This window comes from Macrobrachium nipponense, chromosome 23 (genome assembly GCF_015104395.2).
Source record: "Macrobrachium nipponense isolate FS-2020 chromosome 23, ASM1510439v2, whole genome shotgun sequence".
Taxonomy (NCBI): Eukaryota; Metazoa; Arthropoda; class Malacostraca; order Decapoda; family Palaemonidae; genus Macrobrachium; species Macrobrachium nipponense.
The window spans coordinates 25,886,140-25,958,228 of record NC_061090.1 but is presented as its reverse complement, the minus strand read 5'-3'; the positions used below and the strand labels follow the sequence as shown (position 1 = coordinate 25,958,228).

At 41.5% G+C, this 72,089-nt stretch overlaps 4 protein-coding genes and 1 long non-coding RNA gene across 7 annotated transcripts in view; 2 read left to right on the top strand and 3 right to left on the bottom strand.

The window, feature by feature from the left end:
• LOC135199585 (nucleoporin NUP188-like) overlaps positions 1-6,421 on the top strand; it is a 39,949-nt gene extending 33,528 nt beyond the window's left edge. Inside the window, exons 27-28 of the mRNA XM_064227743.1 lie at positions 5,371-5,556; positions 5,976-6,421. Of these exons, the coding sequence (XP_064083813.1) occupies positions 5,371-5,556; positions 5,976-6,131 (342 nt within the window). The 3' untranslated portion in view covers positions 6,132-6,421. The remainder of the gene's footprint in view (positions 1-5,370; positions 5,557-5,975) is intronic.
• LOC135199595 (pre-mRNA-splicing factor SPF27-like) overlaps positions 1-17,865 on the bottom strand; it is a 24,392-nt gene extending 6,527 nt beyond the window's left edge. The window contains exons 1-7 of one of the 3 annotated variants that reach the window (XM_064227754.1): positions 17,707-17,865; positions 12,957-13,118; positions 12,608-12,700; positions 11,834-12,006; positions 9,926-10,036; positions 9,495-9,686; positions 7,461-8,081 (exon numbers count right to left, since the gene is read on the bottom strand). In XM_064227754.1, coding sequence (XP_064083824.1) covers positions 9,503-9,686; positions 9,926-10,036; positions 11,834-12,006; positions 12,608-12,700; positions 12,957-13,031 — 636 coding nt within the window. In that variant the 5' untranslated portion in view covers positions 13,032-13,118; positions 17,707-17,865 and the 3' untranslated portion in view covers positions 7,461-8,081; positions 9,495-9,502. Of the gene's footprint in view, positions 1-7,460; positions 8,082-9,494; positions 9,687-9,925; positions 10,037-11,833; positions 12,007-12,607; positions 12,701-12,956; positions 13,119-17,520; positions 17,657-17,706 lie in introns of those variants that run through there. The other 2 variants (XM_064227761.1, XM_064227769.1) reach the window with 2 other exon arrangements.
• Positions 17,866-37,436: 19,571 nt separating this feature from the next.
• On the bottom strand, positions 37,437-42,918 carry LOC135197336 (keratin-associated protein 5-2-like). The gene is made up of 6 exons (XM_064224479.1): positions 42,729-42,918; positions 41,570-41,713; positions 39,931-40,077; positions 39,214-39,354; positions 38,188-38,439; positions 37,437-38,008 (listed from the first exon to the last, which is right to left on the bottom strand). The coding sequence occupies exons 1-6, from the start codon at positions 42,916-42,918 to the stop codon at positions 38,001-38,003; spliced, it is 882 nt and encodes a 293-aa protein (XP_064080549.1). The 3' UTR covers positions 37,437-38,000.
• A 404-nt stretch (positions 42,919-43,322) lies between these two features.
• LOC135196347 (uncharacterized) lies at positions 43,323-46,123 on the bottom strand. Its single transcript, XR_010310386.1, has 3 exons — positions 45,892-46,123; positions 44,772-45,035; positions 43,323-43,442 (listed from the first exon to the last, which is right to left on the bottom strand). It is a non-coding gene; the product is annotated as an uncharacterized LOC135196347 (long non-coding RNA).
• A 5,307-nt stretch (positions 46,124-51,430) lies between these two features.
• LOC135197326 (adhesive plaque matrix protein 2-like) lies at positions 51,431-60,267 on the top strand. Its single transcript, XM_064224470.1, has 7 exons — positions 51,431-51,601; positions 52,842-53,085; positions 53,221-53,329; positions 55,771-56,456; positions 58,235-58,390; positions 58,895-59,050; positions 59,295-60,267. Exons 1-7 carry the CDS (start codon positions 51,431-51,433, stop codon positions 59,348-59,350), a joined length of 1,578 nt encoding a protein of 525 aa, XP_064080540.1. The 3' UTR covers positions 59,351-60,267.
• The last annotated feature ends 11,822 nt before the right edge of the window (positions 60,268-72,089 follow it).

Genomic DNA, 72,089 nt, shown 5'->3' with positions numbered 1-72,089 from the left:
TATGGCAGGAGCTTCGAGTTCGAGAACTAGAACGGGGGCGGACGAGAGTGTTGTAAGACAAGAAAAACGAAAGACGTCTTTTAGAAGTGAAGCGTCATTTCAAGCGGATCTGAGACGTGACGCTCCGTCCAAGATTGTGACGCTGAGTAGGCACGGCCCATTAGAGAGAGGAGCGTCTTCCAGACGCGATAAGCGCATCAAGACGTCAACAAGAGACGTCATACATGACGCCGGGAGAAGCGGGAAGCGTCAACCAAAGGCGTCTTTCCTACAGTTCACAAGAGAAGACGCAGGTTGTGACGCTTTCCAAGTCTATCAAACGGGAAAAAGGAAAGAATTTCATTCCCTTAGCCCCTCTCCTATCAGGAGTTTGTCTCCTCCAGAAGAGGAAAGTTCAGGAAGGAGAACGGAAACTCAGATATATCCCGAGTTGGAGGAAAACTCGGATGATGACGATCATGGAAGAGAGGGCTTGTCCAACTATAAGGTGTTGACTACCTGCTTCTTGAAGAATACGGAGACGAGTTGACTCCGGCTGCCCTCCTTTCTCCACGCTCGCTCTTTTCTAGTGCGAAGGCTAGAAGCCCTCGTCTTTCTGAAGATGAAGCCCACCATCTCGATGAAGCGGGCTTTACACGCCTTAGACTCCTGGATGAAGTCGAAGAAGACTTAGTCAGGACAGTATTTTGCATGCCCTCCAGCAAGGTTAGCTGGGAAAAGAGGCATATGGTACAAGACGGGGGAAAATATGGGTATCGCTCTCCCTTCTACAACAGAGGCAGATTTTTCGACGTTAGTTGACGCTTCAAGGCGTCCAAGTCTCAATTCTGCTCGAATTACATGGAGTATTTCAGAACTGGATCATCTCCTCAAGGGACTCTTCCATGTATTGGAAGTCTTCAACTTCTTGGATTGGTCCCTTGGGGTGATGTCCAAGAAAGCTCATGATTCAGAGGGAATCGAAACCTGAAAGCCCTGTTATGCATTTTGTCTTGCATCGACAAAGCGGTACAGGAGGATCTTTTGAAGTCTCTTCATTATTTGGAGCAGGTCTTTTAAAGAAAAAGGAGGCGTGTATGCGCCTTCTTAACGAAGGCAGTCTCGCATGCTCAGAGGGCAGCTCTACTGTATGCACCTCTGTCTGACTATTTGTTCCCTTCTCAGTTAGTGAAGGACGTGGCTCACTCTTTAACTGAGAAGGCGACGCAGGATCTTCTGACGCAGTCTGCTAGGAAGAAGAAACCTGCTTTAGTATCTGACAAGAAAGGACCTAGCACTTCTATGCAGCCCTTTCGAGGTGGTCCGATCTCCAGACCTCCCGCAAGAAGGAAGGCTCCAGAGAAGAGAGGTAGGTCCGCCTTTCGTCCCTTTAAAAAGGGAAAATGAAACATTTCTCCTCCAAGCACCAGTAGGTGCCAGGCTCCTGGGATTCGTGGAGGCCTGGACGCTGATAGACGCAGACGCGTCTTCATTGAATATCATAAGGAAGGGATATCGTATCCCTTTCCTGAATACTCCGCCCCTAACGTCAATACCAAGGGAACTATCAGCCAAGTACAAGGACCCTGTGCTGAGGGATCACTGCTTTCGATCGATGGTGGAACAAATGTGGGACAAGAGTGCAGTAGAACTAGTACTGGATCAAACTCCCCGGGGTTTTACAATCGCCTTTTTCTAGTGGCGAAAGCCTCGGGAGGCTGGAGACCAGTACTAGACGTCAGCTCTCTGAACAAATTTGTTCAGAAGGAGAAGTTCTCCATGGAGACTTCTGCTTCAGTCCTAGCGTCATTACGACAAGGAGATTGGATGGTGTCTCTAGATCTCCAGGACGCCTACTTTCATGTCCCGATCCACCCTTTCGTCGAAGAAGTACCTCCGTTTCATGACGGGGGGAAGGATCTTTCAGTTCAGAGCCTTGTGCTTCGGCCTGTCCACAGCTCCTCAGGTCTTCACAAGCCTGATGAGGAATGTGGCGAGATTTCTTCATCTCAAAGGAGTGAATGTCTCTATGTATCTAGACGACTGGATCAATCAGGGCCAGATCGGAGAGACAGTGCTTGGAGGACCTAAAGTTAACTCTGGATTTGACCAAGGCGTTGGGATTGCTTGTGAACCTCGAGAAGTCTCAACTGACCCCCAGACAAGACCTAGTCTATCTTGGGGATTCGGATGGATTCTCGGGGTTTTCGAGTTTTTTTCCTTCGCAAGAGAGAACCGCAAAAGGTTTGAGGATAATCTCTCTCTTCTTAGAGAAGCAACAAACGTCAGCGAGGGAATGGTTGAGCCTTCTGGGGACGCTTTCCTCGCTGGAACAATTCTTCCCTCTAGGAAGACTTCATATCCGTCCACTTCAATTCTTCCTCAAGAAGTCTTGGAGCTGGAAAACCGGACAACTGTCGGACGTTTTTCCCATTCCAGTGGAGATAAAGGCACACCTACAGTGGTGGTTGCTACCTCTGGAAGAGAACAAAGGGATCTCTCTAAGAACACAGAACCCAGACCTAGTGTTGTTCTCCGACGCGTCGGAGACGGGTTGGGGAGCAACATTAGGCTCAGAGGAAGTGTCAGGCACCTGGGAACCAGCACAGTGTCCTGGCACATAAACTGCAAAGAGCTCTTCGCCGTACACCTGGCCTTGAAGAGCCTAGAGCCTCTGGTGAGAGACAAGGTAGTGCAAGTAAACGTGGACAACACCACCGCACTTGCCTACATTCGGAAACAGGGAGGCACACACTCCTCGTTCCTTTACGAACTCACGAGAGACCTATTACTTTGGACGTCTCACAGGAACATCTCCCTGCTGACAAGGTTCGTACAGGGAGCAAGGAATGTGAGGGCGGACAGGCTCAGCAGGAGGAACCAGGTCCTTCATACAGAATGGACTCTGCACGAGGAAGTGTGTCTCGATCTCTGGTCTCTGGTGGGGGAACTCCTCATGTGGATCTCTTCCGCAACATACATTTCAAAAAGGCTCCCAGTGTTTTGCTCGGTCGTGGAAGACCCAAGAGCGATTATGGTAGACGCCTTCCTGCTAAACTGGTCTCGAGTGGACTTTTACGCTTTTCCCCCATTCAAAATCCTGGGGTTAGTAATGAAAAAGTTTGTGGCGTCAAAAGAGACGAGGATGACATTAATAGCCCCCTTTTGGCCGGCCCAGGAATGGTTCACGGAGGTGGTAGAGTGGATCGTAGACTTTCCAAGATCCCTACCAGGAAGGACGGATCTTCTCAAACAACCACACTTCAAAGAGGTACCATCCCAAAAACCTCGCTCTCGCTCTGACTGCCTTTCGACTATCGAAAGACTTGTCAGAGCGAGAGGCTTTTCTCGCGAAGTGGCAAGCGCGATCGCGAGAGCTCGCAGAACCTCCACTACGAAAGTATACCAGTCGAAGTGGGAGGTCTTTAGAAGGTGGTGTAGAGCCAAGAAGTTGTCCTCCTCCTCTACCTCTATAGCGGAAATTGCTGATTTCTTGCTACTTCCTGAGAGTAAAAATCTCTTATCTAGCCGTATCCACAATAAAGGGATACAGAAGTATGCTCTCGGCTGTATTCAGGAACAGAGGATTAGATCTGGCAAATAACAAAGATCTCCATGATCTCATAAGATCTTTTGAGACTTCGAAGTCTAAGGAACCAGTACCTCCGAACTGGAACTTGGACGTAGTCCTCAAATATCTGTCTTCGGATAGATTCGAGCCTCCGCATCTGGCATCATTTAGAGACATAACTAGAAAATGCCTATTCCTTTTATCGTTAGCGACGGCAAAAAGAATTAGTGAGTTACAAGCTCTACAGGATAAAATAGGATTCAAGGGAGACTCGGCGATTTGCTCGTTTAAGACCCTGTTTTTTTAGCGAAAACGAGAATCCCACGAATCCCTGGCCTAGGTCATTCGAAGTCAAAGGAATGTCGAGTCTCGTAGGCAGAGAAGCAGAGAGGTCTCTATGCCCTGTTAGAGCTCTGAAGTTCTATCTTCAGAGGAAGCGTCAGTTGGGAGGCTCTAGACAAGGTCTTTGGTGCGCGGTAAAAGACCCCACAAGACTGATGTCCAAGAATGCTCTAGCGTTCTTTGTAAGAAACGTCATTACGGACGCTCATAAGGTCTGTCCTGACGAACAATTACAACTACTGAGAGTAAAAGCTCATGAAGTAAGAGCGGTTGCGACGTCTCTCTCGTTTTATAAGAATATGTCGCTTAAAAACATTATAGATACGACATATTGGAGATGCAACTCAGTATTTGCATCTCATTACTTGAAAGACGTGCGTGTGACGTATGAGAAGTGCTTTTCTCTTGGTCCTATCGTATCGGCAGATACGATTCTGGGTACGGGAGCCGACACCAATCCTTAAATGTATATACTGTTCTTCTGTTTGGATATGGTCGAGAATCTCTTCGAACAATGGAGGATTCAGGCTCGCACGGGCGGCCGTCTATGTTGTTCATAAGAGAATTCTTGTCATATCCAATTAGTTGAGTAAAATTTTTTTTTTTGAAAATTATGTATGTGTGCGTAGTGGTTTTGAGTTACGTTTGGTTGTGACGAGTTCGGGGATAACTCGTAACAATCCTTAGTTCTAACATATGGTTAGGATCAGTGTTCGGGATTGGGTTGTGTGCTCCTTCATAAGTTGTATTGTCATATAAGTGGATCAGCACCCATTGACAAAGTCCTTTTAGGCTCTGCTGAGTAAGTGGGTAAGACCCCATCGGCAGACCCACAAGAACTCTTGGCCATAGATCACATATCTCGCTAAAGTTTCTTGAGGTGATGCAGACTACTGGGCAAACCACCCCACGAAGTCTACCACCTATCAGGTAGGAACCAAGGTTTTATTTATACCTACAACAAATGTTGTTTACCTGTCTATTCATATAGTAGCTGTCTCTTACCCTCCACCGAAGGGTGCCAATCAGCTATGTATATATCTGACAGGTAAGTTGATTGTATGAAAATGATATGTTATGTTACAATAAAGTTTCATACATACTTACCTGGCAGTATATACACAATTAAAGGCCCACCCAGCCTCCCCGCAGGAGACAGGTGGAAGAGAGAAAATATGATAGAAAAACGGGGATGGTTCCCATAGTCCTGCCGCCAGGGCAGGCAGGTAGATCACCTGACACCTACCTGTAGCGAGTGGCGCGAAATTTGAATTTCTGTCGGGGACGACGGAGTCTTAGCTATGTATATATCTGCCAGGTAAGTATGTATGAAACTTTATTGTAACATAACAATATCATTTTTTTGGTACTTACTCATGTTGCCTAAGGTTTACATAGTAGTCAATTTGCCTGATGTAAAATTCACCTTTTCCAAACACCGTATTGCATGAAATTTATATACAAGCTTTTCTCATTAGGAAAGTAGAGGGGTGTCTCCATGCCGAAGTGGTGCTCCAGAAGTTGGGCTAGATACCAGGGTTCTGGCAACTTGTGCTGAGCAGGCTTTGCTGATCCTGCTGACCCAGGCAACTTTGGCCCTCATGAGCCCTGAGACACCCCCTCGGGATGCCCTCCGAGTACGACATGGACTCGCAGATGAAATGGTTTGTAATTTTTCTATATTTAGTTACCTATTTAGACCATTTATCAATGCGATTTTGCACTTGACTACCATCAGGTTGGTACATACTGCTATTAGTACTGTCTTAAGAAGCTGATAGAATTGTCATGAATGTATGTGCTGATGTAGGTGAAAGCTTGTAAAGGCCTTAACCCACAACCCACATTTGTTCATAATAATCTTGACAGGTTCATTTCTTTGCTACTGTTGTGTGTGTTACCATTTTTGTATTTCTTGTGGTTTTCAAAGTTGCTCTTCTATATAATTTTCCTTTTCTTAATATTCCTACTCATCATTTTCTCAGCTCTGATTCACAAAAATATTTTTCTTGTGTTACATTTAGCAGTTTAAGTAAACTACTAATTATTTTCAGAGTAGAAGCTAATTCATTTTTCTTCACAGAATTCATTCTTCACTCGATGGTTGGGTAGACGGCCTGCTGTCTCTCCTTTGCCCATAAGCACTGGCGGTACTGGAATTACCAGTTCATCACACATTGATCTCTCTTACCTACGCTTAGCGCAGCAGTTAGTGGGAAGACTAAGTGCAACAAAATGAAATACAAACATTTTAGGAGCTTGGTTTTATTAAACCATTAGTATTGAATTATTTGAAAATTACATGTTAATTCCCACTTTCCAGTAAGATTTTGACAGACCAGGAAGCAAGTTGGATTGTTAACTTTTAACTTGCAAAATTAATACTGTGGTACTTTAAATTTCTTCTTTCTTGGACTAAAGTTGAAATGGAGTACTACCAAGAATTTATGTTTATGTAAATACAGTATGTACCGAGTTTTTTATGCGTGAAATTCTGTCTTAGTACTTTAATAAAGTAATGTTGTACAATGCTATTTCATTAGTCACAGGTGAATGAACTCCCATCTTCTAAAAGGCAATGAAAATAGCCTTATTAAAACTTGCCCCCCTACCATTAATTTGTTATTGGTTGACTGATTTCACTTCACAAAATAGCCACCAATCAAACAGGCGTTAACACCAGAATCTGCTAAACAGTACAGTGAAATGCCTAAAAGGTGGAGGAGCAGAAACAAGAAAAGAGGATGAAAAAATTAATGTACGGTAGGCAAAATAAAAGTTAATAGGATAGTAAATGAGGCAAAGGAAACAATAGTCAAGAAAGTGGCCACCAAGCTGCTGTGGGTAAGAATAACAATATGGAGTAAGAGATTCTTGATACTCATTAATATATTAAAAGAACAAGAGGGAAGAAAGAAAAGTACAGAACCATGTGTTTTTTAGATGAGGTAGAAAACTTCTCTTACCTTGAAGATACAAACATGCTTTGAGGCAGAGACTGAAAGGGAGTAAGACAAAATGCAGCTAAAGCCTGGATGATTTGGAAAGCGTTATCAACTCTACAAGTAAATAAAAATATCCCTTTAGTATACCCAGCCAGATTTCTGAGGGGTACATAAGGCGTGTACTACTACATGCAGAGGGAAACTGACTGAAAAAAAAAGGAGATTTTTAAAAGATATAACAATAGTGTTTAGATTCGTGGCCTCTCTGCCGTCGGAGAATTCCACAATTAGTGAAGAGTCCAGCGAGTAGATAATAGATTGAGATGGCTTAGACATGTAATGAGAAGTGACGAAGTTGGTTATCAAAAAAAAAAAAAAACCATAGACATGGAAACATGAGAGAACAAATTTATGGTTGGAATATTATAATGAGAAATTAATGGAGTGACATTGTATCCAGAGGTTGGAAATAAGACAGATCTCAAGACGAGTTGGTTTGGACACAAAATAAGAAGAGGTGAGGAACAGTTGGTCAGGAAAGCAGTTGATATGCAAGCAATAGGACAAAGGCCTGTAACAAGGCTCAAGAAAACATGAAAAAGGGAACTAATGAAGATCTAGACTTCAAAATTGAAGTTCTTTTTACTTCTATACACTTTATTACTATAAAAAATACAGTAATTCTAACACCAAGTCTGCTTTGCTAAATAATAGCTCAGCACCATGATGCCCTTACATTAATGTTGGCAAGAGGTGTAGGGGTGAGGTTGTAATCTAAGTAGGAAATCCAACTCAACTCATACCAGTGAAGATGATGGCAAATGTACTAGATTGTGGATGCAACACAAAAAACAAAAAGTGAATTGATTCTATAGTGGGCTTTGTTGCAGTAGGGCAACATGCATAAGATGAGCATCCTCTGTCTTAAACAAACACTACTGCCTCTAACAAAGAAATCCCATCTCCTGATGAGGGTTCAAGCAGGCTAGAACAAGACATTGTGTTTGGGGTAGTCCATTTTTGATGAGGGTTCCAAGTTACTAAATGGAAAAGTTGTGCGCAGATCACAGTCATTACTACAAGAATAATGGCATTCTGGGCATCTGCAACAGAAACAACTTCAGCTCTCTCCTCTTCTGATACAGGGTCACCATGTTCATCCAGTCATTCATGAATGTTGTCTATTACCACTAACACCATTTCCAGCCTTTTGCAACGTGCTGGAAGTCCAGCCAGTTTGAATCCTGGAATGTCAAAGTTGATATCATCAGCATTCATAAGATTCCAGTCATACTCCAAAGAACAGAAGTTATTCCAAGCTGCATCCCCAATTAAAGACCACAAACCTCAGAAATACTTGCATTAACTCAAGAGGTTCCTCATGTATCCGTGATAGTACACATACATAATGGCTCTTAACTGCCACAATAATACCTGGGTGCAGCTGCTGAAATATAGCTCAATGTTCTGGCTAAACTACTTTATAATGATACCAAAAATAACGAAAGATGTTGGGTCAGTAGTTTTAGCAGTTATTAAATGAAAAAATTTTAATTTTTTAAATGTCAATTATATATTCAAGAGACCACCAAGTTACTAGGTAGACACCCTTAAACTTTGTTAAAAAGGTACAAAAGCACTCCCATAATGCAAAATAAAGTAGAAGTGGACTGCCAGCTTGCCTTTTTTTGTATTAAAAAGTGCATTTCCATTTACTGTATGAGCATTCTCTTCAATACTTTAATCAAACTATTTCTTGTAAGCTAATCTTTAAATTTCTTTGTATTTTCCCAACTGTTTGTTTCATTGATAAGAGACTTGAATCAAAGATGAGTGCACACTTTAAATGAGAAATAAAATGTTGCCATATTTCACTGCAAGTTTTGATCAGAAAATATTTTAACATAAGCCCAGGACTGAATAATGCCACATCTTATTACAATAGTTTAATTCAAAGAAGTACTCCTTTGATAAAAATAAAATTATAAGTAATATTTACCCATACTACTTATTGGTTAATGCTTCACAGATGTGCATAACTAACAATTTACAAGGTAATTCTTCCAATTTTGTACTTCTGAAGCAACCCTGAGAACCACTCTCAAATACTGAAAGTTGTGTGCAAAAGAATATAAACTTTCCAGTGCACTCTTGTACGATGACTAGGCTACACATACGAATTAATCGCTTACACATACTTTCAAAATGCAAGGGATCGTCAGCTGCAAAAGTAAAATTCAAGGCCTTGACAACCATAGTGAAAAGTTTTTGTATTTATGGAGGATGTTACATTAATTGGCACAATGTTAATCATGTGATATTTTTGTGTTTAATTCATGAACTCCATACTTCACTTGTTTCATGCACAATAAGTTGCCCCCTAAATGAAAATACCACACAATGACAAACTATTGTCATTTAACGCACCAATCTTTAAAAGGCTCAAAATTAGAAGCAAAACAGAATACTCTACCTTTAGAGCAACAAACAAAATACATTTTCAATAGAAACTTACAAAATCATTCCTAGGCCACCAATAACATTCACTAAATTTTCTTGGCTTTCTTCAGTACTATAAGGCTAACTAAAAAATAATTTTAAATTAAATGGATATGGTTTCGAATTCCCAAGACATTTCAAAGAAAAATACTTCATACCGTTTTGTTTAATCCTGGTTACTAATTTCCATTTCCAGTTTAGCTATTTGTGCTTCCAGTAATACACAAGCTTGTTCAATTTCATAATTCCTGGACACTAGGGAAACCCAACTACTTTCAAGATGACGTAGTTCTTCACCTGCTTTTGTCTGCATATTCTTTCTAGACCAGTTGAGCTCCTGAATTTCTTTCCTGTTACAAAACAGAAAGATATTTTTTAGCTATAATGGCATCAACTTCTCTGCTGGTAAAAAGAATGGAACATTCCAAATCAATAAACAATATTATCAAAATTAATCTTTATATAAATCAAATATTCTACTAATACTCTGTACTTCTGACCAATATGGAAGTAAAATGCAAATTTGATCACTCATAAAACCCTCATCACAACTGTAGTATTAATATGTGGAAAGAAAAAGATCACTTACTTTATATCTTGTAATAAGGCTTGTTGTTTTGTCAACATATTCTGAAGCATGTTATTGTGACTCTTCCAAGCTTCTGATCCATATTCTTCCATTAGCTGTAAATTCATTATCCTGAAAATTGTTTTATCAGTTAAACATTTCAATCTAAATATGTAATAGGCTTCTGAAAGTACAAGAGAAAATTGGTATCTTTCTTTGAACTTGTTACCACATGACACTAGCACTTTTGAAGGACAATATCATCATTATCTTTATAAAGACTTTCAAAGAGCAGCCTTGAGGGTTTTTATTATTAGAGTAATGAATTTGGAGGTAAATGAAAGTGCAGTGAATTTCCAGTACCACTTACACTGTGCTCTGCACTTTAAAAAGCAGACCTTACCCATTATTCATACCCTTCAACAGTGTGTGAAAATATTCTTTTACAAAACAGAGCCAAAATATTATGTTTGCATAAAACCTGTGGTTTATTATGAAAAAAAGAAAAGAAAAAAAGCACCACAGATGCAGTTGAAGATTTAAAACATTTAACTACAATAACAGACTTATGTATAAGCAATATAATTCTGTGCATTTCATTTACTTTAAATTGTTGCTATTTCTTTTGTGGGGAAACATTCAGCAGTGCTTGCCCATGGCAACTCAGTTCAAAAGAATAGCAAAGTAGTTCAGAGGAGCATTAGTTAATTGTGACAATTAATTACTGAACTGAAGTACATACTACTATAATGCTGGAAAAAAAGCACAAGACAGAAAGCAAAACTAATTCCCTATAAAGGTAAATTGTAGCATAAAACTATTAATGATCATGAAATTAGGGCTGGAAACTTAATTCAGACACAAACAAAAGACTAATACTTTCTATTTGTGTCTCTAGTTTTACTGAGTGCACCTTAAAAAATTTTAAAGGATCACTCTACTCAAGAGCAGCAATAAAACTAAACATGCCAAAATGAATGGCCCAAAGAAATCTTAACTGTTCTAAATGAGAATATACCTTCATTGGTATTATGATTTCATAAAAAGGTCAATAGAAAACTTTCTGTTTGGCTACTTCAAACTTTGAAACTATCCTGAAAGGAACTGTAGCTTCTTTCCCCTAACTGAATAAGTGAAAACAGTACACACACCTATTGTTAACTAGTGGAATGTATACAGGTCGTCAACATTAGTCATTTGCACATAAAATAAGTTACCCGAGAACCCAAGGCACTTTTCCTTGGGCAAATAAAAAAAAATTAACATAAGAAATCAAAATGCACATAACTGTTCCAAAAGTAAATCAAATGATACTGTCTAATATAGATAAAGTACAGGAACACAGGTAACAAGAAAAATTACTACAGGCAGTCGCCGGATATCGGTGGGGGTTCCGTTCTCGGGAGGGTGCTGATAAGCGAAAACCGCCATTAACCGAAACGTGGTAATTTCTGGTGTTTATGACGCCGAGTTTTGATTAATGGCACCTCTGTTAGGTATGTTCTGCCATAACTCTATTATTGGCACCTTATGGCGCTGATAACCGAAACTCGGCGCATTATGGTACCATAAATCACTGGTTTTATGGTGCTAGACAAACTCCATAAAACCTGATCGCCATTAACTGAGTTCGCAGATAACCGGAAACTGCCTGTACGTATATGCAAGACATTATAGGATGTATGTTAAATACTGTATAAGTGTACAATTTAAGCATTACCGAACCTTCCAGTGTAATATAGTTGTAAAAATAAAAAGATCTGTTCAAAACTGAGGTCCAGTTCTGACCTTGTGACATTTCTGTACTTATGAGATTCTTACCTCTATATAATTATTACTGATTTAAAGCAATGTATAAATTTGAAACATTTGACAAAATTAAACAATTCTTACAAAATTATCGTAGGAAATTATGTAGTTTAACTATACCTGGTAGCCTGGTGTTCTAGCTGAGCCATTGAATTATCTACACACTCACTCCAAGCAGCTACATCTGTCATTTTACCAGGAGGTGGTGGCGGTAATTCATAACGCTTCATGCTAAGGGTGTCCATGGGCTGTCTTGCTGCCACACGCTCAAATTCCACACGCATAACCTCTGTCTACAATAAGGTAGGAAGGTATTGAAAACTTTTTATACAGAATAAATATTCATACGGAAACAAAATACTAGTTACTCAAAAATAACATAACAGTTAACCAATTTATCACTTAAAGTTTACTTTGCCAAAAACAACCATCAACAGGCAGTGAAAACTTTCTTTATCATTAAATTAATTTACACCTCATTATTTTACCCTTCATCCTATTTGATCCTTGGAATAGCAAACACAACACGTACTTTGAAGTACAGCTCAAAATTTTTGAGATACTATCAACACCAAAATTATGATATGACCATATGATTAACTTTTCTATGCCCTATGGTGAGTGTCATTTGTACCATAATATAGTACTGTATTTAGCTCTCAAAGCGAGTACCTCTCACTTCTAATTTTATGGTGCCTTACACAAGACAGGGATAATGATCTTAAATAGCCCCCTCAATCCTGGAGGCATTGCTTTCAACCTTCTTATTTTTCATTAATTCCTTTGGTTTTATCAAAAGGCTGTCTTATCTGATATTTGTCATTTTTCCTTTAACTCCATGGAAAGAAAATCTAAAATGCCCTGAATGCCTCTTGCACATTTATTTCATCTTACCTCAAATGCAGACAAATTCAGCGGCAGAAGATGTTCAAGGTAATTTTTTGTAGGACGGTATCTCTTCTTTTCATCTTCAACCATGGCAATTGCCTGCAAAAATTCACACTGTATCAAATACTGAAACAATACAAAATTATGGAAGCTGAAACAGATTTATTCTCATTTACATACCAAGTGAAAAAAAAAAAAAAAAAAACAGATTTATTCTGACTTACATAGAGTGAAAATAAAAAGTTTTTTTCAACCACTGCAATGTGTATTTCATAAAAACAGATTCTTTATAAAACAAAACAACATTTTCAATACAAAATCATCATTTACACCAGCCCATATGGCTCAACCTTACCGCTTCTCTAACTCCAGGTTCATCATAACCAGTGTCAATATATGGCAAAGCATCAACAATCACATCATGACTCATCTTCTTGAGAAGTTATTTGGTATTACTTCTGTGTGACCTATTTGACTGTTTCTTTCTTCTGTGGTCTGCTTCCTATTTCATAAACACCTGGAATGAAAAATTTCATTAACTGAAGGCATCTAAAGCTTTTCAGAGGATATGATAGTTTCAGTTCAACCAAAATTCAAATACCATTTAGTGTTGAACTTTAAAAATTCCACTTTAATGCAATAGTACATTTCAAAGTTTTAATGTAATTTAAGGAAATTCAGTGATTTAACATTCTTTTGATTTAGAGGAAATCAGATTAATTAGCATAGAACAGATTATATGAGTTTGGCCTTAGGCATACTAGGGCCTACAATTACCATTAGGCCTATGGTAGATGGGGAGGGGCGGGGGTGGGGGCATGTTTGGGTCATTATAAAAACAAAAGCATTTCTATGAAGAATATCAATTTATTGGAATCACACAAAAAAAGTATATATATATATATATATATATATATATATATATATACTATATATATATATATATATATATACTAAAAACATTTCACCAGTACAAACAATTAGGTCGTAGAGCAAATTTTCATCCATATTTCAATGAAAGGCTAGTGTTTCAAGGTAAATTTTTACTTTAATACAAGCCCTACTTTCATGAAAATCACATTTATAATACCATCCCCACCACCATGAATGTCACAACATGAAACAACTCCAGACCAGCAGGATAAAAGTATAGTCTTTTATTAAAAACTACCAAAATAAACCTGATAAATCCTAATCTAACCCTCCTTCAAACCAGCCTAACCTACGGCACAGTTCCTTGACTTGGCTGAAGTAAAATTTAGTTCTCCGCCACCGTTTGCTAAGGCAAACACCAGCCAGGTTCCCTCAAACCCCCCTTCTTCCAAATATAATGCCATGACACTAACCACTTTACTGCCAACCTAGCCTAGTATTCCATGAAGATTTTGAGTGTTTTCTGCCATTTCTGGGATAATTTATATCCTTGGTTTGTAATCAACCAGACACTTTAAACAATTTTAAATAGCTCGGTAAGAGTAGCCTCTATTTATAATAGGCCTAAGCTAGCTTTAGTATGCTCTTCTTAATAAGCATATATATTGTGGATGCGTAGGCTAAGAACAAAGCAAAATACTGTAGGCTACTCTAACATCGAGAACTGGTATACTTTGGCCATAAATCTATGTACTAATTTACTTTCCCTATAGAATTTTGGTTACTTATTACTAATTTACAGTTTCTTTTTGTCGGTCGACTGTATTTAGTTAACCTCAGACCTAATTAAGTTTTTGTAAGCTCGCCATCTTGGAATGCTATGGGGAATGAGCAGTGTTACAAGGGGTACATTTGGCAAGAAATGGTTTCCTTCACCAAGGGATCTGGGAGCTCTGCCTGATACAGCAAACTAGGTTAAATTAGATTAGGGAACAGTGGGTTAGTTTGGTTCCCTTTAAAGTAGAATTCCTTAAACAATCCCTTCCTGAGCATATGGCATCCTGATGACTTTCGAATTCGCAGAACCGTTTCTTACAGCCTGTACGGAGTTGCTACTTAGAAATAAAACTTCAACTAAATAAAAAACAAATATCCTATTCTTCACATCTCCATCTTTTTTCATCAAATAGGGTAGAACATCACGGCAGGCCAACCCTCATCACGGTGGACGGGTCTTATTCACTCGATATTTAATTGGTGAAACAAGAATACAATTGCAACTCTAAGCATACCATTTAAAAGACTGAAGTTTCGTCAACATAATGTGATATATGAAAGCCCCATACGAACTAAAATAAGCATGTGAGCTCTTCGTAAAATATGTTTTCAAGGCAGTTTTGAAATCCAATATGGCGGCTACGTTTTGCATGGACGGTTCTCATCAGTGACGGCCACCATATTTCACCCCAGCCATTCCCAGCACTCATTTGAACAATGTTAGCGTAATATATGTAACGTTTATTGATCTTACTCAAGATTGCAGTTGTAATCAGCACAATAAAACAACATTTTGTTTGTCCCTATATTAAAGTGGGTTTTGGGGGGGGGGGAAAGTATGAAACTTGTTATTTTTCCCAAGGTTATGGGTTTTGGAACTGAATTCATTCTTACCTACCTTGTAATCGAATCGGCGGTTTTTTAAATCCTTACTGCCATCACAACTGAAACCCACAGTGCTTATTTGATTGTTATTATACACATTTTGGTCTCAGTTCACTCCACATTGCACTTTAAAACCCGTTGCTGTTCCTGGTTTCTAAGCGCGCGCGCCATGAACACAATTACGAACAGCAGACGACGACAGACGACGAAACTGCAAAGTTTTATTCCCTAAAACTGTTTACTTTACTCGTTATTTAGTTTAAATTACTTTGTTATTTAAAAATTTTGATTTAATTCATGTATATTATCCCTTTTTTGCAACCAAATTACCCCGAAAAATTACAGATATTTCTAAAGTAGATAAAATCAAATGTTTCTAACGTTTTCGTACATCTGGCTGCCGAAAAAAAAACCAGAGGAACCGAATACGGAAAAGTGCATAGAGGAACGACTACGTTTTTTTTTTCTTCTTTTGATTTTTTGTTTTTGCTAGCACTTTTCATTGATTTCAGTCTTTATTAGTATTTTGAATTTCTTTAATAATCGTATGCCAGAAATAAATGTAACCTTTAATGTTTGCATGCTTTAATGTTTGCATGCTAAGAATGGCAAAATCATCGTTGCCACATTAGTGGAGGGCTTCACACATACGCCGTTCCATTATTATAAACTGTTTCCATGAATTCTGGGTTGACATAGTAATGCAATAATGATAAAAATTGCTTAATATTTATGTATATATACTTCCATACCTTACCTAATTTCACCATTATTCACGTTTTTTGTGTAGTCTTATACCCAGTTTTGGAGGTCAACCATACCGATGCAACAGAGAGAGAGAGAGAGAGAAAGGAAGGCGGAGGAACGAACGAAGAAAAGGGATGGCGGTGGAGGGGGGGGGGGGGGGGGGCGGTAGGAGAGGGTAGGTGGAGCTTTATACGCGTGTTCGTATCCATTTCTGCATAATGGAGTTTTTGTCTCTTGGTACAAGGACAAGTGACGTTATTCTTTACGATTAGTGATTCACGATACCCTTATAAATTACGGCACTGGGTGTAATGCACTACGTATAGCAAAATCTCGTTCTGTTACGAGTGTTCGTTACAGAAATAGGTATTGCCCAAAAAACGTGCTTGCACTGTCTCTGAAACCCATAGTAGACATGCTGCTTAGTTGTCAATCAAGTTTTTATAACCAAGTATTTTTTACAAAGCTTAGCTATTGAATAAATTTGTATTTTTTCTCAGTCAAAACATATGCCCCCTCAATGCTAACTTTCCTCTTTTAACGACTTTCTGGTCATTGCAAATTCAGCCCTAATTTCTTATGGTGCGAAAACAGACAGAGGCCATGGACCGAAAACGATTGCGTCAACACTACGGCGGATAATCCAGCAGTAAAAAATCTTCATATATCAAAAAGTAAATAATAAAAGATATATATGCGCATTACGATTATAAACAATTACATGTATAGCTGATAACAAATCTGCATGAATAACTGGTAAACTGTTCTGCAATAACAGTTGAGTATAGCAATTATTTACAATAGGTACGAAAGTCAAGATGTCGTGACGTCATAATACAGAACTTGAAAGAACGTTCTAATTCAGAAAAATAATTACTTAAATTTGAGTCAGAGTCGAGTTACTTTTCAATAACGAATATTTTCAAATTAATCATCATAAATATATAAAAATATTGATGTTTTACTACTTTATTTAAAAATTAGCTAAGAGCACGCTTCTCGTCATCTCTACCAAAACAGCTGTTTACTCCTGGCTTGTTTGTTGGTGAGAAATCGTGTTTCGATTGTTGTGATAAAGTGCTCCAGCGTCTGGGTACAAGTGGTGTGCGGATTTATCACAGGAAATGGAAAGTTTGTTGACACAAGCGACTCCGTAAACATCGAGATGGCGTCAATCTTCGAAACATTTTTAGTTGTAAGTAAAAATTTCTAAAGCGTTTTGGTGAGATTTCCACTGCCGTGGGCGCCATTTTCAGTACCCTCTGTTTAAATCTTAAAATTTGGCCTTAATTTCTAACTTTGGAGAAAATAGGCTACTTACTTCGAAAGGAGAGTAGAGGTCTTTAGCTCCGTTTCTCACCAACAACAAGTCGCGACTGATGCCCATCTCGGGTGTCAGGACGCGTTATAATGTACTTTTTCGGAGGGTGGCAAGCGTTGAATGTAGGTGGCCTGGTTGGCCTGCCGTGGTGATCTACCCTAGCATACTGGACTCACTTGGGTGGGTCTAGGGTAAACAACCGGGCTGCGACATTGTATCATTTTGACCCATGGGGTAGCCGAAACATAATTAGGCTATTACAGGGTAGTTACAGTCCCAACACTCCTAAATTGCAATTAAACTAAATGTACTTTACCTCGGCTATGGTAGGCTAGCCTCTAGGCTACTAGCCTAGGTACCTAGTAGGTAGAACCTCTGACACGTTCCGACAAATGTCTAAGTTAGCCAAAGCTGGCTACCGGTATACTAGCCTATCTTTCCATTAACAGTGAAAATCCTCAAGATTATAGCTATGGCAAATGGGGTAAAAAAAAAAACTTACCTAGGTCATGACAGATCCATTACAATAAAAAAAAACAGTAAACTGAGCAAGCCACTAGCATAAATACAAGATTAAAAATATAACAAGCGACTTCACGGTCTTATTAATCACTTCACTGTTTAGTGCTGACTGACTGCCAGTGCTGCCACACTCTCGGATTGGAATTATCGTACTGGCTCCTCAAAATTATGGGTTTTCAGTAAAAAATATCGTACAAAATTGTAGATTTTATCGTAATTATTATCTCACACTGTTTCTGATATTTAACACATTTTTATAATTTGACAAAATAATGAATTTATGTATGATTTCTTTGTAGTCATTAATACCTTGCAATTTGCATATATAATTAAGAAAAAAAATAAAATGAAACATTTTCTCTCTACAAAAAACGAAAAAAACGGAATGGAATTATGAATAATTAGTAAGTTATCAACAATTGTTATGGAAAAAATTATTACTATATTAACAATGGTAAAAAAGTATACAGCTTAGAACGTCACTTCTTTCCATAATGTAAACTAAACTGATAACGAATTAACACGAAGATATGTGAGTTGATAGGCCCACCCATATATCTTTAAAGCACCCCAAAACATCGAAAATCAAAATAGCATCACTGGGTAGTATTTAAATAAATAAATATATATAATTAACATGGACATGGTACTGATACCTATCCCATGATCTTCTTCTTCTTCTTCTTCTTCCTAGCTTAAACCCATTTTTATATGGGGTCGCCATTGCGAATGAGTCGTCTCCATCGATTTCTGTCTTGTGCCTCGTTCTCATTTATACCTTTCAATTCCATATCTTCCCTTACACAATCACGCCATCTCTTTCTTGGTCTTCCCTTCTTCCTTCACCCTGCACTTCCATTTCCATCATATGTCTTCCACATGACGTTCCTCCCCCTTCGTAATAGATGTCCATACCATCGAAGCCTTCCTTCATGTATTTTCTTCGATATTTCAGCTACCTTTGTCGATCCTCTTATATAATCATTTCTAATCGCATCTTCCATGGTTACTCCCGACATCCATCTCAACATTCTCATTTCTGCTACATCCATCTTCTTCTCCTCTGTTTTCCTCATACTTGCCGTTTCTGTTCCATATAACATTGCTGGTCTGCCACCGTCCTATGGAACTTTCCTTTCAATTCAGAGGGACCTTCTTGTCCTGTCCCGGGACCCGCGGCGGACGCCTGCCCGCCCGTCCCTGGACCCGAAGCGGACGCCTGCCCGCCCGTCACGGGACGCTCGGCGGACGCCTGCCCGCCCGTCCGGAACGCTCGGCGGACGCCTGCCCGGCCCGTCCCGACCCGTCGCTGGCGGACGCCTGCCGCTCCCGTGGCGGACGCCTGCCCGCCCGTCCCGGACCCGCGGCGGACGCCTGCCCGCCCGTTCCCGGGACGCTCGGCGGACGCCTGCCCGCCCGTCCCGGGACCGCCGGCGGACCGCCCTGCCCGCCCGTCCCGGGACGCTCGGCGGACGCCTCCCGCCCGTCCCGGGACGCTCGGCGGGACGCCTGCACGCCCGTCCCGGACTCGGCGGACGCCTGCACACCGTGACGCTCGGCGGACGCCGCCCGCCGTCCGGGACGCTCGGCGGACGCTGCCGGTCCCGGGACGCTCGCGACGCCTGCCCGCCCCCGTCCCGGGACGCTCGGCGGACGCCTGGGCCCGCCCGCGGACGCTGCGCCCGGGACGCCTGCGCGTCCCGGGCCCGGCCGGACGCCTGCCCGCCCGTCCCGGGACGCTCGGCGGACTGCCTGCCCGCCCGCGGGACGTCCCGGGTGGCCCGGACGCCCTGCCCGCCCGTCCCGGACGCTCGGCGGACGCCTGCCCGCCCGTCCCGGGACACCCGCGGCGCGCTGCCCCGGTCCCGGACCCGCGGCGGGCCCCTGCCCGCCCTCCCGACCCGCTCCCGCTGGGAGCCCGGGAGCCCGCCCGACCCGCGGGGGCGCCTCCCGCCCGTCCCGGGACGCTCGGCGGACGCCTGCCCGCCCGTCCCGGACGCTCGGCGGACGGACTGCCCGCCCGTCCCGGGACGCTCGGCGGACGCCTGCCCGCCCCCTTCCCGGGGACCCGCGGCGACGCCTCCCGCCCGTTCCCGAGACCCGCGGCGGACGCTGCCCTGCCTGTCCCGGGACGCTCGGGACGCCGGCCCGCCCGTCCCGGACGGCGGACGCCTGCCCGCCCTTCCCGGGCCCGCTCGGCGGACGCCCCTGCCCGCCCGTCCCGGGACCCCGCAACGCGGACGCCTGCCCGCCGTCCCGGGACCTAGGCGGACGGCCTGGCGCCCCGTCCCGGGACGCCTCCGGCGCACCCTGCCCGCCCTCCCGGGACGCTCGGGGGCGGCGCTGCCCGCCCGTCCCGGGACGCTCGGCGGACCCGCCTGCCCCCGTCCAGGACGCTCGGCGGACGCCTGCCCGCCCGTCCCGGGACCCTCGGCGGACGCCTGGCCCGACCGTCCCGGGACGTCCGGCGGACGGCCTCCCGCCCGGCCGGGCGGGCGCTCGGCGGGACGCTGCCCGCCCGTCCCGGGACGCTCTGGCGGACGACTGGCCCCGCCCGTCCCGGGACGCTCGCGGACGCCTGCCCACACCCCGTCCCCGGACGCTCGGCGGACGCCTGCCCGCCCGTCCAGGGACCCGCGGCGGACGCTGCCCCCCCGTCCCGGGACCCGGGCCCGCGGACGCCTACCCCGCCCGCCACCCGCCCCTCGGCCCGGACGGCCTGCCCTTCCCGTCCCGACGTCGGCGGACGCCTGCCCGCCTCCGGGACCCGCGCCCGGGACGGGCCTGCCTGCCCGTCCCGGGACGCTCGTCGGACGCCTGCCCGCCCCGTCCCCGGGACCCGCGCGGACGCCTGCCCGCCCGTCCCGGGGGACCCGCTCGGCGGCGCCCTGCCCGCCCGTCCGCGGGACCTCGGCGGACGCCTCCCGCCCGTCCCGGGACGCTCGGCGACGCCTGCCCGCCCTCCCGGGACGCTCGGCGGATGCCTGCCCGCCCGTCCCGGGACCCGTGGCGGCGCCCTGCCCGCCCTTCCCGGGACTCTCGGCGGACCCTCCCCGCCCGTCCCGGGGACGGTGGACGCCTGCCCGCCCGGTCCCCGGGACCCCCGGGGCCGGACCGCCTGCCCTCCCGTAAAAAAACCCGGGACGCTCGGCGGACGCCTGCGCCCGTCCCGGGGACGCTCGGCGGGGACGCCTGCCCGCCCGTCCCGGGACGCTCGGGCGGACGCCTGCCCCCGCCCGTCCCGGGACACTCGGCGGACGCCTGCCCGCCCGTCCCGGGACGCTCGGCGGACCCCCGCCTGCCCGCCCTACCCGGGATGCTCGGGCGGGCGCTGGACAAAGGGCGGACGCCTGCCCGCCACCCCGTCACGGGGACGCTCTAAACGGAAACCGCCTGCCCGCCCGGTCCCGGGGACGCTCGTGGGCGGTACGCCTGACCGACAGTCCCCGGGACGCTCGGCGGACGCCTGCCCACCCGGACCGTCCCGGGGGACGCTCGGCGGACGCCTGCCCGCCCGTCCCGGGACGCTCGGACGCCTGCCCGCCCGTCCCGGTGGACGCTCGGCGGACGCCTGCCCGCCCCCGTCCCACGGGACCCGCGTTCGGACGCCTGCCCGCCGTCCCGGGACGCTTTTGGCGGACGCCTGCCCTCCCCGCCCGTCCCGGCCCGGGACGCTTTGGGCGGGACGCCTGCCCGGTACGGCCCGTACCCGGGACGCTCGGCGGACGCTGCCCGCCCGTCCCGGACGCTCGGCGGACCCCCCTTGGACCCGCGGCGGCCCGGGATCCCTGCCCGCCCGTCGGACGCCTGCCCCGCTCGTCCCGGGACGCTGGCGGACGCCTGCCTTCCGCCCGTCTCCCGGGACGCTCGTGCGGACGCCCTGCCCGGCCCGTCCCGGGACCCCGGCGGACACGCCTGCCCGCCCTCCCGGCCGGGCCGCGGGGCGGAGCCCTGCCCGCCCGGTCCCGGGAAAGCTCGGCGGGAACGCCTGCCCGCCCCGCCCCGGGGGGGGACCCGAGGCGGGAAAGGACGCCTCCCGGCCGCCCGCCCGGACCCGGGGCCTAGGCGGACGCCTGCCCGCCCGTCCCGGGACGCTCGGCGGACGGCCTGGCGGACGCCTGCCCGCCCGTCCCGGTGACTCTCGGTCGGACCGCGCTGCCCGCCCGTCATTCCTCGGGCGGACGCTCGGCGGACGCCTGCCCGCCCGTCACGGGACCCCGCGCCGCTTACGCTGCCCGCCTCCCGCCCGTCCCGGGACGCCTCGGAACGGACGCCTGCCCTTCGGACCGTCCCTGGGACGCTTGGTGCTTGCCCACGCCTGCCCGCCCGTCACGGGGGACCCATGCGCGACTGGCGGGACGCCTGCCCGCCGTCCCACCCGGGAGCACTCGGCGGACTCCTGCCCCGCCTGCCCTCCCTTGGGACGCTCGGTCGGACGCCTGCCCGCCTGTCCCGGGGACGCTCGGCGGGACGCCTGCCCGCCCGGTCCCGGGACCCCGCGGCCGGACGCCTGCCCCTGGCCCGTCCCGGGACCCGCACGGGAACCGCCTGCACCGCCCGTTCCCCAAGGGAACCCGCGGCGGGACCGGCCTGCCCGCCGTCCCGGGACGGCTCGGGGAACGCCTGCCCGCCCGTCCGGGACGCTCCCGCGGGGACGCCATGCCACCGCACCCCGGTCCGGCCGCCCGGGACCCCGCTCGGCGGGACGCCTGCCCGCCCGTCCCGGGACGTGCGGGCCTGGGACGCCTGCCCGCCCGTCCGGGACGCTCGGCGGGACGCCATGCCAGCCCGTCCCGGGGACGCTCGGCGGGGCCTGGCCCGCCCCAGACCCGGGGACGCTCGGCGGGCGCCTGCCCGGCCCGGCCACCGGATGCCTCCGGCCCGGGGCCCGCTGCCCGGGACCCGTCCGGGACTCTCGGGCGGACGCCTGCCACGCCCGGCCCGGGACCCGCTCGGCCGGGACGCTGCTCCGCCCGTCCCGGGACGCTAGGCGGGACGGTACCTTAGGCCCGCCCCGTCCCGGGAACGCTCGGCGGACGGCCTGGGCCCGCACGTCCGGGACGCCGGCCCGGACCCGCCTGCCCGCCCGGGTCCCGGACGCTCGGCGGACGGGCCTGCCCGCCCGTCCCGGGCCCGCTCCGGCCGGGACGGGCATGCACGCCCGTCCGGACGGCTCGGGGACGCCTGGCCACCCGCCCGTCCCGGGACCCACGGCCCGGGACGGCCTGCCAGCCCGTCCTGGGGACGCGCGCCCGGGACCCGCTGCCCGGACCGTACGGGACGGCTCGGCGGAACGCCTGCCCGGCCCGTCGGGACCCGACTCCCGGGGTACCCGGCATGCCCGGCCCGGTCCCGGGACGCTCTCGGCGGACGCCTGCCCGCCCTTCCCGGGGACGCTCGGACGGTACGCCTGCCCGCCCGTCCCGGTCCCGAGCCCGTGAGGACCCGGGACTGCCCCGCCCGTCCCGGGGGGAGCCAACGGCGGACGCCTGCCCGCCCGACCCGGGACCCCGCTCGGCCCGGGACGCCTGCCCGCCCGTCCCGGGACCCACGGCGGACGCCTGCCCCACCCCCCAAAGCCCGTCCCGGGGACGGCTCGGTGGGCGCCTGGCCCGGACCGTCCCGTGGACGCTCGGCCGGGCGCCTGGCCCGACCCGTCCCGGTGGGACGCTCGGCGGAAGGGCGCCCTGCACCGCCCGTCCCGGGACGCTTCGGCGGGCGCTGCCCGCCCACGGTCACGGGGACGCTCGGCGGGCGCCTGACCAAGCCCAGTCCGGGACGCCTCGGGCACGCCTGGCCCGCCCGGTCCCGGGACGTCCTCGGCGGGGCGCCCCCCTGCCGCCCGTCCCGGGGGACGCTCGGCGGGCGGCTACCCGCCAGTCCGGGACCCGCTCCCGTCCCGGGACGCCTGCCCGCCCGGTCCCGGGACGCTCGGCGGGCGATGCCCGCCCGTTCCCGGGACCGAGGCGGGGGACGCACCTGGCCCGCCCGTCCCTGGGACGCTCGGAGGACGCCTGCCCGCCCGTTCCCGGGTACGCTCGGCGGACGGCCGTTGCCCGCCCTTGTCCCGGGACGCCGGCCCGACGGCCTGGCCCACCCGGTCCCCGGGAAGCTCGGCGGAGCCCTGCCCACCCGTCCCGGGACGTCGGCGGGCGCCGCCCGCCCGTTCCCGGGGACGCCGGAGGCGGCGCTGCCGCCCGTCCGGGACGCCGGAGGGCGGCCTTGCCCGCCCGTCCCGGGACGCTCGGCGGCGGGCGCCATCCCGCCCGGGACCCGTCCCGGGACGCTCGTCGGACGCCCTGTCTCCCTGCCCGTCCCGGACGCTCGGCGGAACGGCCTGCCCGCCCGTCCCGGGACGCCTCGCGGACGGGCGGACCTGCCCGCCCGTCCGGGACGCTCGGCGGGGACGCTGCCCGCCCTGTCCCGGGACGGCTGGAGGGACGTCCTGCCCGCCCGTCCCACCCGGGACGCTCGGCGGGGCCGCCTGCCCGTTCCGTCCCGGGACGCCTCGGGCGGGACGCCTGCCCGCCCGTTCCCGGGACGCCTCGGCGGGCGCCTGCCCGCCGGGGGTCCCGTCCCGGGACGCTCGGCAGGGAAGTCCCTGCCCGCCCGTCCCGTGGGACGCTGGGCGGCGGGGGCGGCCTGCCCGCCCGTCCCGGGCCGCTCGGCGGGGCCTCGCCCGCCGCTCCCTGCACAGTCGTAACAGCTATCGTACCTTAGCATCAGAATATGCCACTGCATCTTCTCAATTCTCCTGGGGATTCTCTGAATCTTCAACTTCTTTTCCTTGCACTCCACGAATCCTACTCAATCCTCTCTTTCTTCTCCTGGCACCTCCACTAATCCTACTGAATCCTCTCTTTCTTCTCCTGGCACCTCCACTAATCCTACTGAATCCTCTCAATTTTCTTGGGGCCTTCTCCTAATCCTGTTCTTCTCCCGACACCTACACAAATCCCCTTATTTTCTTCACCGTTTCTATATTCCCTCCCTTTTCTTTTCCATCCACGAATCAATAAAACTCTAAGAAAACATTTTAACATATTTATTTCCGTTCAAGTTCAATTTCCTTCAACGATTAACAAAACAAACTTATTACAAAATAAACATCTTCCTCAAAATTTCCACATCTTATCCGTCTGAATGAGGCCAGTGCAGTCTTCATCACGCCATTTCTTCAAGATCCACAGAAGCTTCTGCAGTTTTCACTTGCTCTCCTCCATTCGTCTTCATTTCTCCTGGAGCCTCTTCAAATCACAGACCATTTTCTCCTTCGTTCCTCGCACCCATCCAACCTCATCATCCATCTGGTCGTTCCATTCGCCCTGGACACCGGCCTTCTTCTTCAGCAACTCCAGGCGACCATTTCCTTCCTCTAGAAGGCATGCCAGCTCGTTCCTCTTGAGTTTCGCTGTTTCAACTTTACACTGGAGTCCACGCTTTTCCTTCCAAGAGGTCCTCCAAAGCCTTCTGCAGGCGCTGCAACCTCAGCTCCAAGTCTTTCCAGTTGGATTCCCACTTTTCGCTTGAGTCTTTTTGTTCCTGAATGAGCCTCGCTATCCGCGCCGCTTCTGCCGTTTATAGCTGCACGTCTTTCTCCTTCTGTCGTAGGAGTTTCTCGAGCCCCTCAAGCAGGCAGTTTGCGTCTGACACTGCCCAGACAGTTTCCCTTATCCTCTCACAAAGGGCATCGTTCCTCTGACCAATTTCCTTCACGATGCTGGTTTTCTTCGGCCATCTTGACCATCTTGTCTTCCAGCTGCCGATTCTCCCTCTTCTCTTTATCGTTCCAGTTTCGAGCGAGTGAGCCCTCTCTTGCAAGGCCTGCTGTTGCAACACCTCCTGAGTGATCTGGATTTCAAGAACGCGTTCTTCCCTTCCGCCCGCCTTCTGCGTCTCTTCTTGGTAGTCGAGCCTCTCTTGTAGCTGAAGAATTATTGTCCTGTCCAAGTGCACGCGCTGCTCTCTCTGGTACTGGATGGCTTCTCGCAAGGCCGCAATTCTCTCGTTCAGTTCCTTTTCCTTAGGCTGTTCAGCTCCATCATTATCAGTCAGGAGAGAAATCTCGCCAGCGAATAGGCAGCCACACCAAACAAGATCACTAATAACAGCTGCTGCCAAGGCCAGATAAGGCCACATTTTCTTCAAACTGAAATCCATATCTGAAGTATCCAGTTCATATACTCTCCTCTCTCTCACTCTCGATTTTTCGTTGATTTTCTATATTCCACGAGAGATATTTTGGTTTATCGAAATATAGCAGGAAAGATTCTGAACTTTAATTATGTCTTGTCTCTTGGTCTTATAAATTGCTGAAATATCTCTCTCTCTCTCTCTCTCTCTCTCTCTCTCTCTCTCTCTCTCTCTCTTTCTTTCTTTCTTTCTTTCTTTCTTTCTTTCTTTCTTTCTTTCCCCGAAGGTCTGGAATTCCTCATTTGTTCCTTCATTTAGGTTTAAGGCTTTGCATTCAATATTTTGAGAAGGAGAGAGAGAGAGAGAGAGAGAGAGAGAGAGAGAGAGAGAGAGAGAGAGAGAGAGAGAGAGAGAGAGAGAGAGACCGTATTTTTGCGTAGAAAAACAGAAAAATAGAGAATCTAATGTGTGTATAACCATGCTTAGTGTATAATGCTTTAATTGAGGTTTATATTAATATTATTCATTCTGTCTATATATATATATATATAATATATATATATATATTATATATATATCATATATATATATATATATATATATATATCATATATATATAATATATATATTATATATATCTATATATATATATTATAATATATATATTTGTATATATATATATACTTATATATATATATATATATAATATATAGATATATATATATATATATATATATATATGATATATATAATATATATATTATATGATATAATGCCCCAAAGTCAGGTCACCTTTTAGGCATGCTGTCTACGCACGAGGAACGCCAAAGGACACGAATGAATCAAAAGTATATTGAAGCAGGAATGCGCACTGAAACCCACTATTGAAACCCACTCATGGAAATTATGACAGCCCTTAAGCAAGCTTACCGCGCGTGCGCACGTGTGTGTGGGCGTAATATACGTGATGTTGCAACAGTACTAAGAGAGAGAGAGAGAGAGAGAGAGAGAGAGAGAGAGAGAGAAAATGGCTACGGTTGTTAATGATGTTTTTTCCCGATCACAAACCGTGACCAGGTAGTGTTTTTCTTCTTCTTCTTTCGAAATAGCGTATTCAGGAACTTGGCCTTTTTCTCTTTAAAGGAAATTCTGATGGCCACAGCTGTGAGTAAGAATAGACCAACGTGAAATGACTGTTAACAGTGTGTATTTTATAATCTCATTACTTTTTACGAGTTATCCTGTTTATTTATTTAATTATTTGTCCATTTATTTATTTTTCTTTTCAATTACTAGTCTCTTCTGTCTTTGTTTATCTGTTACCTTCTGTTACTACTTTCTAATGAACACCATAATATTCTTTGGAAGCTTGAATTTCAAGTCAGTGGCCCCTTTGGTGGGCTTCTTCCATATGAATACGGTTTATAGAACCCCCTTTCCTTTCTGCCTTTTTCTTATTTTTTCGGCCTTTCTAGGGGACCGTTGTAGTCTCAAAGTTAGTATTATTATTATTCTAAAGATGAACCTCATTCATATAGAATAAGCCCACCACCACAGGGTCCATTGGCTTGAAATTCAAGAACAGAAGGTAATGGGATATACAGAATGAAGAGATCACCAAACACACACACACACACACAGAGTTTCATTAGCGACTTGTGTTTGTGATGGTTAATTTTTCAGAAATCATTTTCACAAGCAATTTATAATTGTTACCAAAAGTTCCCCTACTCAAATGATTCTTCAATTAATTATTTAGTTCAATTGAACGTTTGCTACAAGTATGCACACACAAATACAGTCCGTTTCTTTTTTTGTCTGCGCTCTCTCTCTCTCTCTCTCTCTCTCTCTCTCTCTCTCGTCCGGTTTTCTTTTACCTCATCTATGGCAATAAATTCGGGGATTTTACTTTGTTTATCATTTTGTCAAATGAATTAATGAATTCTCTCTCTCTCTCTCTCTCTCTCTCTCTCTCTCTCTCTCTCTCATCTTGCCCCTAAGGTCTGGAATTCTTCATTTGTTCCTTCATTTAGGTTTAAGGCTTTGCATTCGATATAAGTTGAAAGAGACCTTACAGACCTTACATCTTGTTCGGGTTGCCCCAGGTCCCTCAGTATGAGGCACCTCTAATGTCTACCAGAGAGTTGCTAGTACATCTTCCGGTATATTTTGCATCTTCCAATCTTGGATGGTCTGGGATGCAGTTTAGATATTTGTCGAGCTTATTCTTAAACACATCTACGCTCACTCCTGTTATATTCCTCAGATGAGATGGCAACGCATTGAATAGACGCTGCATTATCGATGCTGGTGCGTAGTGGATTAATGTCCTGTGTGCTTTCCTTATTTTTCCTGGTATAGTTTTGAGCACTATTAATCTACCTCTGCTTGCTCTTTCTGATATTTTTGGCTCCATGATGTTTTCAGCTATTCCTTCTATCTGTTTCCATGCCTGAATTATCATGTAGCGTTCTCTTCTCCTTTCTAGACTATATAATTTTAAGGATTGTAGTCTTTCCCAGTAGTCAAGGTCCTTAACTTCTTCTATTCTAGCTGTAAAGGACCTTTGTACACTCTCTATTTGTGCAATATCCTTTTGATAGTGTGGTTACCATATCATATTGCAATATTCAAGTGGACTACGAACATATGTTTTATAAAGCATAATCATGTGTTTCAGTTTTCTTGTTTTGAAGTGCCGTAACAACATTCCCCAATTTTTGCTTTACTTTGCCAATAGAATTGCTATTTGATCGTTGCATAACATGTTCCTATTCATCATCACACCAAGGTCTTTAACTGCTTCCTTATTTGTGATTGTCTCATTATTAGGTCCCCTATGTGCATATAGCTTTCCTTCTCTGTCTCCATAGTTTATTGATTCAAATTTATCAGAGTTAAATACCATCCTGTTTACCTCTGCCCAATCATATACTTTGTTAAGGTCTCTTTGTAGCGCGTTCCTATCTTCATCACAAGTAATTTCTCTACTTATTCTTGTGTCATCGGCGAAACTACTCACTACCGAGTCCTTAACATTACTGTCTATGTCTACAATCATAATAACAAACAGTACTGCAGCTAACACCGTGCCTTGTGGCACACCGGAAATTACCTTAGCTTCATCCGATTTCTCATCGTTTGCAATAACTATCTGTTTTCTGTTGTGTAAAAATGCTTTTAACCATCTTTCTACTTTATCCACTATATTATGTTTTCTAATTTTCTTCGCTAATATATTATGGTCTACCTTTTCAAAAGCTTTTGCAAAGTCTAGATAAACCACATCTGTTTCATTTCCGCTTTTCATTCAGACGTTAATTCATAATTGTTGGGTCAGACTCCCAAATAACTTGATAGGTAGGAATTAATATAATGTAGATAGTTTGAAACCAATTAAGAACTGTCAAGCCCGATTGTATCCTAAAGTTGGTCATGTTCTGTTTTTCAGAAGGTTCGCACGGTGCCACTGACGTTACGCAGTGAGGCTGAGAGTGCGCTGCAAGAGCTTGAAAAAAATATGATTATAGAAGGAGTAGAATTCTCAGATTATGCCTCACCAATTGTTACTGTCAAGAAGCAGAATGGATCCCTTAGGATTTGTGGGGATTTTCGTAGAATAAATGAAATTCTTCATGAATCTAAATTCCCATTACCTAATATGTCAGAAATTAATTTCCAGTGTGTCTGGATATAAGTATTATACCAGACTTGATCTCAAGAAGGCTTATTTGCAAATGGAAGTTGCTCCAGAAGACCGTAAATATTTTGTAATTAACACACATTTGGGTCTATATAGATATTTACGCTTACCATTTGGTATCCATTCTGCTCCTGCAATATTTCAGAAGTTCATTTCCCAATTGTTAGCTTTTTATGATTTTGCTTATCCATATCTGGATGATATTGTTATAGGTGGAGACTCACCAGCTGAACATGATAAACGTGCAACTAGCAGAGAGAAGAGCCCTATTAACTGTCCTTGTTTTCATTCTGTTTCTTTGTTTAGTTTTAAAGAGTTTAACTTTACTGAACACTCGTTCCCATTCAGCATTAGAGTGCGGCAAGCAAAGAGCAGTTAGAGCAAAATTGGCTACGTCTGAAAAATAAGACTCTTTTTGGGACACTTCTCCCCAGAACTTATCAGGTGACTCATTAACGAGATGTTTAAGTTCATGTTGCAATATGGGAAACATTCTCCATTGATCATCCAGCTTTTGAAGTAGTGAGTGGTCATCTGAGGGCACAATCAGGGGAAGCTCAGATGCAAGAGGGAATAAGGAGGGGATTCTTTCTCTGAATTCTGATGAGAGAGCATTTTTTGGACAGAGAGTTTAACTTTGACAGGACACCATCATTGAAATTATACCTCTTCTTTATTTGTGTGCATGTCACTACAAGGAAACTTCTACAACTCTGATAAAACTCCTGCTGTTGAGCTTTTTTAATCCCTGCATAACTTTAACTCCTAGGTACATTTGGTCCTGTCCATAAATGAGAGAAGGAGGTCTCTGAATAGCATGGACACTTTATCATAGAGAACTGTTATTACTGCTTTATCTGACGGGAAAAATTTGTTGAACGAACTCAGTAAACTTTGGAAGAACCCAGTCAAGGAACATGAAATATAACTTCATGAAAGGATCATGAAGGGAGTTGATAATCAACTATGTTGCTAATAGTTTCTCAGCGAGCCACTTCTCCGAGAAAAATAGCTTCAGTGCCTCCCACTGTTCCAATAGCCTTTGAACCACGTTACAATTGGAGACAAGCGGCGGCAAGCCATGTACGGACTCCGAAATAATTCTTTCTTTTTTTATAGAAATTAGCCTGTTTCATGGAGGAGTTCACCGACCATTTATATTTGTAATTAATTACTTATCAACACCTTAGAATTATCGCACAAACCGTACGATAATGGAAAATGCTATCGTGCATCGTACCAAGGCCGTTTTTATCGTACTTGTACGATAATTATCGTACATGTGGCAACACTGCTGACTGCTGTCAATTGTAAACAATTCTTCTTCTTCACTTACTGTGTGGGAGATTTGATCCATTCGAATTGTCTAAATTAGAAGTTTCTCGTTCGAATCTCTTGCAAGATAAGTAATGATCCCATTAAGTGTAATGTACAATATATAACCTCTGTATCACATAACACTCTGGTAATAACAAAACAATCTGCAAGGTCAAAATAGACACGCTAAACAGAATTACGGGCTGATCTTATCTAAGAGCAAGAACTGTGTTAGCATATATCCGGCATAATCTAACAACAGCAAAACAAGACTTGCTTTTTTTCCTTTTTTTGAAGAGCCTGTGCTGATCTATCACAATTAATCAATCACCTCAGCGTTAATGTAATGGGAAAAATATTCCTTTAAGTATTAGTGATTTATTTAGGAATTGATTCATCATCCTCCTCTAATATCTTTACACTACTGTTGTAAGAGTGATTGGAACTGTGAAATGTTTTCGTTTTTGTTGTGAACGTCGGGAGTGTGGCAGTGTAGCCAGTCCCTTGTTTTGTTTTTCTTTCGCTCTAAGTATGGGAGGCTGGGAGCGCTGCTCTGAATCTTTCGTCTGCATTTTGGTAAGACTAGCAACACAAGTAAGGATCACGAATGCTCTCGTGTGAAAAGGACGTCTATCAGTCCACCTCTCGTTTGGCTATTTTACCAAATCGTTAATACAAATGATTATCTATCCCTTGCAAGGGATCTAATCCAGGAGTTCCGAAGACTAGGTCAATTAACCAAGTCCAGGAGACTAGGTCAGGGAGAAATTTGGCATGATGTACTGAGTAATAAAGAAACAAGCTGAGTACCAGGAATTTTCTTCAATACCCCTAAAATGGAAATCAGCACTTCAATTGCCTCCCAGTGGGAAGATATCACCTGGCCTCATCAGTATAAGACCCATACATACAAGGAATATCATGTAATAGCAGGTAGGACAGGCCTACCCTAATTCCCAGGCAGCGTAAAGGTCATTAGTCTTCATACCCACCATGTCAACTATGACACAGTACCATTCTCCGACCCCTGTCTCCAGGCAAGAAGATTGACAACAGTGCATATGTATACTAATAGTATTATTATTCTCGTATATCGCATATCTTAATGTCATGGTGAGGGAAAAATCCTTCCATGACATTTGTGGCAGCTGTGTTGGATCTGTAGTCCAATGCTATATTGATCCATACCCACTGTGCCTATATATTATGTAAGTCACTTATAATGTTTTGTCGTATTGTATGCATTTCTTTATACAATATTGTTGATTTTTACCTGATTAAGGCCACGACTTGTTTACCTGCATATTCATTATTTCTGTAGGGACGGATTGTATGTATTGTCTCTTAATGTAGTTTACATTTTATTATTTGATTGTATATAAGTGTTTGAAATATTGTAACAATGGCGACTGGTAATGATGAATCATATATTGATCTAATTCAATTAGAACAAGAAACACAACAAACATCACAGACAGTTAAGAGCTTCACTCAATCCTACCAGGACGTTTGGTCTCAAGTGGGAGATTTTTCCAATCAAATCAAGGACTGGGACCAGAAGTTGGTTGACATACAGGGGACAATACAAAACTTAACACCCAAACATAATAACACTCAACCACCCATAATATCTACACCACATACATCTCACATTCCAAGTGAAGAATGGTTAGTTACCATGAAAGAGCACTCTGAAAATGTGGCTGATATAGTAACTGAAGGAGTTCGTACAAGAGGTGCTAGGAATACTGTGCCTCCCTCACGTCTCATTGAAGAGATTATAGACTCTGTGTGATGATGTACAGTACTGTGATTTTGTACGTTTTGTGTATTCTCTTTTTATTTGTTTGAGATTGATGAAAATGTAATTTTTTGTTCACAGTGGCCAGTAACGTGAAAACCTTATAGTTTTGAGGTAATGAACAAAGGAATAATGTAAAACATTTTGTACAAGAGTTCACATGGTGCCCTGGTTGGGAATGCGATTGTGGTCTTATGGGTCTTGTCTTATAGGAAATTGTCAGAATTTTGCTCTTGTAGTACTGGTTTGGTACATCTTACAGGATAGAGTACACCACTTTCCAAACCCCTTTGAGATTCAAGTTTAGAGTTGTTTCTAGCCAAGAGCTCGAGTTTGATAATCATTAGGACGCCTCAATAGGAGTAAATTCTGTCTTCACATGTGGAGAACTCTTTTGTTGCAGAGTGATGTGACATCCTGTGGAAGTGGAGTCCATCCAACCCCAGTATTAGGCTAGACAAAGCTATTAGGAAAGCTGTATTGAACGCACACCTATAGGGTAGTGTCCCCATTTAGTACTCAAGAGTATCCTTGCTGTATGTTGCTGCAAGAGCCCCTTTAGTCTCTAGTTGAGATCGTTGCTTGTTTCTACTGTACAAAACCTGTTTTTCCACAGTCGCAGACCCATCTAAGGAGCTGTTTGGTTCCGTTAGGAAAAGTTGTCCTTGATATTAGAGTAGACATGAATCAATTCTTCCCCGAGGGAAAAGCTTTGTAATGGGAAAAATATTCCTTTAATTATTAGTGATTCATTTAGGAATTGATTCATCATCCTCCTCTAATATCTTTACACTACTGTTGTAAGAGTGATTGGAACTTGAAATGTTTTCGTTTTTGTTGTGAACGTCGGGAGTGTGGCAGTGTAGCCAGTCCCTTGTTTTGTTTTTCTTTCGCTCTGAGTATGGGAGCGCTGCTCTGAATCTTTCGTGTGCATTTTGGTTAAGACTAGCAACACATGTAAGGATCACGAATGCTCTCGTGTGAAAAGGACGTCAATCAGTCCAACTCTTATTTTGGCTATTTTACAAAATTGTTAATACAAATGATTACCTATCCCTTGCAAGGGATCTAGTCCAGGGATCTAGTCCAGGGCTCTAGTCCAGGAGTTCCGAAGACTATAGTCCGACAGATCTAAACTGATAGATTGTTTACATCCTTGAGAAAAACCCTGTGCCAGTTCTCTCTTAACCTTTAAATCGTCCCCTTCTTGAGTCCTCAGCCATCTCCTAGGGAGGCAATATTTGGGACAGTACCTAATGAAACTGACCGTATAAATCCTAATCCGTAAACTCGATCCCTATTTATTTGTTTTTTACTTTTGTGACTATTTAATTTTATATTTGTTATGACTTATACCCTTAAATTTTGCTTATTATATTACATATTTTATATGATGATGCTTTTCATTAAAAGTAATAAAAATCGGCAATTGCCATTCAGTATGTATGTCTTATGACATTTTCTTATAATCTTATTATTTGAATTTTACGTCTGCCATACTATCCATTTCCTAAACAAGTTTGTAATATTTTGGATTTCATTGCTCTTCATTTTAGGTTTCCCCCTCATTCTAATTCTTCAAGTTATGATTTACTTAAATTTCATTTCCTTTTTCACTCACGGTCTAATGCGTGTAACAATTTTTACTTTTTATAAGGTTGTTGCACATAAACTCATCATTGGGAGAAAAAAAATTATTTACAATAATTATCGCAGGAATTGTAATAATATGATTCTATACAAAATGTACATTACGAAGAATCTTCGTCGTCAGATGATCTTACTTTAATAACAGCTATCCTTTGCAGCATCGCCTGTTTGCAAGTTTTCGGAATGCTTAACTGCATTTGCCCGTTTCACAGCGTGCTTTCTGTAGGAATAAATTAATTTTCCTACTGACTATTGTTAAAGCAAGAGTTCATTCTTTTTGGCGCTAGAGTTCTCAGCTAGACCGGGCGGTGGGGCTTATACAAAGGGTAGCTTCAGAGATAATTCCTTTAAACTTCATGGTTTAATAGGCTTGGCCCACCTGCATTTCGCCTGTCAAAGGTAACAGGAAAAGTGGCACCGTTTTTTGAAACAATGTCACGTTTATAAATGCGATTTCTCATTTTATTTACAAATAAAATTATAATCACAATATGTAAACGCTTAAGTCCAGCAAAACATGCTAAAAACTTTAAACTACCGATTTATTGATTCATGTGTTATAAAGTAAGGTATTTAAAACTGTATACTGGTAAATGTGGCAACAGGGTTTTTACCCAAAGACGAAAACAATCTATCAGTTTAGATCTGTCGAACTATAGTAGGTAAATTAACCAAGTCCAGGAGACTAGGTCAGGGAGAAATTTGGCATGATGTACTGAGTAATAAAGAAACAAGCTGAGTACCAGGAATTTTCTTCAATACCCCTAAAATGGAAATCAGCACTTCAATTGCCTCCCAGTGGGAAGACATCACCTGGCCTCATCAGTATAAGACCCATACATACAAGGAATATGTATCATGTAATAGCAGGTAGGACAGCCCTAATTCCCAGGCAGCGTAAAGGTCATTAGTCTTCATACCCACCGTGTCAACTATGACACTACCATTCTCCGACCCCTGTCTCCAGGCAAGAAGACTGACAACAGTGCATATGTATACTAATAGTATTATTATTCTCGTATATCGTATATCTTAATGTCATGGTGAGGGAAAAATCCTTCCGTGACAATAAAATTCTTCTTTTGTGTTATTTCACTTTGTAGTACCACTGTTATAACATGAGCTCGTGCAATCATAAGATGCATTTATATTTAATTTTCTCTATTTACCTTTATTTCTCAATAAAGTTTGGCAGCTGCCCGTTATGGGTGTACAAACATCTGTGAGAGACTGATTGTCTTTGTACATGGCGTATGTTCCGATTATTTGACCTTGAACAGAAAAATCTATCAATATCATTCTGCTATTGAGTGGTACGGGGTGTGTGCATCTTGCCAACACCTGACTTGAACAAATGTGGCTAAGTTTGTTCCCTTAATTTTCTGTAAAAACAACAACTATTGCTAGTATCGCTAGGCCAGTCTAGGAATATATATATATATATATATATCATATATATTATATATATATATATAGAATAACTTGATCACGAAGTATATAAAACGTGATGCTATGTATAAATATGTGTGTGTGTGTGTTTTATAAATATCGTGTGTGTGCGTGTTTTATTAATATCGGCCGTTTTGGACTGATAGGAAACTGAACATTTTCAGTTTTAAAAGGCAAATAAAATTACAGAGTAACGTGGTACTTTAGGGACTGAGAAGTCGAGCCCAAATTCTGCCTTAAGTTAATATCTCCCTGAATATATGCCCTTCCCAAATCCTTGTTTTCTTCTCTTTCTGCTCTTGGACTTCTTTTGTATTCCAGGTCGTGGGAAGTGAGACACCTCCCCAAGGCATTTTAGTCGCCAGAGCAATAATGTTGTTCTGGTCTGACGAAGAAAGTCAGTAACGAGCGAGCCACCGGAGAAGGAGGATCTCCTCCAACCTTACAGAGCCTCCCAGAGGTGGCATCCTGATCTCGCTCCATTAATGACCGAAGTGAAGCAACCATTGAGCTAGCTTGCCAACTCTACTAACCTAAGGAAGAGCCCACTCATGCTTTGCTAAAGCATAGACAATTTTCATAATGTACATATGGAATAAGAGAGAGAGTCTGCTCTTAAGGTTTATTCTCTGTTTCGAACTTTTCATCTTTCATTGTCCCTTTCTTTGTTATCTACAAGTACAGTGAAATTTGTCAAGTATCCCGTTGAAGTAGTGAATTAATTCTCCCTTTTGACAGTGATATTTAAATATATATGTGTGAATTAATAACCTAGAATCTTGCTTTTGTTATCTATGTCCCTGTGATATGTCTATTTGAGGTCATTTATACTCCTCTGACATATCTCTACATTCCAGGAGTCGATATCCGTGTATATGATTTGTGCCAGTGATTTCTTAACACAAGTTGCCTCAATTCCAAACCAATGAACCGATGCATTCAAGAATGATTAAATTATCTGGGGACAAATTTCCCCGTGGGTTTTTGTTCATCAGTGGATAGATACTATTCAATAAGAGTTTCCGTTTTCCTTGCTGAAAATTGATTCCCTACAATGTAAATAAATTAACATTTACTTAATCAAGGTGTCTCTCTGGCGACCTTCCACCTCCTTTTCACACTTGTTTTGCTTTATGAATCTGAGCTTTATTAGCAAATACTAGAACTAGACCTCTTGGTATAAATACCACCTTTTCTGTCTTTTTCTCATCTACTGAAGAGGGAGTCAGCAGTCTCTGAAATATAGTATTTCTCTCTCTATATTTTGGTGTTTTCATGGGCTCCTTTTATTAGATGGAATTCTGTTAGACATACATTTTTTACAATCTATATATATATATATATAATATATATATATATATATATATATATATTATATATATATAATATATATTATATATTTGGCATAAGCTTTTAAAGTTTTATAGTAGTATGACATTTCAAGGGTGTAAAGCAACATTTTTTAGTTTTCAAATTTTTTTTTATTATATACCATTCATTAAGATATATACATGTGCAAAAATTGTTACATTATCTCCCTTCTACATAGTTTTATGTGTAAAACATGAGATCGCAACTTTTTATTGGATTTTATAATGCAAACTGTATAAATAGGTAAACTTATAAATAAAATATTTAGTGTAAAGAACCTTTTCCCGTAAAAGAATAACAGCATACGAACACAATACAATAATAACAAGTCATAATAAAGGTCGGTTTTGATATTTATCCTTCAAGAAAATGGAAGAATGAATGGTGCTAGGCATTTCATGATCTGATGACAACGATAATTCTGGGTGGTGCTTCTGCGGCTCAGAATAATCATCGACGCACCCTTGATACACGTAAATGCCACAGACTTCTTTATTTGTTCTCAGTGTTATCAATCATTCTAATTCTCTTCATTTCAAGATCTAAGCCCGGAGTTTTTTACTTGCTTCTTTTTATTTAATTTTTTCTAGCTTCGCGATATTTTTGCTCTGATAGTTCTAGTATTTTCCATACCTCATGAGAAACAATACAAAAATTAATCCCTATAATGTTGTGATGAGTGTAAGACGAAGGAAAGGAAGCTCCTTGTTTATCACGATAATAAATGATGAATATGGTGAATTCCATTAACAATGACGTAGTCCTCCGCATTCTATTTTATGGGCTAACATCACTCACACGTTCTTGCTCTCACAAAATCTGAAGATGATTCTGCACTGCGATATGGATATTAGTATTCTGAAAGGTAAAGAAGGGCATTGTAATTTGTGTGTGTGTTACATTAAACACTATACAACGTTTAAATAAGCACTTAGTAGATTTAAACAACTATTATTTTTCATCTGTGAATCTGTATGAAACCTGTGTATTAGTCGAAGGAATAAAGCGTTGAGGAGGCGAAGCGTCCTCATACTTACCCAGGCAACAACCGCAGTCATTCCCACTCCCACACATACGTTCGATGTATTTGCCGTATTTGCACGCCTCCTTGGAACAACAGAAGCCTCCTTTTTTGGTGCACTTGTTACTCTTCTCGCACGTGTCGGGAGCGCAACATTTGCAATTTTCTCCTCTGCATCCATTGCTTATCTCAACCTCGCCTTTACCACACTTCTGCTTGCATGCACCGTTGGCTTTTTTACAGGACTTTCTCTCCTTGCATTTCTCCTCTGTGAAGGAGAAAGTATCAAAATCATCTCCTTTATTCTAAGAAAATGCGAATTTGAAACTAGGCCCCGCTAAATCTAATGAACTTGCACTCATCAAGTAGGGTACTCTTTTGAGTTAGCAAGTCCTCTTTCTGAGGGATACTGCAACTTTTGACACCAATACCATTAGGCCTAGCACTTAGTTCACATATCCTTTTCGGTCTAGGGTCACATCCACCATTACGGGCTGCCCAGGAGCAAGAGCACTGACTGACTCACCTGGCTTGCAACAACTATTGGCAATAAGTGAGAAAAAAATGTTGAACTCGCAACACATTTATAGGAAACATAACCGTATTGAATTTATTTCTATGAGCAATGGTTTCTATTTAATATAATATTATTTGCTTATGAAAATTCATTTTTGTTGACTGACTGAGTTTAAATCATCTAACATAACAGGTACCAGTTAAGGGGTCTCAGCAGCCAGACCTCGATATATTTATTATATGAGACCTATCAAAGTGCCCTGGCCTAGTGGGTGAAAATTCTTAGTTGCAACAGAACAGATCCGCAGGAAAGGGCAACTGTATTGAGTACAACTAATGGCTGCCCCATGAGCAAGAGCCTGACGCAGTTTAGTCAGAAATGAACAATATAACACCCACCTTTCATAGCTTGTAATCTAAAAGATGTGTTTTGCGGCAAGAGTTAAACGTTTGAAATTCGCTCATGTCTGAAGAATGGTGATAGTACCAAACAAAATGATCAGATAGATAAATAAAAACAACTTACCGATACAACAGCCACAGTTTTCAGCTTTTCCACAGAATTTATGAAGGAATTTCCCGTGTTTACAGCTAGCCTTGCTACAGCAAACGCCACCTTTTCCTTGGCATGCTGTGGTCGTTTCGCAGATGGCAGGCTTTCGTTCGGCTGAGAAAGAACACATCAACTAGCTTTAGAGATTATTTAACTGAAATTTTGATTGTGCGATTGTCCAGCAAACTTCGTATTATATAGTTATATGTAAAAACATGAAAATTTATAATTGCACAGACATCTATGACAAGACTTTTCAATGAGACACAACTGACAATGTTGACATTCATCTGGATCTAATATATATTTAGAGTTCTAGAGGTGGACTGACGGAACTAGCATCCCCATGCCTGCTAAATGGAAGCGAGAGAGAAAGAGTAGCAGATATTACTCTTCACCAGAATACAGATCAAAAGGAGGAAAGATCGGGTGAAAGAACAGAGGTCTAGAGGAATGACACCAGAAAAAATAGTAGTGAACGATACTGAGCAGTAGATGGCAACAGATATAAGACTGGTTGAAATGTTGAAAATACGTTAGTAGAGAACAGTATTTTTTTTTTAAAGTTCTGTTCAAATGCCCTAGAGTTGATGAGAGAACCCCTCAGAGTTTCTCAGAAGCCCCGTAGGCAAGATGACCAGTTATCCTTCAATGGAGAAACAAGTTTCTCTGTAGCTTTAAGTCACTTACGGATGCAACAGCCACAGTCACTTCCTCCTCCTTTGCAGTAATTCTTGACGTGGCGTCCATCTTTACAGTCGTACTCACTGCCGCAATAGCCTCCCTTTCCACTGCATTTTGCAGTTGTCTCGCAGACTTCCGGCTTTGGAGAATTGGCTGAAGTTGCAGATTAAAATAATGAAGATATTATTAAGTCACTCACAGTCTGGGTTAAATATATACTAAGCACACCTCTAGACTAGGCTAAATTAAAGGACGGCCAATTAAAAAAATAAGTCAATGGAAAGAGGAAGATATGCATATGCTCAAGGTATGAGAAAAAAAAATATGCTAAAAAATCTGTAACCTCCAAGGGAAGTTGAAGGTGAATATTTCCAACCCTGTGCAGGAACTCTTTCCCGAAAATCAGTCGTAAAAATATACTAATTTCACCAAGTTATAGATGCTTTTTTTAAATTTTAATTGGTAAAATTATAATTACAGCTTACACTATATCATAATTAGAATTGAATTCAGTAACAAATTCTGAGTATATTCATTGTAAAATATTTACGAGACATCCTGGGATGGGGAGTTGCAGTATATTCCCTTTATGACATCTCTTGTCAAACTAATTTCCCTCTAACCTCACTGTCCACTGAGCTACTACAGTTGACGTGTAAGTGTTGCCAGAAGTTATTTATGGCCCGTGGAAGTGATCTGAACACGTTTCCCGCAAAATTCGTTTAAACTGTATGGCGCGAAATCTTGAACATATATACGTATAGGTATGTTACGTGGAATTAACCACCAAGCTATAAGTAAACATATATATATATATATATATATATATATATATATATATATATATATATATATATATATATATAAATATATATATATATATATATATATATATATATATATATATATATATATATATATATGCAGAAGCCAGGTACTATGTCGTACCTCAAAGTAAATGGGGATACAATCCACAATGAAGTAAAATCCTCTTGTAGTTTAAAATATGTATTTCTTGTACAGGATTAGTGAACAAGACCACAGTTGATGGTCGAAAGCTTTAATCCTGTACAAGAAATATATATTTTAAACTACAAGAGGATTTTACTTCATTGTGGATTGTATTCCCCAATATTATATATATATATATATTATATATTATAGATAATATATCATACATATATTACTATAATACTATATATATAATATTAATATATTATATATATTATAGATAATATATATATATATATAATTAACACACACCACACACAACACACACCACACACACATATCTATTAATATATATATATATATATATAATATATATATATAGATAATATATACATATTATCACCCCAGGCCACAAGAGGCGAATTTCCACAAAAAGGGTCAAAAGAATGGAACTTAAATGGCAGTAAGTCTCTCCGAAGCGTTAAGTAAACTTTATAGTCATTGCAAAATTGTACTTAATGTGGTATTTATACTTAATGTGGTATTCTTTAAATGCCCTAGAGTTGATGTGAAAACCCTTCAGCGATTCTCAGAATCCCCAAAGACAAGATGACCAGTCATTCATCAATGGAGAAAAATTGAGGTGACTAGAAGAGGCCAAAATCAAGAAGCTCTGTAACTTTAGGTCACTTACGGATGCAACACCCGCAGTCACTTCCTCCTTTGCAGTATTTCTTGACGAAGTATCCATCTTTACAGTCGTGCTCACTGCCGCAATAGCCTCCCTTTCCACTGCATTTTGCTGTTGTCTCGCAGACTTCCGGCTTGGGAGAATTGGCTGAAGTTGCAGATTGAAAAAATGTGAAGATGTTATTAAATCACTCGTAGTCTGGGTTAAATATTCTATTAAGCACGCCTCTACACTAGACTAAATTAAAGGACGGTCAATTAAAAAAAATCAATGGAGAGAGGAAGATATGTATATGCTCAAGGTATGAGAAAAAATCTTTAAAAAAAAATCTGTAACCTCCAAGGGAAGTTGAAGGTGAATATTTCCAACCATGTGCAGGACCTCTTTCCCGAAAATCAGTCGTAAAAATATACTAATTTCACCAAGTTATAAATGCTTTTTCTAATAGTTTTTTTTTTTATTTTCATTGGTAAAATCATAATTACTGCTTACACAGTATCATAACAAATAGAATTAAATTCTGTAACAAATTCTGAGTATATTCATTGTAAAATATTTACGATACATCCTGGGATGGGGAGTTGCAGTATATTCCCTTTATGACATCTCATGTTAAACTAATTTCCCTCTAACCTCACTGTCTACTGAGCTACTACAGTTGACGTGTAAGTGCTGCCAGAAGTTATTTATGGCCCGTGGAAGTGATCCGAACACGTTTCCCGCAAAATTAGTTTAAACTGTATGGCGCGAAATCTTGAACATATAAACGTATAGGTATGTTACGTGGAATCCACCACCAAGCTATAAGTAAACATTTATATATATATATATATATATATATATATATATATATATATATGTGTGTGTGTGTGTGTGTGTGTGTGTGTGTCACCAGGCCACAAGGGGCGAATTTCCACAAAAAGGGTCAAAAGAATGGCACTAAATGGCAGCAAGTCTTTCCGAAGTGTTAAGTAAACTTTAGAGTCATTGCAAAATTGTACTTAATGTGGTATTCTTTAAATGCCCTAGAGTTGATGTGAAAACCCTTCAGCGATTCTCAGAATCTCCAAAGACAAGATGACCAGTCATTCATCAATGGAGAAAAATTGAGGTGACTTGAAGAGGCCAAAATCAAGAAGCTCTGTAGCTTTAAGTCACTTACGGATGCAACAGCCACAGTCACTTCCTCCTTTGCAGTATTTCTTGACGAAGTATCCATCTTTACAGTCGTGCTCACTGCCGCAATAGCCTCCCTTTCCACTGCATTTTGCAGTTGTCTCGCAGACTTCCGGCTTGGGAGAATTGGCTGAAGTTTCAGATTGATAAAAAAAATAAGTATATAAGCCAACCATGATTAAGATATTATTAATGTCAGCAAAAGGGCCAAAAGAACGGAACTGAAATGAAAGTCAGTCTTCTGAAGGGCTTAGTAAACTTTACAGTCACATATGAAATCGTACTGAATGTGATTATTCTTCAGAGTAGATGCTATGCGTATCTAATTTCCGAAAGACTCATTTTTCATTTTACAGCCGAGGAGGAGAACTTTTACGTTACATGGCATTCGTGGATCAAAGAGAAAACACAATTTTGTTCGAGCCTTTTGAACACTCGACCATTTTGAGAACTCTTCCGATTTAAATTCAAATACGAGAATCGTTATTATTACTAGAAGTAACAATAGATTTAACAAGGTGGTTTGACACTACTAAAAAATATATAGCCTAATTTTCACGTCTACTTTTCTGTAACTCACGTATGCAGCAGCCACAATATGAGCCGCAGTGATTATCTTCGAAATATCCATTGTGGCACTCATGCTCTTGGGAACAGTAGCCTCCTTTCGCTGTGCATTTCGGCATGTCGTGACACTCAGCTGGAAAATTAAATAAACAATCTGAAGGTGAGGCCAGACACTGAAATGCCACGAAAACAAATGGGAGTAGAATGAACTCAAGTTAAAAAGCAATAGCGACTCGGAGCTCATAAATCTCCCCAGTTCTTCAAGAGAGGAGTCTACGGGGTCGTTCAGGAGAGCTACCATATGTCCCCTCATCCTTTCCTTTTCTTCTTACCTTAAAGGTTTGGAAAAGCCGAAGGCACTACTAGATTGTTCACCCCAATTACCTCTTCTTTCCCACCGTTATCCCTACACTAAGAGGTTGGTTGCCTGATGCGCCTTTCCTTACAACATCAGCAATGGTTTATTATTTGGCAGAGGGCTTTTTACGACCGCATGCCCTTGCTGTCATCAACTACAGTTATTGGCGGTGGGCCTCGCCTTGGACTTAAAATGTCCACCTGCAAGGCAGCAGTTTCCACAGTTATTGGCAGTGGGCCTAGCCTTTGACTAAAAAGTCTACCTGCAAGGCAGCAGTTTCCACAGTTATTGGTGGTGTTCAAACCCATTTACCTATTCTATAATAATAGATATACTAGATATATATTAATGGTCGTGCGCGGTAAATTGATTCTACGAAAGAACCGATGTTTCCTTTAGCAAAGGCCAAACAGTCAAAAGCTTATGTCAAAACCATATATATAAATTTTTACCACATCACCGTGATTCATATACATACATCGAGCTACTAATGTCTTTTCATATCCGATTCGCCCTACCTCGGAATTAATATATTTTCATACGTGTTAACCGAAGTGGAATTTTTTAGTTGATAATAATTTCGTCCTCTCGTAGGTTCTAACCAGTGTCCAGCGGACTGAGGAGAAATCAGGACTCCAGTCGATAATGTCACTGGAGTCCTTGGTTTTTCCTCAGTCCGCTGGGCGCTGGTTCGAACCCACGAGAGGACGAAATTATTATCAACTAAAAAATTTCCCTTCGGTTAACATTTATGAAAATATATTAATTCCGAGGTAGGGCCAATTGGATATTAAAGAACATTTATAGCTCGATGTATATATATATATAGATATATATATATATATATACTAAAAATATACATATATACATATACACACACACACACACATATATATATATATATATATATAATATATATATATATATATATATATATATATATATATATATATATATATATATATAATTTTTTTTCTTAAATTTTGACCTTGCATATAACATTAAAAATAACGGAACACCTGTGAGAGTCTACAAGTGGGAGTCAATGGTCTAGCTACACTACTCAAAAACAGCAGAAGCTTCAGCAACTCTCCTCCTACTTACGTGGCGGTGACGGAGTTGGGGGAACACAGCATTTGCATTTGGAACCCTTACACCCTGAGGTCACTTGGCCATGGCAGTCCTCTCTTTCGTCTATGCAATGGCCTCCATAGGCCTTGCAGGCGTCAGACGTCTTGCAAGAAGCCAAGCAACACTGGCACTTGTGGTGAGCGCACATGTTGTTGTAGGAACGCTCCCAAATGGCGCATTTGCGGTCGCATCTCCCTTCACTCTCGCTGCAACCTTTGGTGGTTTGGCATTCTTTCCCTGTGAGTAGGTGGTTCGGGTAAGTGAATTGGTAACGACTTCTTCGCCTTTGGAAAGCCGTCGTTCTTACCCGCGCAAAATAAATGACTGGGACGAAAGGGCAAAGGACAGAAGTCTCTCGATACAGCGTCGAGAGATAGTATAGAATCCGGGGGGAGCCTAACTTGCCTACACTTCATAGTACTAGGAGTAGGATTCTCAACTTTTTTAAACCCTATACTAGAGGCAAAACACTAATTTAAGAATGGTTATATCTCAAGTAATTCAGAAAAAAAAAACAGTACAGCGGATGAGAATGACAAACTGGACTAAAGTATAATGAAATTATGTAGTTTGACCAACAACATCATAATTATACACTCTTTGTCTCGCGACAGCAAGTATCAGCACCATCTGTAAAACACACTCTCTCTCTCTCTCTCTCTCTCTCTCTCTCTCTCTCTCTCTTCATGTTTATAGATTCATTTGCATGCCAGCTTTCTTTCTTACTAAGCACCTGTAAGTTTATGTAAACATACGCAGAAACGTTCTTGGCACGAAAAATTCACCAACTTCAGTTCACCTCAAAGAAATCACTTAATCATGTGAACTTGAATTTCAGACGGAACAACTTTCATTTCATTCAAACTTATTCTACGGGCAGTCCAAGGACAATAAAAATAAGGGAAGGAAGTAGATACAGGACATACGATTATGATGAAAAGACAGTAAACATCCAGTAAGAAAGAAAAAGTGGGTCTAGTCATTAGTGATTCGTAGTCGTATGTATATGTATTCCATAAAAAAGAACACGATGAAGCATAATTCATTGTACTTGAGGCTTTTTAGAGAGAGAGAGAGAGAGAGAGAGACTCACCTGTACTTATGCAGCAATAACACGTCGAGGATTCAGCATTGGAGATATACTTGGTGGACGAGCAGAACTGAAAGGTTCGTACGTTCTCGCGATACTGGGAGTCAAGCAAACTCCGCCGAGGTTGTGGCACTCGGCGACAGAGTCCGGGCAGAAGGTCTGCTTCTCGAAGTCCTCGTAATTCTTGGCGCCGGTGACCTTCCTCGCCAGCTCATCCAGCTCGACGTCACCCATCTCCAGCTTGGCCTGGAACATTTTGGGAGGTGAGGTGGTCTCCGTGAGAGGATTTTAAGATAATGGTTTGATAAACATCGATACTCTTCGTAATGAGCAGGATTATGATTATCGTCATGATAATGTTTAATGGGAATATCATGTAGAATAGAACAGAACATTAACAGTAAAAAGACTTGAGAGGTGTAACAAGAGGAAAACTTCAAAGCAGTTGCACGATGGAAAGAATCGTCAGGAGAGGGTGGAAAGGAAGATGGAAGGAAGAGAACATGAAAGAAGGTACAGTAAAGGCAATGAAAGGTATTGCAGCTAGGGGCCGCTGCATACAACCTTGAGTAATGCCTACAGTGCACTGCAAGAGGTGCACTGACGGCACTAACCTCCTACGGGAAAGAAATATCGAAAAAATGCCTATGGCATACTGGCTTGTGAAGCGAGCTTAAAAAATAGAGAAAGCACATTTACAAAAACAAAGATCATATAAATATGACAAGCTGACATTTAAACAAATACTCTGTTAGAAAAACAGGATAACGATCAGAAAACTGAAACAATGGTGCATGGTATTCTAAAGTATTTTTCAAACTTCCTTAAGTGTATATATTCGCTCTTTCACGTAACAGGAATGCAGGATTTCTGTCAGTGGGAATTATGACAGCCTGATACTCTCTCTCTCTCTCTCTCGCTTGATATAAATATTTTTCAACTCAGTCTCCAAAGATAAACTGTCTGTACCTGTTTCGAAGGTTCGCCGTCAGCACGTTTCATCACAGGTATAAACGTTGAATTGTCAGCAACTTCTTCCACGGACAAAAATTCTGTTGAATTGTCAGGAATTTCTTCCACGGACAAAAATTCTGTTGAATTGTCAGGAATTTCTTCCACGGACAAAAATTCTGTTGAATTTTCGGGAGTGGGTAAAACTTTTGTTGAATAGTCAGCAAGTTCTTCCACGGGCGAAAATTCTGTGGGATTTTCAGGAATTTCTTCCACGGGCGAAAATTCTGTAGGATTTTCAAGAATTTCTTCCACGGGCAAAAATTCTGTGGGATTTTCAGGAATTTCTTCCACAGGCGAAAATTCTGTAGGCTTTTCAAGAATTTCTTCCAAGGGCGAAAATTCTGTGGGATTTTCAGGAATTTCTTCCACGGGCGAAAATTCTGTGGGATTTTCAGGAATTTCTTCCACGGGCGCTTCCACGGGCAAAATTCTGTGGGATTTTCAGGAATTTCTTCCTCGGATAAAAATTCTGTTGAATTGTCAGCAACTTCTGCGGCCACAACCTTCGTCGCAGTATCAGCAACTCTTCCTGGGGGTAAGAACCCCGTTGGGTTGTCAGCAAGTTCTCCCAGGGGCAAAAGCGTCGCTGGACGACTGATAGCAAGCGCCCCCTGGAGGAGCAAAGATTGCAGGAGTAGTATCTTCTGAATAATCATCCTGAGTGCTGGTCGGTCTTTCCAACTTGGGGAAAATCTCCGTGGACCTCTTCCTTTTTGGGAGACCTTTGCAAGCAGCCGCTGTTCACTACGGAACTCAAACCAAAGGTAAACTGGCGCAACGTTTTCCAATTTTATAGAGCCAACCTGACCCCAATTTTATTCGTCAGTGTGAATGGCCCCTAGCGAACAGGAAGTGGGTGCGTCCTGTTAATTAGAACTATGAGGGATCGGGTTATAATTACGGACAAAATTGCTTTCGCTTACGCATTTCATTTTTACCTGCCGATTATTCCAAGCCTTTATTAGCCCATTTTACCGCAACTGTTAGCGCTCGCATAATGTGTATGTTCATTTGTATTTTTCACATCGTGTGTTCTATATTTTTCGTATCTTGGCTCTATTCATTCTGTTTTTCTATGTTTAAATACTTGCTTTGTGGAGTTCTATATGACAAAGTAATTTCCTTTTGTATTCGTTCCATAAGAATATCTACACATAATAAACAACAACTACTACAACAATAATAATAATTCGTCTAGGTTGTTTAAATGAAAATATAGGCATTCCAATCATTTGTTAGAAATACCGAAGTTCGTCTTTTCAAAAATGAATACGATCAATATATCTCTTTATTCGTTCGATTCTTCCGACCAGTATTTATTTTTCCACACTTAATCGTTGTATTCTGCCAAACTTTACTTAAAACGTTAACGGCTACAGACGATTTTCTCTAAGGCTTGGTAACGTTACTATTTAATCAACGTGGGGTCGTAACGGTAAAGGCCCCCTGGGCTTGAACGGTTTAGGTAGGGCACGATTCCCTGAGATGGGTCAGGTTAGGATCGAGAGGCTTTTGTGAAATTCAAGCTGAATGGTGCCGTAAGGATGGAGGTGACAATCGTCGAAAATCAAAAGGGTTTTGTCAACTTTAAAATCACAAACGAATGGTGCCCCACCAACGTAAAAACACATACAAACAAAAGGTACCTTACCAACGTAAAAACACATACAAACAAAAGGTACCTTACCAACGTAAAAACACATACAAACAAAAGTTACCCTACAACGTACATACACAAAAGGTACCTTACCAGCGTCAAAACACATACAAACAAAAGGTACCTTACCAACGTACGCATACAAACAAAAGGAACGTAAAAACACATACAAACAAAAGGTACCCTACCAACGTAAAAACGACATACAAACAAAAGGAACGTAAAAACACATACAAACAAAAGGTTCCTTACCAACGTAAAAACACATACAGACAAAAGGTACCTTACCAACGTAAAAACACATACAAACAAAAGGTTCCTTACCAACGTAAAAACACATACAGACAAAAGGTACCTTACCGACGTAAAAACAGACACAGTACACTCAAAAACAATGTGGGAGATTGGACCCTTCGATAATCTAAATATACTGCATTAATTATCTTTAGAGAAATTTCAGATGTTTACGTAAATTGACATGTGATAATTTTAAAATTGATTAAACACCTCTAATAAAAGAACATATCCGAGGGCACACTCGGAAACTGAAATATCTCCTGGTAGCTGTGATGTTCTACTAAGAAGGAAAAACATGAGTTGGACAAAAATCTTGTATCTGGACAGTGAGAAAGTGGCACGTATAAAGCAAGTTGTGCAGAATAAAGGAGATAAAACGTTTTCTTGATCAATGTCCAACCCGCCATTTTTGTCGAAAATTTGTTGAAAGTTACAGCATCGGCAGCTTGTCGCAATTTTGAGAGCTGTTATATTTCTCTAGGTAACCAACCAGCGTTCAGTAACGATCAGCTCTCTGAAAAAGGGTTGTGATCTGCGACAACGAAGCTATTGGAATACACTGACGATGGTAAATGTGCAGTCGTAAAATTATTGGACCGTATTAACTTAAGTTAACTTTGTTATGTTTCAGGGCTAAATGTTCGGCGGTAACTGTCCCACTTCTGTTAACACATCACCAGCAATGGACTTCCTTACCAGGTTGAAGGGACAATCCTCAATTAGGCGTAGAAGGAGTCACGTGCGTCCAGTTGAAGGCTCCTTCAACAGGAGCAGTCTCATGAGACTACAGCCAGGGGAGCAACCAACATTCGTGCTTGGGTAATGTGAAGATCCTTTATAGTCACATCATCAGTTGACTTCAGGTACATTCCCATCTACGAGAGTCTGCAAAAGTTGGAGCCCAGTGAATATTGTAGACTATCAAGGGACAAGTAGGCAATACAGTTGTTGGAAATTTTTGGATTCAGTTGAAATTAAGATATATTTAACTGTACTTCAAAAATATTTATGAATTAAAGTTGCTTCTGGTGATTACGTGCCACTCTTGATAATAATCATTCTGTTACCTAAATGATTTTGTATGACAGACTGATTTTACCATAAATTACAATATCAATGGGGCAGACCAAGCCACTAACTTGCCATATGCTTGCTTGCTAGCATACATAAGCGGTCACCTTCCCGAGTACTTTGCGATCGCGATCCAGCCCACAAACCTGCAGGTCTTCTCTAATTTGCAGATTTTACATCACAACATTATCCCAAACGTGCTTTGATGTAACTTCTGATACAGGGTTGACCCTAAGAGAATTCAGGAAGAACCACTTCAGTATCATCCACTGCATAAAGCCTTCTGGGGAAAGCAAGGGGAGGATGTCTCTTAAGATTCATCCACACAGTCGAACAATGTTCGACGGACAAACATGGTTTACAATTAACAATTGCCTGCCGATATTTGCCTTGTGAGCAAAGTAAAACAGTGGTATACAACTTCATCTGGTACCACTGTTTGTTGGCAGATCTACTTCCATCGATTCAACGCTTATGACGTCATCCTGCTTCGCCTATGATATGGTAATAATGTTTGTCCGTCAGACATTGTTCGACCTTGTGGACGCACCTTTCAAGGACCGTGAAGTCTGCTTAAGGGGAAACTGTGGTCAGATGCTGTAGCAGAAAGGGACATTGAAGGCTTTGAGGCTCAGCCTCTTGTGGATGAATTATTATTATTTCCAAGAGAAGTGACGACAATTCGAAGAAATCTAACGTTCCTCTATTTACACGAACTGTGGAAATTATTATTATTATTATTATTATTATTATTATTATTATTATTATTATTATTATTATTATTATTATTATTATTATGTATTTGCTTCGGTTTATCCGTCTGTTTATCTTTTGGTTGGCAGGATTACTCGGAGAAAGTCCCTGCTTCGATTACACATAAATTGGACCGGAGGTGGACCTCGTGACTGGGGAAACAAATGATTGAAGTTAGGCAGGGTTCTGAAATTGAGACTAAGGGATATTTTGGGGAGGGTCTTGGTGGTGGGTGGGATGTGGAAGCCGCTTGGGCAGGGGGAAAGTGGGGAGGTGTATTTAGGTGTGCATAACCTCGGGCTTTTTGGAAATTAGCGGTCTCGTAAACATTTGGCGATGAACTTTCTTTCCCACCAAAAAGAGAGAAAATATATAATGAAAATAACATGAAAAACAAGAGAAACATCGGGAATTAATAAAAGCTCGACAGAATCGGACTGTAAGAGTATTTACTCTGTCCCAAATAGAAATAAATGACTCATTCATTCAGCCGGTAATTAGTCCATCAGGCTTCCTGTTCCCAAAGAAGACATTGAGGCCACTCACACGTAGAAAATACGATTGGGGTCAGACTCACAATATAAAGCGTGCACGCACTTGACTAAGCATCAGAGAGGATTCCGTTGTCAGCGGACTCCTACGATAGAACTTGCTCCTCCATCACACAGTAGCGACGAGACTTACCAGCTGAGGAAGAGGGAGGGGATCTCACGAGACTTGGAAGCAAACCGAAGTGAAAACGAAGTGAGGATGATTTTCATGCAGAGGTTATTCCTGCTGCTTTTGGCCACGGTGGCATTTGCAAAACATGCAACGACGGAAGAGCCAATTGCAGAAAATGCGATAGCGGAAAAGGAGGCACATGAAGAGAATGTGACAGCGGAAGAAGAGGCAAGTGCAGAGAATGAAATAGCGGAAGAGGTATGGAAAAGCTTAACATTTGGAAATTTTATTCACATTGACTAAAATTCGAGAATAAAAACAAAAATTAAGAAAAAATGTAAAAATTGATGTGATTTTGGGTAGCATGGTTTTCACTTGAAATTTGTTTGAATCTTAGTGGAATGAAAATAGGGATTTAGTCGAAATTTACTGAAAGTCATAACAAAAGAACAATACTTTATGTTTCACTTCACATGACGAATTTACTTTATTTATATATAATATATATATATGAATATATATATATATATATATATATATTATTATATATATACACACATATATATATATATATATATATATATATATATACATACATATTTATCATAATACATACATACTATACATCCACATACATACATACATACATACATATATACTATATATATATATATATATATATATATATATATTTATATATATATATATATATATATATATAATCTGTTTTCTATGACGTGGTTACTCCCAGCCCTTGTGAGAAGTTCGTTTTGCAAGTAGTCATTGTTGTCGTCCTTGTAGGGGATAGTGTCATCAGTGCACCTCATGCAGTAGACTGTAGGCATTGCTTAAAGTTCTTGGCAGCGTCCCTTCGGCCCCCTAACTGTAACCCCTTTCATTCCTTTCACTCCACCTCCGTTTATATTTCCTTTCTTCAAACTTCAAACTGCTTTGAGGTTTTTCTCTCGTTAATCATTTTAAACCTTCCTCCTGTTAATTTCCCTTTCAGTGCTGAATGGCCTCATAGGTCCCAGCTCTTGGCTTTTGGCCTAAATGCTTTGTAACCGGATGTACAATTTTCCATTTTCCATTCGTTAACTGGATTTAGAATATTCCATTTTCTATTTTTTAACCGTATCTGAAAATTTCCATTCTTCATTCTTTAACCGGATCTGGAATTTTCAGTATCCATTATTTAACAGGATTTGGAATTTTCCATTTTCCTTTCCTAAAGCAGATCTACAATTTTCTATTTTCTCTTCCTTAACCAGATTTGGAGTTCCTTGTTGGACGAGCAAACCGCTCGTCCAACGTACTCACCTACCAATTCGGTAGTCGTGAGTTCGAATCCCCACTCTGCCAACAAGGAATCAGAGGAACTTATTTCTGGTGATTAGAAATTCATTTCTAGATGTAATGTCGTTCGGATTCCACAATAAGCTGTAGGTCCCGTTGCTAGGTAACCTATTGTTTCCTATCCACATTTGGAATTTTCCAGATCATGTCGAAGGAAATCGACGACGGCATGATAAAACTGTTCGGGAACGAAACCAACGGCACCATGTCCTACGAGGAGGTCGAGGCGAAGACCTTCTGCGGGAACACGATCAACAATTGCCACAAATCAGGCGGAGTCTGCATGACGTCATATGGCATCAGGAGCTTCGGATCATCCGGCAATCAGTGCTCCTCGACCAAGACCTTCTCCTCCGGGAACTGCCAGACTTGTCACTGTTGCATTGGTGAGTCTCTCTCTCTCTCTCTCTCACTCCTTCTTCTCAATATATGTAAACAGTGGAGTACTTATTATTATCATTATCCAGTAAATGAAACCTATTCATAATGAACAAGCCCACTTGAAATTCAAACTTCCCAAGAATGTGGTGTTCATTCGGAAGAAGCAAGAGAATGTAAAGGGAAATACAGAAAGAAGAGGAAGTTTCAGCTGGACAACTTCTTTGGGAAGCTGTTCCACAGTCCAACTGTGTGAGAAATAAAGGACCTCTGGAACTGAGAAGTTCGACAGCGAGGCTAATTTGCTGCATATTGGTGCTGCCTACCTGTAAGGCAATCTCTTAGTAGTTTTAAAACATATCCACCCAATTCCGAGATTATGAAGTTTATATAGGAGTGCCTTGTGATTTACTAAGTCGAAAGCAGCACTAAAATCTATTTGAATTACTCTGCACTGAAAACCATTATCAAGCTTACCTTGCAAATGGCATATCAAGTTAAAACCAGCATGGCAGGTACCTAACTTCTTCCTGTACTCTGCGTATGCATATTGACTGACAGCCAAATAATACTTTATATTCCACATACTTATATGGTGGCTAAAGAAAAAGTATTGCAGCAACCTTGGAGAGCACAGGGAGAGTAGATATTGGCCTGAAATGGAATATTTTCGTTCTACAGTTTCGTACTTATGTATTCCCATGTTTACAGTACATATCTGGCCTTTGCGATTAGTGTTCCATACAAGCTGAATGAAATGAACTTTATTAATTTGTTTCGAGAGAAGCAATATGAAAATTAGTTTATATATGCAGGCAGAAGGACTAACAATTACTCTTTTTCCTGAGGCGACCCAAGGCGCACTAAGTGTTTTGGTTGTTGGATGATGTCAGTCATGCGTAGTTGTGTGGGCTGTGGAGAGAGAGAGAGAGAGAGAGAGAGAGAGAGAGAATGGATTCTCATCCTCTGTTCGTGAACCAAATGTTTGACAGTCAGTGAGAGAGAGAGAGAGAGAGAGAGAGAGAGAGAGAGAGAGAGAGAATGCTTATGAAGTTGATTTCTTGTTGCATAGTAAAAGTGTTACACTTCGAATCAAATCCTAAAATCGAGTGTTAATACTGTTTTTTTTATTGAGTCAAAATAGAACCTATTCAGTGCCAGGTCATAAGGGTAAAAAAACATAGCAACCTGAGGGACGCTTTGCATCGAAAATGTCATGAACCACTGGTTCCGAGTGACTAAGGAGTTATAAAAGCCCACTGTCTCTGTCTCCCTGTCTGTCAGGGATGAGATGCTCACAGACCAAAGCCTGCCAAGATTGCGATGGAAAATGTGACAGCAAGTGTTCTACCTACCAACGTCCCTACGACAACTTATGTGGTTACGGGAGTTGTCAGTGTTGTCTATCTCCTTGCGAGAATTCTCCCGCGTGCCAAGCCAAGGGCGGCCGTTGTATTGACGACAGGATTGTCTGCGGAGGTTACGCAACAAAAGACTGTGCTGGTGCCTTCTGCAAGTGCTGTGTTAATCCGCCACCAAGTAAGTAGAAGCAACTTTGACTGCTAGGTCACACTGTAGACCTTCACGGAGATAAATAAGAAATGGGAGACATAGACTGGTAACTAGGCTGAGATCTACTCATAAGCTGAATAATTACTGGAGGCAGCATTGAGAAGATACTCAGTAGAGTAACAAGTATAGGCAAAACACTCTTTCATTGTGAGTTTTCCCATTCAGGTTTGAGAAATACTAGATAACTACGTTAATATGTTATTTGGCAATTGGTGCCCGTGAATTGAATAAGGAAGGAGAAAATGAAAGGAAATTACAGAATGATGACCATGTGGGTCGTAACACAGCCATGGCTGCCCCGTTACTAACAACTTTTATGGCAATGTAAACATTGGCACATCCACCAAATACCGATACCAGATATTGATTCTGTCTGAAAATTCTCTGATGAAGTAGAAAGTGTGACATGAAAACTATATGTTAGCAAGCATGGTGATGAAGTTGATGATACTGTGAAACTTCACTACTTCAGGAACATTGCCACTGCTACTATGCCTAATAATAGTAATAATGATATCATATGATTTCTCTAATGATTCTTCACTTTTTCTATTTGTATTATTGCTCATCACTGTTAAATATACAGGACTTTAGAGTTATTACATTTTATCTACCATTAACAAATTCCGTACAACCTCATGATTTCGTGGAGTCTTAAGAAATTCACTTTAGTGTATTCTGAATATGAATTTTCTTTAATTAATTTATTTCTCTTCACTGAAAAGTTTTGTTTTTAAATTAATATGCTCTTAACCACAATTTCAAAGGCATTTTTAAGTATCATTTGAATACCTTGTTACTTTCTGAAATAATATTTCAGTTCAGTTTTGTAGACTCAGTCCTTATTGTCAGTTTGCTTGTTTTTCCTGTTGTTTGAATAGACTATTGGCTATAACTATAACATCTGAGGAGTCTCTTGGTAGAATTGACTATCGGTTTATTTACTACCCTAGCAACTCAGCCTTCTCCCAAACCCGAAGTCTGCCATACAACTTCGGAATGTAAGCACAAAGGAGGGTACTGTTGCGGACGTGACCACTGTAAAACTGGATATTTCGTCAAGAAACACTGTAGTGGAGGGTATGATTGTGGTTGCTGTATAGATCGTCCAGTTCCTGAAGTCTGCGAAACAACTTCGGATGTAAGCACAAAGGAGGGTACTGTTGCGGACGCGACCACTGTAAAACTGGATATTTCGTCAAGAAACACTGTAGTGGAGGGTATGATTGCGGTTGCTGTATAGATCATCCAGTTCCTGAAGTCTGTGAAACAACTTCGGAATGTAAACACAAAGGAGGCTACTGTTGCGGACGTGACCACTGTAAAAGTGGACATTTCGTCAAGAGACACTGTAGTGGTGGGTATGATTGTGGTTGCTGTATAGATCGTCCAGCTCCTGAAGTCTGCGAAACAACTTCGGAATGTAAGCACAAAGGAGGCTACTGTTGCGGACGTGACCACTGTAAAAGTGGACATTTCGTCAAGAGACACTGTAGTGGAGGGTATGATTGTGGTTGCTGTATAGATCGTCCAGATCCTGAAGTCTGCGAAACAACTTCGGAATGTAAGCACAAAGGAGGCTACTGTTGTGGACGTGATCACTGTAAAAGTGGACATTTCGTCAAGAGACACTGTAGTGGAGGGTATGATTGTGGTTGCTGTATAGATCGTCCAGCTCCTGAAGTCTGCGAAACAACTTCGGAATGTAAGCACAAAGGAGGCTACTGTTGCGGACGTGACCACTGTAAAAGTGGACATTTCGTCAAGAGACACTGTAGTGGAGGGCGCGACTGTGGTTGCTGTTTGGGTAAGTGTGTTTTAAGGTTTCAGGTGGTTTACACTCCTAATTAACTTCATAAAAAGGAACACATATAGTGTCACTCATAAATGTTTTGGCTCTAGGAGAATCTTTTCTTGTATAACATCTTATAATGGCTTTTTCTGTTTGCTAATACGATATATGGTATGCTGCATGCTTGCAAAAGCTGGTTTATGGTTATCATTTGCATCACCATTGCTAGTCTTTTCCTCCATTGGGAGTCAACACCGTTACTGTAGTTCACATGATGCACTGGAGGGTGTTTGCAGTGTTCCTTTGCTCCTTAGTTGCACCCACTTTTTAGACTTTTTAAAAACTTTTCCTCCATTCCCCTCTTTATTTCTTCAGTCTGCTTGACCACCCTCTCTAACCATTATTTCTTAGAGCAACCGTCTAGTTTTCTCTCAGTTCCACCTTTAGATCCTTGTACAGTTAGTATTCTACATATAGAGACTTTCAAAGATACAAACTTCCTGGGCCCAACATATGTTGGACATATGAAGTGTATTTCATGTATTTCATTACCACTTTTTCAAAGAAATTAGAAAGGGTTTTATTTAAAGACTTTGTGTCCAAAGACCAAATTGTCTTGATAGAAATCTTATATTCCATACAGTGTTATATGCCATAGACTAACTACAATGCTGGGGGCCTGAGCTAACTTTGTTGAGGTTGAAAACAAACAGAATTTACAAATGAGGTATCAGAGCGGAACTTATTTGAGGACACCCTGCACTTCATCTCCTTTTTTGTCTGGATCTCTTCATCTTGCTTTCTAACCACTCCAACTCCCTCTCTTCACTATGTAAGTGCAGAATGGACAGAAGTGTCTCAGTGCTTGGCTTCACTGTTGTTAAAATTAATCATAATGAAATCTACACGACTAATTTATGGAAGCGGCTTATAAATTAATCACTAACAAATGTAGACTTCATGTGCATGAATGTTTGAACTAAAAGAAATGCAGCAGACTTGTTTAATTAATGACTGGCTCTTTGCTGCCACACTAAAGCTCCTCACCCTGAAACATGTGAAACAACCAGGGAATGTAGAAGTAAAGGTGGCATTTGCTGCCATGAAGCCAGTTGTAAGCATGGATCCTTCGTTGAAAACTACTGTGGGAAAGGAAGAGACTGTGGCTGTTGTATCATTGTAGCTGTGGAGGTTTATTTCAACTTCTTGAAACTATATCTCAAAGATCTCTCTCATATTTAATTCTTGCTGGGTCATCCTGCTTGCTGGACCTCCGAGAATCCTCCGTTAACTCATTCTCAGCTCTTCGATCAGCTTCATTTAACTTCCGCTGTCTGTTGCTCATTATAGTCTTCATTCTCATGTTTCTGGTGGAATTCCTCAGAGCTTTACTTGCTCATCCAGCCAAATTCTTCTTTGTTAGCAAGTTTGTGAAACGCTTTGAAAAGTACTAATTCCTGTATACTCTCCTTCCTTCATTTGGTAGCACTCTAATGTTGTTCGTACATTTCTATATATGCCGAACTCATAATGTAGCCATATTTGCTGTTTCCAGGAAAGTTTTTGCCTGTCTTTCTCATCATTGCTCATGTAGATCTGTCACTGCATTCAGTCCTAATAAAATGAAACCTTCATTGTTAATTCTTCCTTTTATTAGCCGATGTTTGATAAAGGGTGTAAATACAAGTATGTATGCATGAACATACATTAATTTGCTTTATGAAGTATGTTTGAATTGTTAATAATAATTCTATTCATTATTCTATGACATTAACTAGTATCTCCCTCATTAGCAGATAATACTGAGCCACCTCAGTCCTCACCTTGCCAGGAGAAACGGTCTTGCAAAAGAGCTCACGGTCATTGCAAATCGAATTGTGGGTATGATGAGGACGAGATACACGGCGGCTGCAGAGGAAGTGGATGCAAGTGCTGTGCCCACAAATCATGTGAGTAGAAGAGAAATACCTCAATTCAGAGCAAAGAGGTTAGCTGATGTTTCCAGTGGAATTCCTCAGAGCTTTACTTGCTCACCCAGCCAAATTTATCTTTGCTAGCAACTTTGCAAAACCTGTTGAAGAGAAATTCCTGTATAGTCTCCTTCCTTCATTTGGTAGCTCTCTGCTGTTGTTTGTACTCTGTCTAGTATTTCTTTTTCTTTATATTATGTCTCATCTTCAGAACTCATAATGTAGCCATTTTGCTGTTTCCAGGACAGTTTTTGCCTATCTTTCTCTTCATTGCCCATGTAGATATATAACTGCATTCAGCTCTAATGAGAGTGAACCTTCATTGTTAATTCTTTCTTTTATAAGCTTTTCTTTGATAAAGTACGTATAAATACAAGTATGTATGCATGAACATACATTAATGTGGTATATGAAGTATGTTTGAATAGTTGATAATAATTTTATTCATTATTCTATGAAATTAACTAGTATCTCCCTCATTAGCAGATAATACTGAGCCACCTCAGTCTTCAACTTGCCAGGAGGAACAGTCCTGCAAAAGATCTCAGGGTCATTGCAAGTCGAGATGTGGGTATGACGAGTCCGAGATATACGGCGGCTGCAGAGGAAGTGGATGCAAGTGCTGTGCCCGCAAATCGCGTGAGTAGAAGAGTCATTCCTCAATTTAAAGAAAGGAGGTTAACTGATGTTGATATCAGAACGTCATAAGTTTAACCTTTCATAAGGCTCATAGTCATGTGGTAAAAACTGTACGAAAAATATTCATGTTGCAATTTAACATTGCTAACAAGATAGCGTTGCTCTGATATAAAAATCCAAAAATGAAATGTTTAATGAAATAATCATAAAAAAAATAGTCAAGGATATCCTCTTTACATTTCAGACCCATCCCCGTATGGCCGTTCAATCTTCCGCGATGATGATGATGATGACAAATAGAACTTTGTGATGTAACTGGATTATGCCACCATCTTTCCTCCCAGGGCTCACCAAAGAACACATCTGTCTTTCAAGAGAAACTCAAATGATCTCGTCCGTTGAAGAATTTGACACAAATTGTTATATATAATTCTCTATCTTTTGTTCCTCCGTCCTTTACTCAGTACAAAGTATATCGTGTGGAGGTTTCCAGCCTTCATGTTGTCCTATTCATGTTAATTTTTCCCTCCTTTGCACAGTTATGGATAACTTCACTAAATAAAAAGAAAACACAAACCTGCAGGAAAATATTAAGGTGAAGCAACTGAATAAGGCCTGGCTCATAATATGAGGGAAGTTGAAAAAGATGTGGGAATCGCTACAATTTTGTGTGACCTTCCAAAAATGCGAATGCTGATCAGCAAAGAGGAAAAACCACTGTAGCACAAGAATGAAGATAAAGAAAGAAGGGTTGTTGCAGAATACGAATCGAAGTAGATAAAAGAAGAACAGTATGGAATGAGTGAGACAGAAGAGCCAGTCCTGAGTCAAGATGAAGACTGTAATAGTCTATGTCTAATGTGCATTTTGTACCTGTGACTGAGGAAATGGAAACAATTGTTAGGGAAATATAAAGCTTACATGGACATTTACAAAATTAGTACGGAATTTTTTTCAAATCATGACACTGCCATGTTTGGAATATAGAATCTAATGCCCAATCTTTATTACTTTGATTATCTTGACAGACGCACTTTTGTTGAAGTTTATAATGAACTTACTTTTGTTATGTTTCATTAATTTTGTTATATTTTCTTTTGTCCTTAAACTTAAGACATAAGAATTTCTTGTGTTTGCTTCCCAGATGCCTATGGGTAGTGGGGAAGCAACCTTACTGTGGAGATGAAATGTTTCCACCCTAGTAACTATATTTTGAGAGTGGCTTTACTAATTTTGTTTTTACTTCTTTGCACTTTCATGTTTCAATAAATTGAATTTTAAGCAATTTCTGTTTTCTCTTTACCCTGGAATTATGTTAGTGTGGAGGTTTTAAGGGATAAACTAAACCCATGACTCGTTTTTTCACCTGTTGATGTGGGGTTAAACAAATCACGTGTTAAAGTGATGATGATTATTATATGGATAAATACTATATATAATATAGATATAATATAATATATAATATAATATATCTATATATATATATACATATTGTGACGAAGTGGCGTAGAGTATCTGGGTCTGGATACCATTAATACTTGGGGGGGGGGGGGGGGGGAGTGGGGAAGAGTATCTGGGTCTGGATACCATTAATACTTGGTGCATGAAATAGTCAAAGATCTGTGTCTGGACACCATTAATATTTGTTAACCCGAATTGCCAAGTATCTGGTTACTACACTTACCATTTGTACTTGCAAATACAAGAGACCCTTTTATTCCTGGGTCTGGAACACCCTTTGTACTTAGGGAACAGTTCATTCAAGTACCTGGTTGTTACTTACCTCACTACAGACAGACACCTGACCCTTCATCACAAATACTAAACGACTGAATACTCTAAAGGTAAGAGTGATCCCTTTCTTCTAACTGAACAGTCAAGAAAACAATCAGTCTAAGTTCATTAAAATATGTGTGAGGTAATCTTAATTAAAGGGCATCACTTGTGTAAATTCAAATTTAAGTATTTCCCTGATTCTGTTTTATCTGTGGGAAACATCACAGTTATCACTCTATATTTCTACCTAAACAAAATAAAATATAGCTTAACATATACTGGGATTGGAGTAAAATACTCATATAAAATTTAAATACAAAAATTTATTTCTAAATTCAAAATTTATCAGTGAAATTCACAATCTCAGGGAAATTGTTATTACTTGAAAACAAAAGTTTAATTAATTCTTGAATTAATTCTTAAGCAAAATTAAATCAAAGTTTATCAAGAAAATTAATTAAATTAAATCATAAAGCAATAATTAAATTTGAAATTAAATTTAATTAAGTTCAAGTTAATTCAAAAGTGTAAGACTCAAAATGTACACAATAGAATATTATTCAAACTAATTAAATAAAATAAAGACAATGCAGAAAAACATAATGCATAATATGAAAACAATTAAAGCATTGACAGTACACACATTAAGCATATAAAAATGGGAAATGTCAAAAGAACAAAGCAAAAGATAAATGTTTAGAAATGATTAAACCCTGAGTGCACTTCAAAACATTTGTAAAAATACCTTATACACAGCTGCGCTTCAATCAAAAGGCCTGTTACAATTTTACACTTTTTCACTATTTTCGTGGGCGCCTTCACAGATTTAACAAAAAAATAATACTATGTTCAGATTCCACAAACAACACATATATTACTAAGAATTATATAAAAATGAGTGACCAGCCTCGCAACCGAGCGAGAGAGAGAGAGAGATTTTTAGAGAGAGAGAGAGATAGACTAACGCACGCCGCTCTCCTCCAAGCGAATGAATAAGGTTCTCTCACCCCATAAACGTATGGGCGATTAGTCTATAGTTGAAGGCGAAAACATATTACGTCATCTCTATAGGAATAGCTAATACAGGGCCTCTTTGACTGCGTTCACATATGGTTATGAATAAGGCTCCCTTGTTCCTTCACAGGCTCGACCGCGATGTTAAAAAACTAGCTTAACTCATCTATTTTCAAGGGGTTGGATAATATTGCAGCTTGGGGGGTCTTAAGCTTGTTTGTGCCAATAAAGAAATCACCTAGCTAAGACATTCTCAAAGTGGGAATACGACTCCCTTCAAAAGGCTTATGAGCTTTCACTCTCTGTGTGTCTTATATACTTCAAAATGAAAAGTGGGATTACTTAGCACATGTTATCTTTAAATTTGGGAAATCTGAACACAGAAACAAACATTTCATACCATGATACACAAGTTCTGATGTGAATTAATCATATTACCACAATTATAATTGCATACCAAACTTACATTATAAGATTCCTCCCCCCAGGAGATTAGTTATTCCAGGGTTGAATCCAACGATTCACAACGGGATAAATAATCGGCAACTACATTGTTCTTACCAGATATGTGCTCAACCTTTATATTATACTGTTGCAAGCACAAAGACCACCTGGTCAGTCTTTGATTATGGTTTTTCATCCGCTCTATGAATGACAGGGGATTGTGATCAGACAACACTAAAACCTCTTCATTCCTAGGTCTGTTCACATACACTTCAAACTTTTTCAATGTTGTGATTAAGGCTAGAGTTTCCTTTTCAATAGTTGCATAGTTTTTCTGATGCTTTTTCAGTTTCGAAGACAGGAAACACACAGGGTATAGAAGGTTATTTTCATCTTCTTGAAGTAGAACAGCTCCAATTCCGCAATCAGAGGCATCAACTTGTATCACAAATTTCTTATTAAAGTCTGGGGCTTGAAGCACTGGTCTTGAAGTTAAAATGGCTTTTACCTTCTCAAAGGATTCTTGACATTCTGGAGTCCAAACAAATTTAGCTTTGGGACTAGTTAAGTCTGTCAAGGGAGCTACTACGGCTGAGAAATTTGGACAGAAACGACGATAGAATCCAGCCATGCCCAAAAATCTTTGTAGTTGCTTCCTATTAGTAGGGGGGGTAGCCTTACGGATACCTTCCACATTAGCATTCACCGGAGCGAGAAAGCCTTTTCCAACTTCAAACCCAAGGTACTGAACAGTCACCTTCCCAAACTCACTCTTCTCTAGGTTGAATGTTAGTCCTGCCTCTTGTAGTTTCATGAAAACTTTCTTCAGGATCTGCAGATGTTCTTCCCACGTTGTAGAGTAAATGGACTATGTCATCAAGGTAAGGTATACACCATACCCCTTCTATAGATCCCTAGAGCAGTTGATCCATCACTCGTTTGAAATGTGGCTTGGTGCATTTCATCAGACCCAAATGGCAATACAGTATAACTTGATACAATCCAAAAGGGAGTAATAAAAGCTGACCAGCAAACTTTGCCCATTTTCAATCTAAGGGGCTACCTGATAATATCCCGTCATAAGTCTAATCGTTGGAAACCAAACTTGGCTCGCCCAATACTTACAAGTAACTGATGCTATAAGGAGGCCAAGGGGAGAATTGTCAGCCATACTAATGGGAATTCAGTTTCCTATAATCAGTTACACATTCCGAAAGGAGCCATCAGTTCTTCACTAACACACATGGAGAACTGAAGTGATTTGAACTGGGTTCTGCTAATCCATGTTGCAGTAAATACTGAACTTCTTTCTTCAGAACATCTCGATGATAAGGTGATAAGCGATAAGCTCTTTGTTTGAACGATTTTCCATCTCCTTTGATCTTGATTTCATGTATGGTCAGATTAGTACGTCTGGGTACATCTGCAAAAATCTCTGTGAAGCTTCTAATCACTTCACTCAATTCCTCACCTTGTTCAACATTAAGATGTTTCATTTTATCCTCCAAATTTTCCAAAATTGAAGAATTATTCATCTTGCTTTCAGCTCCCAATTCATAGCCGTCATCGTCTTCTGTAGATGAAGTTGTCTGTATTATTGACACAGTTTAAGTTCTAGCTTCTGAGAAGTAAGGTTTCAAAAGGTTCACATGTATCTTCCTCTGTCGTTTTCTTCTTTCTGGAGTTTCAATCACATAAGTTCTATCACTTAACTTCTCAATTATCCTGTAGGGACATTGAAATTTATTTGTAAGGGGAAATCTCTTGACTTGCAGAAACACTAACACTTGTTGACCAACACTAAAACTTCTTAGCTTAGTCTTTCTGTCATAGTTCCTTTTCATTTTCTCTTGACTCATTTTCAGATTTTCTAAAGAGAATTTTCTAATCTCTTCCAACCTTTTCCTTAAGCCTTCTTCACATACTCTCCTTGGATTTCCTCTTTATTTTCTACCCAATTTTTTGCAAGAATCTTCAAAGGTCCTCTCACTTCTCTTCCAAAAATCATCTCATTAGGTGAACATCCCATGCTTTCTTGATAAGCATTCCTAACTTCAAATAACATTAAGGGTAAACCAACATCCCATTCTCTTCCTGACTCAGAACAATACTTTGTCAGCACACTTTTCAATGTCTGGTGGAACCTTTCCAAGGCACCTTGAGTTTCTGGATAAGCAGTTGATAATTGTTGTTTCACCCCTAATAAGTTCATCACATCCTGGAATAACTTGGGAAGTAAAGTTCGTTCCTCTATCACTTTGTACAATTTCTGGTATACCAAACTTTGAGAAAAACTCCAATAGTTTCTCAGCAACTATCTTGGCACATATGTTTCTGACAGGGATTGCTTCAGGATATCTGGTAACAGGACATATTAATGTCAACAGATTTTCATTTCCTTTCTTCGTCTTCGGAAGCGGTCCAACCATATCTATAATCACCTTGTTAAAGGGTTCTCCTCTAACTTCTATAGGTTGTAGGGGGGCTATCTGAACGGTTTCATTAGGTTTTCCAGCTATCTGGCAGGTATGACACTCTCGACAGAACCTGCTAACATCTTTATGAAGTCCAGGCCAGAAAAAATATCTCACGATCTTCTCCACAGTCTTCCTGACTCCCATATGTCCAGATTCATGAGCTACTGCTACCACTTGCTTTCTCAATGGCCATGGAATAAAAATCTGATGATATTCGCCCCATTCAGCATTTCTGGGTATATCTGAAGGTTTGTACTTCCTCATCAGCAAACCTTCCTTCAGATAATAACAGGTAGGAGTTTGTTGCATCTCTTCCTGATCAACAACGCTGAAGAACAAATCAGCTAACGATGCATCCCTCTTCTGCAAGTCCATTAGCTTCTCTCTTGTTACCTGTCCAACTTCAATGGTTGAACTATCAACATCTGCTACCTCAGCTACTGTAGTTTCACTACTATCTTCAGGAACACCTTGACTACTCGGAGTCTCTTCAGGAACAACAGATTCTTCATTTTCTTGAGAAATCCTTTCTTGGTCAGCTCCACGGGAGGCATCACTCCCCTGGAACAATTGTTCTAAGTTCAAAGATCCTTCACTTGAGCCATCTTGGGCGTGCAAATCCTCAGTTTCTTCACCAACAGTCGTAATTCTCCTCATACTTCTGGTAGTTACACAACTAGGGAACAGGTGGGGGTTATTCTTCTCCAACTCTACCGTAGGACTAATCCTCAACGGTTTGTCTGTCACTACAGGACAAGGAACAAATGGAACACCACCAACTTCATTTCCCAACAGAACATGTACACCGTTCACAGCCAGTGAGTCCTTTACAGCAAAATCAACATTCCCTGTCACCAATTCACAGGACAGGTGTAGCGGCATATAGGAGTTACTTCCTCTCCTCCTATACCCTTCAAAATAACTGAATCTCCAGTGAGATTCTTCTCCAACATTGGGTGAGCACCACGTAACACCACACTATGGTTGCTCCCTGTATCACGTAAAATCTTGACTGGTACCTGCACACTCTCTTCCTGAGTTGCCAGTGTACCCTCATAGATATATGGCTTAAAAGCCTCTAAACTGCTCAGCCACTCACTGCTTGAATTTACATTTCCACTGGTTGCTAAACACTCAGCTTGTTTAGCTTCAGTCTTCCCTGTAGTCGGATTCCTCCCCACATTGTTCTTAACAGTCTGTTTGACCTGGTCACCTCTTATTATTTGACCAACAGGCTTGGACTGATGATAATTCCAATAACACTCTTGACTGAAGTGTCCTGCTCTTCCACACTTGAAGCAGACAACATTAGGCTTTTGCAACTGTCTTGCAAAATTAGATGAGGATTTCACATTAGCTTGCTGAGGAGTATTATTATTTGTAGGTTTCCCACTTATAAAATTGTTCCTGAAACCTGAATGAGACTTAAAACCTGGGCATGGTTGACTCTGGTACTTGACATTATAATTACGCCTGCTACTAATTATATTGTAGTCCTCACTCAGTGTAGCAGCTTTGTCAAGTTTTTTAACCTCTCTCTCTCTCAAATAGGCTCTTATATGCTCAGGAATACCTTTAAAATATTGCTCTAAAACAACTAACTCTTCTGACTCTTCAAAAGTAGTAACTTTAGCTGCCTCCAACCATCTTTTAAAACACCTTCTCACTTTATAAGCATAATCCAAGAAAGTTACTTTTTCATCCTTTCTTAAGTTTCTGAATCTTTCATTGTAGTACTCTGGGGTCAACTGGTATACTTGTAGCACATTATGTTTGAGCACTTTGTAGTCTTTACACTGATCAGCTGTTAAGGCTAGATAAGCACTTCTCCCTTTACCAATCAAGACAATGTAGCAAAACTGACCATTTATCTTCTGGGCCATCCCATACCTGAAGCCACTTTCTCAAAGTGATCAAGAACTCATCTGGAGCCTCTCAGTAAACTTAGGGATTAATTTCTGCACTCTTACTACATCAAATGCAGGGTCTTGATTATTCCCATGGTTAGGGTTTAGAACGGTGTTGCAGGTAAGTGGATTTAGCTCTTATCATTCCATCTCCCTTTCATGTTCTTGCAATTTCTCTTTCCTCTTTTATCCTTTGCCTTTCATCCTCTGCTGCTTTTTTTTTCTTCTTCTCTTTCCTCTTCTTTCTTGTTTTTTTCCCTGTCTATTCTGTCTTTTTTCAGCTTGTATTCTCTCTCTTTCAGCCTGTTTTTTTCAGCTTAATAATCAAACTTTCTTCTGCTTCTATGCGTCTGAGTTCTAACTCTGCATCACTTTTTCTCTTTCTTTTCTCTACTTGCTTATTTATAAGATCAGCCTGTGCTACATTCAACAACTCTTGAGCTAGTTCTAACTCATCATCATCAGTTATTCTACCAGAGTCTATCAATGCTTGTATGACAATGCATTTGATTTGTGCTTTTATCACGCTACTAGACACATGACAACCACATGCTACTGCTATAGCACTCCACTGTGCCTTAGTCAGAGTGGTTTCAGACAACACTTGGATGGAAGGGGCTGCTAAAAATTCCTGAGTATCGAATGGAGCCATTTTTCTCAAATACAATTCTTACAATAAAATGCAAAAACAAATTATGGTCACTCTTCTAACAAAATATATTCCTAACACCACCAGTATAAGCTAGAGTGATAATGTGATTTGTTTCCCTCCCTGGTTTCTGGGGATCATTGATACTTGGTACATAAAGTGCCAAATATCCCGGGTCTCTGGGCACCATTAATACTTGTGACGAAGTGGCGTAGAGTATCTGGGTCTGGATACCATTAATACTTTGGGGGGGAGTGGGCAAGAGTATCTGGGTCTGGATACCTTTAATACTTGGTGCATGAAATAGTCAAAGATCTGTGTCTGGACACCATTAATATTTGTTAACCCGAATTGCCAAGTATCTGGTTACTCAACTTACCATTTGTACTTGCTAATACAAGAGACCCTTTTATTCCTGGGTCTGGGACACCCTTTGTACTTAGGGCACAGTTCATTCAAGTACCTGGTTGTTACTTAACTCACTACAGACAGACACCTGACCCTTCATCACAAATACTAAACGACTGAATACTCTAAAGGTAAGAGTGATCCTTTTCTTCTAACTGAACAGTCAAGAAAACAATCAGTCTAAGTTCATTAAAATATGTGTGAGGTAATCTTAATTAAAGGCACACACTCACGTAAATTCAAATTTAAGTATTTCCCCCTGATTCTGTTTTATTGGGTGGGAAACGTCACAGTTATCACTCTATATTTCTACCTAAACAAAATAAAAATATAGCTTAATATATACTGGGTTGGAGTAAAATACTCATATAAATTTTAAATACAAAAATTTATTTCTAATTCAAAAATTTATCAGTGAAATTCACATCTCAGGGAAATTGTTATTACTTGAAAACAAAAGTTTAATTAATTCTTGAATTAATTCATTCTTAAGCAAAATTAAATCAAAGTTTATCAAGAAATTAATTAAATTAAATCATAAAGCAATAATTAAATTTGAAATTAAATTTATTAAGTGCAAGTTATTCACAAGTGTAAGATTCAAAATGTACACAATAAAGAATATTATTCAATCTAATTAAACAAAATAAAGACATGCAGATAATGCATAATAATGAAAACAATTAAAGCATTGCAGTACAGCACTTAAGCATATAAAAATGGGAAATGTCAAAAGAACAAAGCAAAAGATAAATGTTTAGAAATGATAAAACCCTGAGTGCACTTCAAAACATTTGTAAAAATACCTTATACACAGCTGCGCTTCAATCAAAAGGCCTGTTACAATTTTTTACTTTTTCACTATTTTTCGTGGGCCAGCCTTCACAGATTTACAAAAAAAATAATACTATTTTCAGATTCCACAAAACAACACATATAATTACTAAGAATTATATAAAAATGAGTGACCCAGCTCGTTACGTTAAGTTTTACTGACAGCCTCGCAACCGAGTGAGAGAGAGAGAGAGATATTTAGAGAGAGAGAGAGATAGACTAACGCACGCCGCTCTCCTCCAAGCGAATGAATAAGGTTCTCTCACCCCATAAACATATGGGCGATTAGTCTATAGTTGAAGGCGAAAACATATTACGTCATCTCTATAGGAATAGCTAATACAGGGCCTCTTTGACTGCGTTCACATATGGTTATGCCAATAAGGCTCCTTGTTCCTTCACAGGCTTGACTGCGATGTTAAAAAACTAGCTTAACTCATCTATTTTCAAGGGGTTGGATAACATTGCAGCTTGGGGGGTCTTACGCTTGTATGCGCCGATAAAGAAATCACCTAGCTAAGACATTCTCAAAGTGGGAATACGACTCCCTTCAAAAGGCTTATGAGCTTTCACTCTCCGTGTGTCTTACGTACTTCAAAATGAAAAGTGGGATTACTTAGCACATGTTATCTTTAAATTTGGGAAATCTGAACACAGAAACAAACATTTCATACCATGATACACAAGTTCTGATGTGAATTAATCATATTACCACAATTATAATTGCATTCCAAACTTACTTATGATATATATATATATATATATATATATATATATATATTATATATATTATATATATATATATATATATATATATAGTATATATATATATATATATATATATATATATATATATATATATATATATATGTAAATAGGTGTGTGTGTCTCACTGTAATAGCCACAATGCCCTCTTAACTTCTCGAGTTCTTTGCGCTATTTTGGATACGCTCGTCACTTCAAAGCCTGAAGACCCAAGTGCAAGAAATATGTAGAAATTATGATGACAAGTAGCGAGAAATGTACCCGCAGCACTATAATCACGACTAGGCCATGCTGCAGACCTGACCACAAGAAGGATAAAAGTCTATTGCCTCTCATACATATACCTGTCGTTTTTCAGATATATTTATTAGAGCTGGAATAGACATTTATCCTTGTGGTCAGGATGGCAACCTGATCTCATTTTGATTATGGTATCACGGGTTTGTTTCTTGCTACCGGACATCACAATTTCTTCATGTTTCTTGCACTTGATCTTAAGGCTTTGTAGTGACAAGTGCATCCAAGAAAGTGCAAAAAATTCGAGAAGTTAAGAGGGCATTGTGGCTAATACAATTACATATGTATCTGGTAAAAAGGAGTAGTAGATTCTACATATATGTATATATATATATATATATATATATATATATATATATATATATATATAGTATATATATGTGTGTGTGTGTGTGTGTGTGTGTGTGTGTGTGTGAGGATGAAGAGTTTCCGAGTATACAAAAACCGAAGAAAAGTACAATAACCAAGACAAAACTTTGTAGAAAAATGCCTACGAAAAGAGAGGCGTACAAAAACCGAGGTCTGACTATGTATATGTATATATATACATAGTCAAACCATTATATACATATATATGGTCTCTGAACTTAAGAGATAGCTTGTAAATGGCAGACCCTCGAGCTGTGTGTATTATGACACTGTATGTACATATATATATTATCAGAAATGCCCGTTTGGATTACAACGTATTCTGGAAGACCTCTTCACGACTCTAGGATGCTTTGAAGCAGGTTTTAGCTCCTGAAGCATTCCTGGAGAAATGCCCATTGGATTATATTATCTTGTTAAATTCTTCAAAACTCTAGTATCCTGAACAGATCCGCTTCCTTTCAAGAATGTGGGCTTCCCCCAAAGAAATCTTTGAAGGCTTTCGTCTCCAGGAAGGACCAGAAGCCTTCCCCCTTCCTTGCACAATACTACAGAATGGAATTTTAAGGAGAAAAAGTCGGAGACAAAAGGGTTTGAAGAGCCAGGAGATTGTCTTAAAACCTTCAGAAGCCCTAGAGGCCTTCGCAGCTCCCAGAAGCCCCCAGAAATGCAAATAGAGGCAGAAAGGTAGCCAAAGAAAGGAATATAACTCACACATATATAGTATATACGTACATACATACATATACATACAGTTTCTTCTCAACAAACGGCTCTGGGTTCTGCCCATTCTTAGTTCCTCGCTGGACGAGTGGTTTTCGCGCTCGGCTGCCAATCAGGTGGTCCGAAGTTCGATGTAGTGTGTTCGGATCCCACAATAAGCTGTAGGTCCCGTTGCTAGGTGACCAAATTGGTTCCTAGCCACGTAAAAATATCTAATCCTTCGGGCCAGCCCTAAGAGAGCTGCTAATCAGCTCAGTGGTCTGGTAAAACTAAGATATACTTAACTTTTCTGCCCATTCTTGTAAGTACTGTAATGCAGCCCGCTAAGTATTGAAGACTGACAGATAACCTACATGATATGGTACCTAATGGTACCATATCCTGTATGTTACAGTGTAGCTTATACTGCAGCACAATTCCATATACTACTGCAACATGAGTTAAAGACAGTCGTTTTCAACATTGAATTTTGTGATCAAGAATTTGGAATATCAACTGGGAACCTCCCTGTTTCATTCTTAAGTAATGTTCATACTGATTTTTTTTCCGAATCAGAAATATAACTTCGGTTTTTGGCCATTTCGGTTTGTAACATGTCCACAAATGGAAATTCCCGAGTAATTATCATTGCCCCGTTTCAATACCCAGACGAGAGATCGAGTGTCGGCGGGCATTAGGATAACATCATTTGGATACAGGCTAGCAGTGACAAGCATTTCCAAAATTTGAATAAAGAGACACGTTAAGAGGGCATTGTGGCTATTAAATACTGTCTATGTTTTTTTTTATTTTTTTTTATTTTAAAGCATGATTCACACTGTAGACGGTTAGTGCTTTAAATGGACCTCATACGGTGCGATGTCGGCATTACTTAAGGTTCTTTGCAGCGTCCATTAGGCCCCTAGCTGCAACTAATTTCATTCCTTTTACTGTACCTCCTTTCATATTATTTTTCTACCATCTTACTTTCCACCCTTTCCTAACAATTGATTTATAGTGCAACTGCGAGGCTTTCCTCCTGTTGCACCTTTCAATCCTTTTCACAGAATGGACTTAGTTGCCCCAGTACTTGGCATTATGCCTAAAACCTATAAATCAATCAATCAATACAAAATGTCTCTGATCTTCTCGAAGGTGGACTTAGGAGATTCGTGTTGTCAGCAGTTTTCAATTGCCCATCTTATTTTTAGTGTGCTGTAGAAGGCCACTGTTGAGATGGCCATTTGCCTGTCCGCCTCAGATCTTAAAAACTACTGAGGCTAGAGGGCTGCATATTGTTATGTTAATCATCCACCCTCCGATCATCAAACATACCAAATTGCAGCCCTCTGGCCTCAGTAGGTTTTATTTTATTGAAGGTTACGGTTAGCCATGGA

What these genes read in the sequence shown, in the direction of transcription:
- LOC135197336 (XM_064224479.1), bottom strand. Translation starts at nt 42,918, where the DNA reads ATGGTTGGCTTATATACTTATTTTTTTTATCAATCTGAAACTTCAGCC. An exon ending in TGACTGCGGGTGTTGCATCC is followed by an intron (nt 40,078 to 41,569) that starts GTAAGTGACCTA and finishes CTGCAACTTCAG; the next exon opens with CCAATTCTCCAAAGCCGGAA. An exon ending in TGACTGTGGCTGTTGCATCC is followed by an intron (nt 39,355 to 39,930) that starts GTAAGTGACTTA and finishes GTTCTTTCTCAG; the next exon opens with CCGAACGAAAGCCTGCCATC.
- LOC135197326 (XM_064224470.1), top strand. Translation starts at nt 51,431, where the DNA reads ATGATTTTCATGCAGAGGTTATTCCTGCTGCTTTTGGCCACGGTGGCA. An exon ending in CTGTTCCACAGTCCAACTGT is followed by an intron (nt 53,330 to 55,770) that starts GTGAGAAATAAA and finishes CAGTTCCTGAAG; the next exon opens with TCTGCGAAACAACTTCGGAT. An exon ending in CGACTGTGGTTGCTGTTTGG is followed by an intron (nt 56,457 to 58,234) that starts GTAAGTGTGTTT and finishes CTCCCTCATTAG; the next exon opens with CAGATAATACTGAGCCACCT.